The following is a 58,507-nucleotide window of genomic DNA, read 5'->3' on the forward strand; positions in this document are numbered from 1 at the left end:
GAAAAACACCACAAAATAAGTTAAATCCTCTTATAGCTTACATTACAAACCACACCGTGTAATTTCCTCTGTTCCGAAAATGTCCGAAGACTGAAACTTGAGACTCCTTCCATGACTGTTACATAAATACCACTTTCAGAGCTGTTAGAGCTGCTCTTATGGAGAATTAATCCACATCTTCTGACCCATCTGATTCGAGTTCTGTTGTTGTTCATTTACCTACAAATATATATTTTACACATTCAGTTTCTTTATATTGGGATACGGGATACAGATTTCATGAAAAAAAATTTGATTGATAAATGAAATGATACATATCAGGGACGATAAAGACGAAACACAAGCAGCTACAGTTAGCTACGATACAAACCACATCTTAAATTAACTACACTGGAGTACTTACTGTACATTCAGGGTTGCATTTATGATCATCGGACAGGAGAAACTGCATCATTTCTATGTTAACATACATAAAGCTGGTTGGTATACAGTAGCTGCTTTACTTATTATAAGCAAGTTGTTTTAAAAAGTATTAATGCTAAAAATATTCCTCCTTTTTAAGTTGGGTAAACTATAGCTTACTATAGCTTAACTATATCATAGAAAATGCAAGGCATTTCATCAGGAATTTTGTCAGAGATCTCAGCATCAAAAAAGTTTGCCCATGTTCAAAGATTTGAAACGTTGCCATCTTAAATCAGCTTAAATAACATTGTATCAGTTCAGAAATTAGTCAAAGGTGAAATATAGAAGTTTGAAGGTAGTTTATGTGTCTTGTGATTTAGGCTTTGATTTTGTATCTATTAGAATAAATTATAGATGCTATCAAATCCAGAGCTTAATCCAAACTAATAGATAATAAATCCATGGCTTAATCCCACCCTGCACTAAATAGTACAATTTAATAGATACTAAATCTACAACTAAATATGATGCTGCACTAAACTACCAAACAGTAGGATGTTAACAGATTAAACAGATGCTAAATCCTTGGCTGAATCCCACCCTGCATTATCTACTAAACAGTATGATTTAAGAATTAAGGCATGTTACATCGCAAAGTTTAGCAAACAAGGAACATCAAGAATTTTTATTTGATGTAATTTAGCACAATGTTGCACTCAAGAAAAACCTTTAGAAATGTTCAAAAACTCTCTAATGCTTTTTTGCAATCAGTTGCCTTTGATTTACCTAATGTGACATTGTCATTGGGTGGACTATTTGTCTCTTTTAGTCTTTTTTAATTGATGTTTATAGTATTCAAAGTTGCTAATGTGCAAAATTAAAAACAAAACTTAAAGCCGACGCATTATGCATCCAATTATATTCACAAACAGCCTTATGATTCAACCACAAAGTGTTTTTAAAACTGTGTGCACACACCAAACCTTGAATCTCTTGAATCGGGTTTGGTGTGCGCACACACACACACACACACACACACACACAGATTCAATAACACTTTGCAGTAAAATCATGAGAAGCAGTAGACAATAAACAGCCTCTAACAGCTACTACTAATAATAAGCAACAGCTGTTTTAGGCTGTTTATTGTCTACTGCTCCTTTCAGACAGCACATTTATACAAACCTCAATGAAACTTTTTACTAAAACTCCTGGAATTTCCTTTAAGATCAGGAGATCGATCTATCTATCTATCTATCTATCTATCTATCTATCTATCTATCTATCTATCTATCTATTTAGCTTAAATGAATCAAACCAATTTAAAAACAAACTTTTTTATCTTCACTATATATATTATAGGAATGTCATCCTATTCTGCTGTTTAAGCACTGCTGTTTTATTGTTTATGTTATTTCTAGTGATACATTTTTGTGTCAAAGAATTCCAAGGTTTAACTTATGGTTTATGTTATTGTAAATGATACTCAACTAAAACATAGAGGATTGAAATAAACTATAAACCAAACACAGTGAGAGGGAAGAAGACTTTAGGGCTTCCCCTGATAATAACCCGACCTCATTACAGCAGCTGCTCGTGTCAGCGTTCCCTCTGACTTTTGGAGAGAAAAGGGAAAAAAAAGAGGGGAAAGGGAGTGAATTTCACTTTTGACTGCGCTCAGGAGTGTAACTCCACCTTCAGCCACCTCTGGCTTTATTCCCTCCTCCTGCAGCATCCCTTTAAAAGCCGCTCACGTTGCCTCAGACAGCAGCTTAGTCTGTCATTATCTCCACTCCTCCGCTAGTTTTCTTCAGGAAGCCTCTCTACTGTTCAAGTCCACGAGTCATGGCTGCCTTGCGTGATCTCCTGACGCTCCTGATCACAATCCAGCTCCACCTGTCCAGCACATCCTCTCTCTCTCCTAACAAGAAAAGTGGTGGCTCAGGGAAGCGCCAGGGGGCCGCGTCTCAATCCCTGGAGGAGGGCACTTCAGTGCTGGCATTAGGGGAATCATGCGGAGTGTACACTCTGTTTTGTGGACGTGGCCTTCGCTGCTTTCCTCCAGAGGGAGACCAAAGCCCACTGCAGTCTCTCCTTCAGGGAAAAGGAACGTGCAGGAGCATCAAGCTCAGCTTCCAGAAGACGACGACTGCAGGTATGAGTACCGTAACATCACTGCTAAAATACATCTTAGTAAGTCCTGCATTAAACACAACTAAACCTTCAAGTAAATAATGTAGATTTGCTTTTTTTTTTTTGTTTAAAGAAAGAAATTTGTTCTCAGGTGTGTGTGTGTGTGTGTGTGTGTGTGTGTGTGTTATTGAAGTTTAAAAGTTTAAAAAGTGTAAAATCCTTAAAATATATCAAAATACATATGCAGCTCATTTTCTACTACTTCATCACCATCCTAATGTTAATATATTGTTATATTTAAAATTATTTTGCAATGTGCTTTGCCATATTTTTATCTGCACTAAAAATAAATTGGTTGTTAATGTTAGATGTTGGTTTAAGAAATGTGAGTGAAAGTTAGAATGAAAAAAAAAATTCATTAGAATATATATTATGTACAATAGATCAAGTCCTAATGTGACCTTTTATTATTTTTATTATAATTAACACTTTCATATTTGGGCAAAATTTATTTACACTTACTGCAACATTTGTAGCTTGGAATTAATCCATTCGCTATGATAATAATAATAATAATAATAATAATAATAATAATAATAATCATCATCATCATCATTTTCATCATTATCATTATTATCATCATCATTTCCTTTCTACTTTTATTCATTTGAAATTCTATAATATACAACATTATATAATGTTTTATATGAGTGAAAAAGTGTGTATGTGTGTGTGTGTGTGTGAGGAGGGCGAGAGAGAGAGAGAGAGAGAGAGAGAGATGTGGTTATAGAATAGGGAGAATTTATAGTCTAAACATTATCATTAGAAGGACATTAATCGTCCAAGTTTTCTAGGTTTGAGTGGCATTTCTGTGTTTAATATATGTCTGTTGTTTCAGGCTCTCCAATTCCAGTTACAGAAAGTGTGGAGAAGGTAAAAAAAAAAACATAGTTTATTTATTTCTCGTTATAAAACACAGACTGGATAAAACTTGAAAGTTTGCTCCTCTTCATAAAAAAAACTGCCTCTATAATTTCTTTATTGTGAGATATTTTGACCAGCCATAACATTAAAATCCAAATCATTAAGCCCTGTATTGTTTCCCCGTGTGCCTCCTGGGCAGCTCTGGCCCCTTGGGGTGTACTTCCACAGTGTGCTGAGTATATGGTACCCAGGTTGAGGGATGGGGCCTGGGTGGATTGGAACTGTTGGAGTGGGGTCTGGGGAGTTCGGAGGTTGGCTCAGGGGCCCTGGGCTCTTTGCCTGCTGGGACCCATGGCCTGTGGAGTACTGGGTGTTCTGGTGCCATTCTATCACAACCAACACTGACTTTTTTTTAGCTGTATTGGAATTTTTGAGCGATTGGATCAGACAGGCTGGCTTTTGTTTCCTGCAGTTATGAGTAAGCCTTGGGTGCCCATGATCCTGTTACCAGTTTACTTAGGAATAGCTGATTATCAACGTTATTCAGTTTATCTGGCAGTGGTGTTAGTATTGTCGCTGATAGGTGTATAATTAAGTGCATGAAGTGATTTATATTCTGCTGTGATTGCAGGGTCCGTGTCGGAAACAGCTGATGTCACTGCTTCAGAGGCTCGAGCTCACTGTGATCAAGAGCGATCGAGACATTTACATCCCCAACTGTGACAAGAATGGATACTACAAGAGGAAACAGGTAACACATACACACACACACATGTAACACAAATTAAACACACATAAAACAACAGTGCTGAGCTTTATTCAATTATTACTCTTATTAATTGGTTATTAGTCTTACTACATACACTACTAGTATCCTTAGACATTCCTATGTTGTAATGTGACACAGTGATTTATTAATAAAATAAATCTAACACACAAACACACACATTTCTCAAACTTTCTTCAAACATTAAAAATCTTTCCCTGTGAGAAAGGCAGATAAAATAAAAAAGGAAAAGAAAAAAAAAGCACACATAATACAGGTTTACACTCTAGGACATGCCCCCCGTCCCCCCCGTCCCCCCACCGCCACTTTCTGTCCTTACTCATTCTCTATCCATCATTTCACCTTTTGTCCCATTTTTTTCATTCTTTTGACCATTCTCTGCTTTTCTCACTGTCTTTATTTCTCTCTTTTTCTTTTCACTAAACCCTAGTTCTTTCAGGTTCCTTTTTTCACACTGTGTGTTTCCTTAAAAATAACAAAACCAGTCAAACCCCTGAGTGTTCATCCGTGGGAGAGTGTCTCGTCTCCAGTGATTGAAACTTCAAAATGACTCAGATACTCCTCTTTCCCTCTCTCTCTCTCACTCCCTAATCTGTCCCTCACTCATTCCTCTCTCATTCATCCCTCTGCTCCCCTTTTTTGCCCTTGTTCTCCATATTAATCAGAGGCTGTAGATTGAGCTGTGGAACTCTACCCCCTGCTGTAAGTTGTGTTAACTGTGAATGTCTGGTGGCTGATGTGTCTCTGTCCCATCCCTCAGTGTATGTCGTCTCACGGGATGCAGCGTGGTCAGTGCTGGTGTGTCGATGAGAAAGGAAACAAACTTCAATCCCAAGGCAGGGATGGTGCTGTTACCTGCAGCACCTGAGAGAAGAAAAATCTGCTAATCTTGAGAAATGTATTATTATTTTTATTATTATTGTTTTTATTATTATGATTATTATTATTATTATTATTATTGTTGTTGTTTCATAACGCTAAAGCATGAAGAGATGGCAATGTGCCAAGCAGTGCACTAAATGTGTTGTACGATTATCATATCCTGTAACGTCCCCTAGTGGCCTTGAGCTTAACATAACTTACTCTACCTACATCACTACATTACCTGCATATTTCTTTCTAATCCTCTCATTCCTCTCCTGAATGAAGGGTTTTATTAAGCTTATTAATTTGTACAGTGTTAAATTATCCCTATACTTGCAGCATTGGCACATTCGACCTAATATTCCTGTTTTTACATTATTATCTGTTTAGTAAATGTAAGTGTTTGCTAAACCACAGCATAAAAAATGTAATTATCTTTTATTTGATTATCTGAAGGCATTGATGCAAATTATCATTATCATAAATTAACTTTGAATTAACCTTTACAATATCTCTGAATACATTTTATGTAAAATAATACACATTGCCAAATCAACATCTAATGTGTTTTAGTTTAATTATAATCATGTGCAATGTTCAAATATCCAGAATCCCAATCAAAAAATTTTTGTTCTACTTTTTACCTCATTTTTTTGTCCATTTCTATTTTATATCAGCATTTTTATACTCATGTTTGTTATACTTATGTATTTAATCTTTTATTTTTACTGTTTTATCTCATTATTAACTTAATAATTTGTACAACTGAACACCTCTCAGTGATATATATAATGTGCAATTCCTCTGCATTTTCCATATCAGCCAAAACATATCATCTATTTTATTAAAAATTAATGTACTGCTAAATTAAAATCAACACATTTATTTATTGAACTTTATCTCTTTTTTTTATACTTGTTATTATTTATCATGAATCTTACAGGTTTTGGGCTCAATTTTTTGTCACAGCTCGTAAATCTGAAATTTTCAACATGTCATTATTTTTTATTATATTTTTCATATTTAAAATCTCTGTAACAAATGTAAATAAAGTGTTGCAATGAAAAATTAAATGTGTACTGTGCTGTTTGGATTGGAGACGGAAACATGGTACAGGTGTAATGTCATTATTGTCTTTTTGAAATTTATAAAGAAAGCATTTAAATAAACTTTTTTATAGAACAATGAAATAAAAGATTTAAAAATTTGCCTTTAAGAAAAGCCTACTTGAAAGCTTTTCTGTTAGAGAAACTTTCTGTTTAAAAAAGACAGCTTGTATTTTTTAAGAATAGAAAATGAAAAAGAAAGGAATGAACGAAAGAAAGAAAGAAAGTTGATGAGGTGAGAGAGAAAGAGTAAAAAGGGGTAAAGAGATGAGAGAGAAAAACAAGTGTAGGATAATAAGAAAAAGACAGACAAGAAAGACAAAATGAGAGAAAGGACAGAGAGGGACATGGAAAGTGAGAGGGAGAGGGACAAAAAGAGTACCAAATAGTGTGTGCATGCTTGTGTGTGTGAGTGAGAGAGAGAGAGAAATAGTAACAAATAAAGTCAGAGAGAAAAAGAAAGAAAGGTAGAGTAATAAATTAGAGAGGGAGAGAGAGAGAGAGAGAGAGAGTCACATGAGAATCAAGTGACCATTAGCATGTTCCTTTGAGGCTCCACCGACACGCAACAGCAGGAACCTCACATCCTCACACCCTCACACTCACACTCCCGCAGATCCGTTCACACACCTGGGCTTTTCTACAATCGTTCTGTTCATTCTTCGTCTTCACCTGGTATCACCCTACAGATTCATCTGTGTTTTACCACCAAATGATTTACCACCAGAGGCTGAGGACTGGAGGAGGAGTCCGGAGACTCACACACACCTGCGGAAAGAACAAAGCCTCAGGTTAAGCTGTGTGTTGATTAAACATGCCTTCAGGGAGAGACGTCTGGATGAGGTTCCTTTTAAATCAGGATTGTCCCTGAGAGCTGGCGACTGGCGTGTCTGTTATGCTGCATCTGGTAGACTGTGTCAGTTATGCTGCGTCTGTCGTTATTCATCTCTTCCACCATGTCTGTTACACTGTCTATTTTAGGCTGGGTTACACTGAGGGTTAGCTCTTAGACTGTGTCTCTTACACTGTGTCTCTTACACTGTGTCTGTGTGTGTTATACTGGGTGATAGCACTGTGTCCATTAAAACATTATGTCTGACATTCTGCATCTCTTATACTGCATCTGTTACACTTTACAGTATGTTTAAGACTGTTACACTTTATGCTTAAGACGTGTGTTGTGCTGTGTCAGTCATTCTGGGGTCTGTTACACTCCGTCTATCATATTTACACTGTAACTGTTTTACCGTGTCCGTCATTCTGTATCTGTTTCACAGTTTTTTTTCACGAAACATCTGTTCCAGCATGAATGCTACACTCCATTTGTTATGTTGCATCTAATATACTGTGTCTGTTACACTGCATCTGGGTTCTTGTAAGTGAATTATTGTGTCGTACACAGTGTCAGGAACTCCGCATCAGGAAAACCACATCTGCAATACTGCGTCTGGGACACTGCATATGTGTTAAACAGCAATGACGTCCCCAAAATCCTCCACCTTCTCAAACCCTCCGCCATCTAAACTGCGGCGCACCAAGAGCAAGAAGAAACACTTCGTCCATCAGAAGGTGGAGGTGTTCAGGGCCAGTGATCCTGTGCTGAGTGTCTTCATGTGGGGCATCAATCACACGGTAAAGCTCTTCTATATCATCAACACTTTATTAAAGAGTGTGACCCAGTTAACGTGACCAGCTGCGGTTTATAGGCGAGAAAAGCTACCTGGTGAGGGAGGAACTGTTTAGAGCTAAGTGAGAACAGGAATTGACTCGTTTCTCAGACGTTTAACATTAACATAAAATTTGTTAATTGCTATGGTATAAGCGGAATAAAACACTTAGGAATGGGTTGTTATAGGAAATGAATTAGCGTCACAATGCTAACAGCAACTACGCTTCTCACTGGTGTGCAGGTCAGTGACATGGTTCATGTTCCTGCACCAGTGATGCTGCTGCCTGATGACTTTAAAGCCAACAGCAAGATCAAAGTGAACTACCACCTATTTAACAAGTAAGTCACATCACACACGGAAATCTGTTGGAGATCTGAAGTTGTCTGTATCATCAGACATTTCCTATGTTTTTTCCCTTCTTGTAATTACGTTGACTTTTTCAATATGGTGTTCATAACGCCATGGTGCATTAGTGGGTAGCTCCGTACACCTCCAGAGCTGGGTTGAATCTCACTTCTGCTCTCCAGTGCATGGAGTTTGCATGTTCTCGCTGTGCGTGGTGGGTTCCCTTCAATTATTCCAGTCTCCTCCCACAATTCAAAGACATGCATGGTAGGCTGATCAGTGTTTTTAAATTGCCTGCAGTGTGTGAGTGTGGATGTGTGTGTGCTTGTGTTATGTGATGAGTTGGCACCCACCTAGTCTACTTTAAAGGATTTCATGACGTACGTCAATTAACCCAACGTTAATTTGACCAAGATAAAGCATAATATCAATCAGCTTTTAATGGCCAAATTTTTATTAAACTAATTTTTTTGTATATTTTACAACCAATCACAGCCAGATCATAATCATAATAATATCATAATCCTCTGATAACAGCTCGTGACAAAATCCACAATCTAATCATAATAAATTTTTAATCTTTAATTAGTACAATATTGAAGTTATATTTAGCTGCAAATAAATTATGCATTTAACATTAATAATATATAGCTAACTGAGATTAACATTGTGATTGATTAACATCATTAGCATTGCAAGCAAAACCTTTAGTTCATAATATAATATATAAAAAATATATTAAAGCATCAGCTCAGTTAATTCAGAGTCTCTCTCTGCACTATTAAATTTCACCCATAAAGTTTTCTGGATTTTTTTTTTTTTTTTTTTTTTTTGTGCGTGTTTGGAGGATTAAGAGATTATGGTGTTGTTGTAGATTATTAACAGACTGCTTTTGTGTTCAGTGTAATGAAAAGAGACATTCTGAACACAGGGGACAGGAACCATTTTATTTGCTTGAACTCTCCTGCTCCAGAATGAGAACAGTGGAGGAACTTGACCTTTGTTTTTTATTCCGTATTTTACATTAAGTAACATTATTTAAGATAACTTAATAAGTTATCATTAACACATAATAATGAATAGTAAATGATAGCAAAATAAGATATTTTAAAATAAACATAAAAAACGAATCAATAATCTTATATTAACAAACACTGTATATGTTACTACTGAAGATGTTAATCCGAAAAATGATTATATAACTATAATAATTGTAAATATTTCCACAGTCTATCCAAAAGTATGGAGACAAAAGTGAAATTGAATGTTTAGGTAAAAATAAATTTTAAAGAATTTGCTTACAGAGAGAACTATAATACAGTATAAAATACTATAAAACAATAGTATTTATACTATACTGTAATATAGTAATACTATAATATAATATATATAATAATAGTAATAAGACTATAATACCCTACATAATACTATAAAACTATAGTATTAAGCACACGTCTTAATACTTTTGGCTTGCGATAGATAGATAGATAGATAGATAGATAGATAGATAGATAGATAGATAGATAGATAGATAGATAGATAGATTATCATCACTTAGAGTAATGTGATGATAAGTTTAATAGGATACGCTGTCTGTCTTCACAGAGAAAATCTCCCTGGACATTTCAAGTTTAAAGAGTACTGCCCACAGGTTTTCCGTAACCTGCGAGAGAGATTCAGGATCGAGGATCAGGACTATCAGGTAAACATGTAAAAAATGTTTCATGTTGGATGAATTATATCAGAGAATGAATAGCAGTGGACTGAAATTTCAGAATGTTTCTTAAACCATTTAATTTATTTTAACAAGGTTGCTTAATTTGTATTTTGGTGTTTGTGGGAATGTGTTTGTGTCTTGCCCGTTTTGGAGGTCAGAAAATTGTAGCTGTATTTGTTTTAACAATTGTCTCTCTGTGTTAGATCTGGATGAATACATAATTAAATTATATTTAATGTGTATAAAGTGAAATAATAAATCACATCACATGCTTTTACATGGATGTAACAGAAAGATACTAAATCATCTATAGTGCTATAAATGTTATTTTATGAACGTAACTTTATCGTGTCACCCATTTTAAATAAGTCACTCTAAACAAATTAATGGACGACTAATCCATAAATCACACATTTGTTTTTGTGGTTTGTGCAAGAGATTCAGGTGTGTTTTTCTATTTAAATGCATTTAAAAACACGTGGTTTTATTGTCGTTGGTGTTTGCATAAGTGTTTGCATGAAGCCAATCCCTGTGGGCTGTGTTCATTCTCTCACTCACACAAGTGCCACACCCAAAGACCATCCTTTAGCAACTTCCAACATCTGGAGTTTAAGAACAGAGCTTCCCTTAACCCCTCAATTAATTTTTTTTTCCATAAATAAAGTTTTCGATTTACCAAATAATGTTATACAATATATACCAAATAAAGTTTTTAAAATATATTTTAATGAACAATTTTACATTTTTATAGGCTACATGTACAGATTCAGCTAAAAAATTTATATAGATTTCAGGAAAAGAAAACATCATATAACCATTTTAATACTAAATGTACTGCTATACATTATATATTGATATATACATTGTAATATTATGATGATAATATTATTTTAATTTTATATAAATTATATTATTTTTTTCCGCGACCCTGAATACAGTAGACGGTATAGACGATGAGTGAGTGAGAGTGAGTGAGTGATATTATTTTTCTTTTCCTGAACATATAGGTGGCATGGTGGCTTAATGGTTAGCACTGTCGCCTTGCACCTCTACTGTAGGTCCTGGGTTTGAGTCCTGTATTGGGTGTGTGTGCGTGGAGTTTGCATGTTCTCCCTGTGCTTGGTGGGTTTCCTCCGAATTCTCCTCTCACAGTCCAAAAACATGCATATTAGGCTAATTGGCGTTCCCAAATTGCCTGTAGCGTCTGAATGTCCTACCACAGTTCTACAAATGGGAATACATACAGTGTCCTCCATTGGCCTCCACAGACCTTAGTTGAACTACAGAGTTCCCTTTCATAAGCTATACTCGATGCTGTGTGGAAACGCTATGGGAAGATCTTTTTGTGAAGCATGTGTGTATCAAACACTGCAAATTTTGGCTTTTATAACCTCGGTCAGGTGACGTCATCTGATGAAGTGCACCTGCAGGTTATAAATAGGAGTGAACCGGAACATTCCTTAGATCTTTTTGTCTTCAGGACTGCTTTGTTGTGTTTGTGTGTGTGTGTGAACTAGCAAAATTAAGAAAGTGTTTAACTTACTGATATGGCGGAGTTTCAAGCGAGATGTGTGCCTCCGTGTGATTAACCACTTTCGAAGGGCGATCTCCACACGCGCCGCACTCCACAATCCGCCTCAAAGAAGTCGGACCTGCGTACTTTACAAAGAAGAAGTCCTGAGGCTCATTCGCCCAGGACCGTGAGGGTGCCCCGTAGAATTCCTTTCAAGCATAAAGTGTTCTTCCTGGCACCCCCAGGAGGTCGGTGTTCATGTTCCACCACCACTGATGTTTTGGGCAACACCGGTCTCCAACGAAATGTTAGTTTCGCCGTAAGCCGACCATCTAAACTCCCCATTCTAGCCGAGCTGTCAGAACTTGTGCCCCTTTCGGCTAAACTGGCAGCGTGGAAGCTACTCCCAGGTATACCTCCTTGGGTAATAAGCACTGTAGAGAGAGGCTACAGCATTCAGTTCGCACATCGCCCTCCGTGTTTCAACGGCGTGGTCTCCACTTCCGTGAAACTGGAAAGGGCGCAGCTGCTGACTCTAGAATTACAGTTGTTGCTGGGAAAATGGGCCATAGAACATGTTCCGCTACCAGACAGAGAGTAAGGCTACTACAGTCGGTATTTCTTGGTTCCCAAGAAAAACGGGGGGCTGCGTCCAGTTTTAGTTCTTCGCTAAACCGCGATCTGAAAAAGTGCAGGTTCAAAATGTTGACTGTCAAAGTGATTGTTTCTCAAATCCAACCAAGGGATTGGTTTGTGACAATCGATCTGAACGACGCATACTTTCATATAGAAATATTGCCACAACACAGGAGGGTTCTGAGGTTCGCTTTCGGGGGCCAAGCTTACCAGTATCGAGTCCTTTTGTTAGGTCGATGCAAGGATGCAGTTCTGGCTCCCCGGCGACCCCAGGGCATCCGTATTTTGAATTAAATAGACGACTGGTTGATTCTGGCTCAGTCTCACGAGCTAGCGCTTCGACATCGACATTTCTTGGGAATAAGACTTATGACACCGTATGAGAGCGTTTCAGTTGTAGCTTCACAACCGGCAACACAAAAAGATGTTTCCATAGCATTTCCACGCAGCATCTTGTTCTCGCTTTTTCAGGGAACAGGGTTAATAATAAATAAATTATATATTATAAATTATATATATATATATATATATACTGTCAAGCCCGAAATTATTTATACCCCAGGCAAATTTTAACTTAAAGATACTTTTATTCAACCAGCTATTTTTTTCTTGATTAGAAATAACACAGGCATCTCCCAGACGATAATGTACAATGATAAAACAAGAGGCACAAGAGGCACCATTGTGGAAAAAAATGATTACTCATCTTTTATTTACATTTGATAAAAAAGTGGCATGTCCAAAATTATTTATACCCTTCTCAATAATCAATTTTATTATTTCTATTATTTAAATAGAAATTGATTTTATTTATTTACCTTTATTTAACCAAGCAAGACAGATTAAGAACAGGTTTCTTATTTACAACTGTGGACTGGCAAAGGCTGAGCCTTTTGGGGGAAGTAGGGGAACTGATAAAAATAAAAATTTAAAGAAATATAAACAAAATTACAAAAAGAAAATTAAGGCAAAAAAAACAGTAAATAAGTTACATATTAAAAATAATAATAATAATAATAATAATAATAATAATAAATTACATATTATAAATGATATATATACACAAATACACATATATATACTGTACATATATATATACATACATATATGTATACACACATACATACAGTGGTGTGAAAAACTATTTGCCCCCTTCCTGATTTCTTATTCTTTTGCATGTTTGTCACACTTAAATGTTTCTGATCATCAAACACATTTAACTATTAGTCTAAGATAACACAAGTAAACACAAAATGCAGTTTTTAAATGATGGTTTTTATTATTTAGGGAGAAAAAAAATCCAAACTTACATGGCCCTGTGTGAAAAAGTAATTGCCCCCTGAACCTAATAACTGGTTGGGCCACCCTTAGCAGCAATAACTGCAATCAAGTGTTTGCGATAACTTGCAACGAGTCTTTTACAGCGCTCTGGAGGAATTTTGGCCCACTCATCTTTGCAGAATTGTTGTAATTCAGCTTTATTTGAGAGTTTTCTAGCATGAACCGCCTTTTTAAGGTCATGCCACAACATCTCAATAGGATTCAGGTCAGGACTTTGACTAGGCCACTCCAAAGTCTTCATTTTGTTTTTCTTCAGCCATTCAGAGGTGGATTTGCTGGTGTGTTTTGGGTCATTGTCCTGCTGCAGCACCCAAGATCGCTTCAGCTTGAGTTGACGAACAGATGGCCGGACATTCTCCTTCAGGATTTTTTGGTAGACAGTAGAATTCATGGTTCCATCTATCACAGCAAGCCTTCCAGGTCCTGAAGCAGCAAAACAACCCCAGACCATCACACTACCACCCCCATATTTTACTGTTGGTATGGTGTTCTTTTTCTGAAATGCTGTGTTACTTTTACGCCAGATGTAACGGGACACGCACCTTCCAAAAAGTTAAACTTTTGTCTCGTCGGTCCACAAGGTATTTTCCCAAAAGTCTTGGCAATCATTGAGATGTTTTTTAGCAAAATTGAGACGAGCCTTGATGTTCTTTTTGCTTAAGTGGTTTGCGCCTTGGAAATCTGCCATGCAGGCCGTTTTTGCCCAGTCTCTTTCTTATGGTGGAGTCGTGAACACTGACCTTAATTGAGGCAAGTGAGGCCTGCAGTTCTTTAGTTGTTGTCCTGGGGTCTTTTGTGGCCTCTCGGATGAGTTGTCTCTGCGCTCTTGGGGTAATTTTGGTCGGCTGGCCACTCCTGGGAAGGTTCACCACTGTTCCATGTTTTTGCCCTTTGTGGATGATGGCTCTCACTGTGGTTCGCTGGAGTCCCAAGGCTTTAGAAATGGCTTTATAACCTTTACCAGACTGATAGATCTCAATTACTTTTGTTCTCATTTTTTTCTGAATTTCTTTGGATCTTGGCATAATGTCTAGCTTTTGAGGTGCTTTTGGTCTACTTCTCTGTGTCAGGTAGCTCCTATTTAAGTGATTTTTTGATTGAAACAGGTGTGGCAGTAATCAGGCCTGGGGGTGACTACAGAAATTGAACTTTTAACTGTAATAAACCACAGTTAAGTTATTTTTTAACAAGGGGGGGCAATTACTTTTTCACACAGGGCCATGTAGATTTGGAGTTTTTTTTCTCCCTTAATAACATAATCTTCATTTAAAAACTGCATTTTGTGTTCAATTATGTTATCTTTGACTAATAGTTAACGGTTTTTGATGAGCAGAAACATTTAAGTGTGACAAACATGCAAAAGAATAAGAAATCAGGAAGGGGGCAAACAGTTTTTCACACCACTGTACATACACATATACGAACAATGTGAACAGTGGAGCAGCAATGAATAAGAGCAGCTAGTATAAATAAAGTGAGCTGAGATCAGAGATTTAAAAACAGACTTAGGAATGAGATTGTCCAGTTTTAACATTTTTTGCAAGTCATTTCAATCTCTAGCAGCAGCGTTCTGAAAAGACGACAGGCCAAATACAGAAGAAGCCTTAGGAAATGTAAATAGCCTTTACAGGTTATTACAGCGATCAAACGCTACCTGTTTCCAACCTTGGACAAAATGGAATGACTGTGTCAGGAAGGGCATCCAGTATAAAACCTGTGCCAAGCTTGTATGTGGCGAGCCCTTGCCGGGGGCAGCCCAAAGACCAACAATATGCAAAGTTTTTATAATCTTACATATTTTATATTTTATAATTTTTTTATAACATCCTTCTTCTTATTATTTATCTTTCGACTGCTCCCTTTCAGGAGTCGTCGCAGCGAATCATCTGCTTCCATTCCACCCTATCCTCTGATCCTCTTCTCTTGCACCAACTAACCTCATGTCCTCTCTCATTGCATCCATAAATCTTCTCTTTGGTCTTCCTCTGGACCTCCTGCCTGGCAGTTTCAACCATAGCATCCTTCTACCGATATAATTAAAATCTCTCCTCTGGAATGTCCAAATCACCTCATTCTGGCCCCTCTCACTTTGTCTCGAAAACATCTCACATGGGTTGTCTTTATCTCTCTCTTCTCTTTATCCTATCCATCCTTCTCACTTCCAAAGTGAACCTCAACATCTTCATCTCTGCTACGTCCAGCTTCGCCTTTTGTCATTTATTCAGTGATACTGTCTCTAAGCCATAGAGCACCGATGGTCTCAAAACGGTCTTGTACACCTTTCCTTTTATCCTCAATTTCAATTTAATAAAATTTTATTTATATAGCGCTTTTAACGATGGTCATTTTCTCAAAGCAGCTTCACAAAAAAAAATAGAAAATTTAAAAAGAAAATTTATGAAAGTGTGTATGTGTGAGAAAAATGTGTCTAGATAGTAATAAGATTGTCCCTGATAAGCAAGCCAAGGATAAAGGTGACAGTGGCAAGGAAAAACTTCTTGAGATGGCAATGAGAGAAACCTTAAGAGGAACCAGACTCAACTGGACATAACAGAAGTTATTTAAATTAACATGACACTTTTCTCCACCCGTTCCAACCTGCCTGTAGACGGGTCTTCACCTCATTTCCACACTCTCCATTGCTCTGGACTGTTGACCCTAAATACTTAAACTCCTGCACCTTCTTTACTTCTGCTCCCTGTAGCCTCAACGTTCCATTTGGTTTCCTCTCATTCACACACAGGTATTCTGTCTTGCTGCAACTAAACCTTCATTCTTCTGCTTTTTAGAGCATACCTCTACCTCTCTAGATTTTCCTCCACCTTTTCCCTGCTCTAAGAAGCACAATATCATCTGAAAACATCATAGTCCATGGGGACTCCTGTCTAACCTCATCTGCCATCCTGTCCATCACCAGAGCAAACAAGAAGGGGCTTAGAGCCGATCCTTGATGCAGACCCATCTCCACATTAAACTCTTATGTCACACGAAATCTTACAACTGTCTTACAGCTCTCAAACATGTCTTGCACCACTCTAACATACTTTTCTGCCACTCCATGACTTCATCATGCAATACGACAGCTCCCCTCTCGGGCACCCTGTAATATGCTTTCTTTAAATCTACAAAGACACAATGAAACTCCCTATTACCTTCTCTGTACTTCTCCATCAGCATCCTCAAAGCAAATACTGCATTTTAAAAAACTAGTTAGAACCTCTACCGCCACCTCTCCTAAGCACCTCCATACCTCCAAAGGTATATCAACAGGACCAACAGCCTTCCAACTCTTCATCCTCTTTAACACCCACCTCACCTCACTCTATACTAATTTTTGCTGCTTCCTGATCCACAACAGTCACCTCTTTTACTCTTCTCTTTCATTTTCCTCATTTATCAACTCCTTTCATCTTCCCATCACCTTCCTGGCACATGTCAGTACATTCCCCTCTCTATCTTTAATCCTTCACATCCTTTCGATCTTATCTCTTTGCCTCAGCAACCTGTACAGATCCACCTCTCCCTCCTTACTGTCCAATCTAGCATACAAGTCCCTATATGCTCTTTGTTTGGCTTTTGCCACCTTTACCTTTACGTTACGCTGCATCTTACTGTACTCCTGTCTACTCTCTTCAGTCCTCTCAGTACCCATTTTTACGTAGCTATATCCTTTGTCCTCCTCACCTTCTGTTAAGCTAAAATATCTTTATTTATTATATTTCTGATTAGATTTCTCTCTCTCTCTCTCTCTATATATATATGTGTGTGTGTGTGTGTGTGTGTGATCTATATAATATACATTCCATAGTTACATCAAATTGTGCTGGGATATAATTCCCCTCATCCCCTGTGCCCCACAGGGTCATGTCACATGATCATTTGCACCCAAGTGATGTTTTGACCAATGAACCCCCCACACTTTTACATTCACTATCTGGCTTTCTTATTGCTTATGGTTAGAGGCAGTCTCACTCTCTTTTCATGATTTTGCCATTTTGTACTTCTGGTCTGTACTTTGATTTTAATAAACTTCAAACCTGCTTCTGCATCTGCCTCATCAAACAATACAACATCAATACATTATACACAAATAATACACAACTCACAGATAAAGTCTAAGGTCTACAGTCTAAGGCAGACACTGTTATCCTGTCTATTTATTTGTTTGTTTGTTTATGTCTCTGTAGGCATCTTTAGTGCGCAGGTCCCCCCTGAAGTACAGTGACAGTCAGGACGAACATCTTCTGCTCACCTCATACGACCAGTTGTTGATTATAAAGCAGATTTCCAGTGAGGAAGTGGAGGACATGCACAACATCCTGTCTGAATATCACCAGGTAACAAAATTAGACAATGTGTATTTAACTGGGCATCAAATTCCATTTGTGTTTATAAAGTGAGTTTTCAGATAGGATCGAATGACAACATTTTTCATGCTTAATGCCTATTACTAACACACATTTATATTTTTATTAGATAAAAAGAAACAATTTCTTTTTAGCAATTTCTTGAAATTGCTACATAAAGTCAAGCCCTTTTATGTAGTGTTCATAACTTTTTTAATTTAAATCTTGATCTTAATTATCATTCAGATGAAACTTGACCAATTTAGATTTCATGTAAAAAATAAATAAAAAAAACCATAAACCTTAAAAAGTGTATTATTCAAAAATGCACAATTTTTAAAATATTGCAACATGAATTAATTAATTTTGCATGAAATTCTTTAATTTAAACAACATTTATTACAGGTCATATGTGTCTACAGGCTTACACCAATTTTATTATTAATACTTATAAAGAAATATCAATAATTTGTATATTAAATTATTAGTGTTTAAATAATAAAAAAGCTGAAAATATAAAGCTGAAAATGTTGGGGGCACATGTAAAATCATTTTTTCCAAAATGGCTGACGTAAGCAACTTGAAATTTTTAGGGACATTTCCACTTCCAATACCTTGTTTTGGCCATAAGACACAAAATCTACGGAAGTGAGTCAGTTTGTAGTAGACAAAACAACCAAAACTAGAAAATACATGTAAATCAAGTTAAAAAGGAAATAAATAGACATTGAACTTGACCTTAATTCATGATTCCTCTGGTTTAAATTTTTTCAGCACTAATAGATAGATAGATAGATAGATAGATAGATAGATAGATCCATGTTTTTCTTTTTGTCCATTAGACAGAAATGAAATATATCTCTATTTCCTTTTTTTTCCTTTTTTACAGAATGTTGACATTAAAAATATAACATTGTGAATACTTAAAATACTAAATATTCTCCAAATAACCAAATGACTATAATGATGATTACTGATAATTAACACTACACTGTCGTTGAATTCTGGATTGTAATTGGTGTGTTAAGGATGTTAATAGATTTTCTAGAACAGCAGCTCTAACAGTAGTGCAGCTGCAAGTCACATGTTCATATCATTAATGTGATGACGTTTTCTGTAAGGAGAAATCTATTTATGTAACATGTGAGTTGGAATGAGTCTCCAGTGTTAGTGCTTTGTAATAGTCAGGTAACTTTAATCTTCACAGAACAGGAACTATAATTAAAAGGTTGTAACAGTAGCTCCATCACAAAATTGCACCAGCACATTGTTAATTATTTTAGTCTTGCAGCACCACACACAGAGGATTATTACTTAATGTGCATCAGAGATTAAAGCACGGCCCTTGGTTTGTACATTTAACCTAATTCATTAGTTCACATTGTTCAGTACCTGTACTCATGGATGTGTGTACTTCCAGCATGTTGTGAAGAGTCACGGCGTCACTCTGCTCCCTCAGTTCCTTGGCATGTACCGTGTTACTGTCAACAACGAGGACACGTACTTCATCATCATGAGAAACATGTTCAGTCACAGGCTGACCATCCACACAAAATACGACCTCAAGGTACCATGAAAAGAATAAATTCATGTTTATGGAGGGAATAAGATCATTTTGACCATTTACAGGTGAAATTAAAACCCAGGTCACTGGAATGAAAGTACTGTACTGTATGTACCCAGCAGGATCTCCCCCTAGTGGTAAAGAAAAATACTGACCAGCGTTACTGTATAAAATACTCTAGGTTTTGACCAAACCACTGATGTATAAAGAGTTTTACAAAACACATAATTAGATTACATACATCTGATATATATTTTTTATTATATATATCTTTTTTAAGGGCTCTTTGGTGTCTCGTGAAGCAAGTGATAAAGAGAAGGTAAGATTAAATGAGATTTTATTGTTGTGTGTTTTAGATACATTTTCATAGTGGTAGGTTAAATAATGAATTTAATAATTAATACAAACTATAGTAACATCTTATACCGACCAAGAATAAAATCAGAAGGCAAAGATAAAATAAAATGCTGTCCCTCACAGGAGAAAGATCTGCCCACGTATAAGGACATGGACTTCAGGAACAACATGCAGCGGATTTACATCAGCGACGAGGACAAGGAGAAGTTAATGGAGAAACTCAACCGTGATGTAGATGTGAGTCATGATCTCTCAGTATCTCTCTGTCAAACACACAGTAGTCCTTGGCAGTGACGCGCCCATCTAGCACAAGTATTGGGCCTAGGGAGTGCCATGATATTTTAGCCCAAACTATCACTGATGCTTTACTCTGGACATGCAACAGTTTGGGAGGTACGCTTCTTTGGGGCTTTTCCACACCGCAACTTTCCCAGATGTGGGAAAGACAGTGAAGGTGGACTCATCAGAGAACAATACATGTTTCACATTGTCCACAGCCCAAGACATTTGCTGCTGGCACCATTGAAACTGATTTTTGGCATCGGCACGAGTGACCAAGACGCGCACCAACAATTTGTCCTTTTGAACAATCCCTTTGAACTCTTTTGATATGTCACCCATAATGTTCTGTGCATTGCAATATTTTAGGCAAAACTTTACTATTTCTCTGCTAATTAAACCCTCACACTCTGCTCTTACTGGTGGAATGTGCAATCAATGAAGATTGGCCATTGACCAGGCTGGTCAAATTCAGCCATGAAACATCCAACACTAAGTTGGCCAGTGTTTCAGTTTATTTGTCCAACCCCTGTATATATCTGTTTAGAGAGGTGTATTGTTTGAAGGGGGCCATGTCATTATTTTTACTGCTTTAAGGCCTTTACTGGCTAGCCATGCAGTGGAGTTCTTCTATGCATGCGATGGAGCATTTTCCTGCATAAATATAATGGTCTTCTGAACTTTTCAACCTGAAAAAGCCTATAGATACATTTTCCATATATACATTTTTATACCTAATTTTTAATAATACCAGCCCATACCAGTACCCCACCTCCATCTTGCTGGCATCTGTGTCGAAGTGGATAGGCACGTGGAAGGATCAGTAACGGGCACAGAGCTCCACTTCGACTCAGATGCCAGCAAGATGTTGTTGTCTTTTTCTGGTAGTCGGGTTTCAGCCTTGGCCATGTCTCTATGCACTGAACACCTTGTACTATTACTTTTGGTACTAGAGTTATGGTACTAGGTACAGTATAGTGATATAGTAATGTACAGCTTTGCAACATTGTGCCGTAATGGAATATAGTAACTAGAAGGTGCATTAGGTAATAAAGATGTATATGAATATATATATATGTAATGGTTTACAGTATAATACAGTATAATGCAGAATTGTGCAAACATTGCAGTGGATTAGCATGTCTGGAAGATAACACGCCTAAAGGTTACAGGATATGCATATGTACATGTGAGTTCTTATTTGTACAGTATATACAGATATGGGTGGAATATACAGTATTGTCTATTCAAGCAAGACTGCAGATTGGGCTAATTGGCATAACCAAATTGCCTATAGTGTGTGAATGAGTGTGTGAGTGCGCACATGTGTCAGTGCCCTGCAATGAATTGGCACTTGCCGACACGTCTATTTGTTTTCATATTTCAAAAAGTGTGACATAATCTCAGAGCTGTTTAAACTTAAAAATATGATCTTCATGTCAATATCGTCTACGGGACAACACTTCATTGCAGTTTACTTTAAATTGTCCTGAATATAATGCTGTCCTATTATCTCTGCTATATTGTGCATGTACAGAATGTTCAGTGTTAGCTCTGCTGGACAATGTAATCATGTCTAAATGCTGACCAGGCTGTTTAATGTTGGTTTTTCCTCTTCATGAGGAGGTTCCTCTGGCATCCGTGGTCTTGTGACTGCTTGGCATTGTCTGAAGTGAAGATAACAGTTTTAGTGATTTCTCAGCACCTATAGATCCGGTTTAAACAACAGCGGGAAAAGTGCAGTAGTGAAGGAGGAGCTGGAAAAGATTTCAGACTTCAGACTTCAGATAATCCCTGTTTTTATTCATGTGATAAAAGGCATTTAGTGCTGAGAGAAAACATTACATTTTCAGCTAAAATGTCATTGTAAGAAAAGTTTTAAATATTTTTTTACAAATGTTTTGTTTTTAGTGTATTTAATGAAAAAAATTAATGATTTTTTTTTTATAAAAGTATATATGTGTGTGTGTGTTACACAGTTCCTGGTTAGGTTAAAGCTCATGGACTACAGCCTGTTGTTGGGGATCCATGAGATGGACAGAGGTGAGCGAGAGGAAGATGATGAGGATGAGGACTCGATGTGTGAGGAGGAGGACGAGCAGGAAAATGACGTGTCCATGTTAGCATCAGCGTCTCTCAGCACCTCACCTGAGACTGTGGCCGGCTCTGGGCCCTCCCGGAAAACCAACACACCGGCAGAGTTCGATCCGTGTGTAGATGTTTATGGGATCCAGAGTGCAGCCGGTGTGTTTATCATGACGTTGAAAAAATTAGTAAACTAAAAGGGCAATATGGCATTTTTTATGTTTATGATGTAATTTCTGTAGTTATGTTTGTGATAAGGTTTGTGGCATTATTCCTATAGTTGTTTGTGTTTGTGCAGCAGTTTGTGGACCTTTTTATGTTTCTGAAGTTGTTTGTGTAATTGCTTGTAAAGTTAACCGTGTAGGTTATGTCTGTGAAGTTGTTTGTATATATATATATATTTTTTGTATGTTAATTGTGCAGTCATTTGGGGCGGCACGGGGGTGTAGTGGTTAGCACTGTCGCCTTGCACCTCCAGGGTCCGGGTTCGATTCCTGACGATTTCTTCGGTTTCCTCCCACAAGCCAAAGATATGCAGGTTAGGCTAATTGGCGTTCCCAAATTACCCGTAGTATGTGAATGGGTGTGTGTGTGTGTGTGTGCCCTGCGATGGATTGGCACCCTGTCCATGGTGTACACTGCCTCCTGGGATTGGCTCCAGGTCCCCGCGACCCTAAATACAGGATATAGCGGTATAGGAGATGAGTGAGAGAGTGAGAGTGTAGTCATTTGTATAGATGATGAGAGGTGTAAGAGATTAAACTGTGTCTTTTCAGGAGCTCCACAGAGAGAGGTCTACTTCATGGGGCTAATAAACATCCTGACTCATTACGATACCAAGAAAAAAGCAGCACACGCTGCAAAGACCGTCAAGCATGGGGTGAGTATCACAGTTAGTGGGCTTGTCTGTCTCTCTGCCTACCTGTCTGAATTGTTGTTACAAATGTTTTAAAATAGATATTACTTTTTTCATTTTTAATAGCTTTATTGTTTGATTGTTTTTTTTTTCTTCTTCTGTATTGCAGTCAGGGGCGGAGATCTCTACAGTTCATCCCGATCAGTATGGCAAGAGATTCCTGGAGTTCATCACCAACATCTTCACTCCCTGAGTTTATTTCATCATAGGCTGTTTTTACACTAAGCACATGTTTGTTTCATACAGTACCATGTCTGGGCTTCCCCACTTCCCTTCTGGCCATCATTCACATTAGTAATGTTGTTCCGCACCTGAGCACACTTGTGTATTTACACTCTCTATGACCGCAGCTGGAGATATGCATGTAGTTGGTTTGCAATCCATGAATAAACACAAAGAACAACTGAGTTGATCTTCGCAACATGCTTAATATCGTTGATCTTTTGGTAACAATGTGAAGAGCGACCTTCTTGACTGTCTTTCCACATCATCTGCTCTAGCTCTGCAGTTCAGAGGGAGAGATCGGCGTTTGCATGCATGGAATGCAGACAGGCAGCACCGATGACATTGTTTGCCTTTACGCCTTGTTTGAACCAATACTGGGGTTAAAACTCACAAGCTTGTGCTCACTACAAGTGAACAAAAAACAAAAAAATCAAGTCACTGTTAACTTCTTTTGCTGTATCTCTCTGTAACTCTGTACTTTAGTGTGAATTGATATACAGTAGGATCATTTTAAAATAGGGTCAGGGTTAATATTAAATTATTTTATTTAACAAAAAGGGTACAAATGTTTTTATCTCATGTTTTGTTTATGGCAAGAGCCACAGCTTCCTCCAGTAGCTGACCCACAAAGTCTTTTATTATTATTGTGCCAAATTTTCTATTGTTTTTAAACATCAGTAAATATGTTTATAAACACAATTGTTTGGAATTTATAGCAAACTGTGAGAGGAAACAATTTATAACTTTGTCTATCTAACACTGTTTGTTATAAATAAATAAAAAACATAGTAATTGTGCAAACTCATCAAATAATTCACAATGTTCATGTTCACGTGTAGCTCACAGATATCTACAAACGTGTGTGTGTGTGTGTGTGTGTGTGTGTGTGTAATTTATCAATTCACACATTATTTTTTGCTGTTTATTGAAAACTGTTTCCTCTTTAGGGAGACAAAAGCTCAGAGGTTAATGACGGTCTTTACCGTTTCGAGAATCCTGCTGAGGAAACAAAATCCCCTTTTCCTTTCCTTCTATCAGGAAGTGCTTATGTTTAGGAAGAATGTAATGTGTTTAGTCAGATAACATGATTTTTCTTTGTGTGCATCTGACTGAATCCTCCAGTCCCACTAGCACAACAAGTCTGAGTGGAGTTCAGGCATTTATTCTAACGTTTTTTGCCACATTTTAGCATAAGGGTAAGTAAAAACATCCCGAATTGATATATTCATTTAAATTGTGTAATGATGTAGAAAAATATATCTATGTACTTTACTTTGTGTCTGTATTGTTGCAATGAAAGTGATGACTAGTTAATTGTTTAAAGGTTGGATTATAAAAATAGAACCTAGAATGTTGATAAATATTAAAAATAAAGTCTTTTAAATTGTATTAGTTTTAATTTATTAAAAAATAATGTTAATTCAGTAACAAGTACGAATAGAAATGCTTGTTTTTTTTTCATGTTAAAATTGAAAAATGGTTATATATTAAAATTAAAACTAAACTAAGGAACCTTCTTAGTAGAAGGAAATATTGCATAATTTAAAGTTAAGAATTTACAAATAATTAGTTGTTTATAAAAATTATTTTTTGATTCATATGCTTTTATGCAGTTATTAAACATTAATTAAAAATTACATGGTTTAATTAAAATTTTAACATTTAAAAATGTTAATGATCAAGCCAAAAACAAATATGTTTTCATTAATTATGAGGAAAAGAAATTCCAATGAAAGTAATATACTGGCTTCCACATTTGGATATAATTATTTGGATTTATTTATTTATTTATTTATTTATTTATTTATTTATTTTTAAATATCACTCCTGGTCTGAAAATGACTTGTTTTATATAATGATTTAAAACAATAAAAGCTTTATTTCAAAGGCCAGTATTCAGGACAAGATTAATCCTTGCGCCTAAGTGACATTTAATTTACATCCTGTGCAGTCCTGTGACAATATGGAATATGAAAACATGGATTTAATTTAGAGTGACACTTAAATAGCTTAAGGAATCCTACAATACTACCACAACTACTATTATTACTACTACTACTAAATAGATAGATAGATAGATAGATAGATAGATAGATAGGTAGATAGATAAATAGATAGATAGATAGATAGATAGATAGATAGATAGATAGATAGATAGATAGATAGATAGATAGATTTTATTGATCCTGTGAAGAAATATTTTTCATTACAGCAGCAGCACGTTACACAAAGAGGGTTGTGGGGTGGATGTAATTAGGTAATTGTAACTTATATAAATTAATACAATATTGCAGGTGATGCCACATAGAAAAAGTGCAAACATCATCAGACAGGGAATTCCTCAGACTTACAAACTGGGATATATCTAACAGATAGTCAGCTATCCAGGACATAATGGACATTCTGACATCCAGCCTGAGCAGGTGTATGAAATCATTGACTTTATTTTGAATTTGAATTTATATTTGTGTCATCCTCAAAACTTTTGGCCAGGTCTTTACTACTACTAATAATAATAATAATAAATAAATAAATAAATAAATAAATAAATAATAATATATTTGTATATATTATATTAATATATATTGTATATATTAAATTAATAAATTGTATATAATTTATTGCACAGACTGTTAAAGGAGACCTGCATTGTAAATTCAAATTTATTTAACTTATGTAAATATAAAAGTCAGATTTACAAACTTGAAGGCAAAAGATGTTGAATATAACTGTATTAAAAGATATCCTACATAAATTAAATAATAAAAGGATACGCAGTCAAAAAAGATATTAGGTAAGAAAACATAAGGGCTAGTTCTTTACACAGTTGTAAATGATGTTTGATTCACATTTGACTGAATGTGTTGGCGTTTCTACAATTTGTCTGTTGTGTTTGCACAGATGGACAGTGAGAATGAGACAGACATGCTTGTTCATCACTGCAACGCCAAGGTGGATTTGGTGTCTCGGCGTATCAGTCTCTTCCTGCTCCACTTGTTCATCTTTATCGTAGGACTGCTTATGAATTTGACGGCCGTCTGGGTAAACTGGCAGAGACGTCGCACACGTAACACTGTGATATTCTGCATCCTCAACATGGGCATTGCAGACACCATGCTGATGCTCATCTTACCCATCTCCATGCTTGAAGTTGCTTTGGATCACGTTTGGCTTTGGGGGGATTTCCTGTGTCGCTTTTCAAATTTAATCATTGTAGGTAACATCCATGCTAGCTCATTTTTCTTAGCATATATATCTGTTGAACGCTATTTGTCCCTGGCACGTGGATCGGCACCAAAAAGAATGGTCACATCAGAAAAACGCAAGAGGACCATCATTTGTGTGGCACTCTGGATTTTTGCTTTGTTTCTTGGCTTGTTAGAAACAGTCCATGTTCGTGTTTTAGGATTAAGTCAACCGGGATGTTACCTGGTACCTGTCCATGACTACGAGAAGTGGTTCAATTCTCTCGTTATTATCCAGTTTTTGGTGCAGTTCTTAATACCATCTGTGATTATTGTGACTTTTAACACACTAACAGCCAGAATAGTGAGATCGTCTTCTGAAGTTCAGATCCGTAACATCGACAATGTTTGGTTCCTGCATGTTTATTCCTCAGTTTTTATAATTTGCTGGCTTCCATTTCAACTAACCATGATCCTCATCCTGGTGGACCTGGCACAACCTGATTTATTTGCCTGCACCACCCTCGAGCGGCTCTTTTTCTCCTACGCTGTCGTAAGAACAATTGCCTTACTCCACTGCTTGGCCAACCCCATCCTCTATAGTTTTCTAAGCAGAAGCTTCCGCAGCAAGCTTATTAACCTCATCCTGAGCCATTTACCACAAGATCTTGTTGCAAAGCAGGGAACGGAGCAACATGCTAACCAAGTTGAAGGTAAAGGAAATGGAAGGAGAGCGAACAATGTGACTGAAAACAATACCAGCCAATCAGACGGAGCACCGTGAAAGAAAAAATGGACTGGTTTAGATTTAAAGTTTGAAATTCATAATTCATGGATTTTTGTTTAAAACATTCACTATGCTTAATGGGTATTATGTACAGTTATACTAGAAATACTAATCATATGTACAGTTAATTATACATCAATTATTGCATTATACAAAGTATACAAAATACATGACCAAAATTAGACTTGTGTGACCAGAAGATAAGTGAAGATGGCTTATGGAGCTCATATACAAATCCTGCTAATACATAACAAGCTAGCAAACTTCATTATTCAAATTTGTTTCTGTTTTATACACATGAAGTTTGTTTATTTGTGGTATGTCTCTATTCACGGATAATAACATCATATAATTATTCCACCTAACACTAGGGTGTGCTGTTTTCAAATGTAAATGTCTAAACACACTAGTGTAAATAAACATACATTTATTTGAAAATGATAATTCTTTAGATTATCGTCTAGCTTCTCAAAATCTAACTCATTAACAATTTGATTACCTGCAATGTTTTCGAAAGAAGAAAAATTATTCCTATGTGTTCTTAACATTGTTTTCAGCAATTACACACTTTATATGTAATAATTTATAGAAATGAAATGCGTAACCAAAAAATGAGGCAAAATACAAATTACCTCTTATTATTTTGATTGACCATTTTATGGTCTTTTTTGTTTGTCTCTCAGTGCAGCGTCTTCATTTTTAAAGTGAACTATAAAGTTTACTAAAGAGCCATCACATCTCATATCGCAAAAATAGTGTTCTGATCAACTAGAAATTACATCACTTACACAAAAAGTAAGCAAAGTGTAGGCTCTGAAATCAAATCAGCTTATATCAGCTACACAATAGGAGCGTAGTGTAGGGACTCAAACAATAGTGATGGTGTTCGTAAAATATCTATAACTAACAACCTTCCTGAAAATTATTTAGATTAAATGTAAAGTAACTAGATTTGATTTGATAATTAGATTAATTAGATTTGATTCCTGTGCTGCATCCTTATGTTTTCTAACAAATAATTCTTTTTTAAAACAATTTCTAACAAGTGTACATGTTGTCTTTAGCTAGTTATTATCTTAAATATAATCTACAGATAAGTTTGTATCAATAAAATAAAGAAAACAAAGACAAAGATGAGGAATCTTTCCTTTATTCCTTCTTTATTGTCTTCTAGGTATCTCCGTCTCTATTAATCTATTTCATTCCCTTTCTCTCTGAGTCGGCCAAAAAACAAAAAAAAAAAATTTTTAATTCACGAAAAGAAAAAGTATGATGTATATTATATTAATAGAATATTAATAATATTATAGAATTGTTTCATAGTATTATCATATAATGTATAGCAATAATTTATATATATAATTTATATTTATAATAATTTATATAATTTATATTTTTCTCCTGCCTATTTCACACATACATTTGTGAAAATGAAATTTTCATTTCCACAGGAATGAAGATTCTTGTCTGTTGTAATGTAATGGCATTTTTGATCAGTCAATCTCATAGTCTTCTAGCCAATGAAGTCACTCCATGCAAAGGATTTTTATTTTTGTTTACTTTCTTAGTTACCATCATGCCACTAAAAAGGAAATTGAAGCCTGACACATCTCAGTAAACAATCACCTCAGTTTTTGGACAAAGTTAAGAAAAAAATAATTCTTTTGATATATCTTTATCGACTGAAATTGTCCTTACTAACCTTCTTGGGACCCATGGTGTTAAGTCTTGCACAAAATGAAAAAAAAAAAGGAAAATTAGTAAACTTGCTTTACTTGCCTTTCTTTCAAAGTTCCAATTCTTAAGACGAAAAAGCATAAGGGAGGCCACGTGTGTGCCGAGGTTCTGCTACATTCAGTCCTCAAAATACAGTATATGTGTAAGACTGCTTTTGATAAATTCTCAAATCGGGAGGTGTTGATTAATCTTTTGTAACATCGGTTCATTTAATATTTTTGATTTGAAAAGTCATCATATATACCAAATATTTTAAATATTTATCGGCAGGGTGAATAACTTACTAGTAATATTTTAATATGTTAACAAACAATAAAAAAAAAACATTTTGCAACAAATAACTATTAGTCAGTGTATTAATGAATTATTTACTTAGCAACTTGTAACATGTAACAAAACAATAATAAATAAAAAAATTGGGATTATCACTGACGGTCACGTGCGCATGACACACAACCGGCAGGGCGGCGCGCATGTGCGCACCGTCGGGAGCGCGCACCAATAGCTTTTTACGTTTACGGGGACTTACGTCGCTGCCGATTCACAAACCGAAATCCGGCCACGCAAAGCAAATCCCCGTTTTCTGTTCACTCGCGGTAGCGCTCGTGTCTTTGGCGATGCGGATCAGTCGGGCTGTTCGGGTCGTTTTTTCGTTTTGAAACGATGCGTGTGCTTTAAAGAAAAGAAAAAAAAACGGGGAGTGTGTATGTCTGTGTCTGTGTGTTTGTGTTTTGGAGTCGCAGTGTGTGTGTGTGTGTGTGTGTGTCGATTCCCCTCATGACCTCCTAACAACGACCGGGATTTAACGGCTATTTATTATTATTATTATTATTATTATTATTATTATTATTATTATAAAACCAGATCTGATCTCATCTGTAAAATTCTGCAAATTCGTCTTTAATGACAGCCAGTGTGTGTCTTTGATTTAGGGAGAAACCATCAAGTCGTTACGGTGAGTAAACATGTAGACATTTCGTTTTATTTTACCCACGCGCGCGCGCGCACACACACACACACACACAACCGGGTTTAATGCAAAGTGGGGAACCCGAAAACCCAACAGCCAGCGAGGACCTGGTGTATTTAACACTAACCGCGCGCTTCTGAAGCAGGTTTGACATCGCAGTGTGTGTGTGTGTGTGTGTGTGTGTGTGTGTTCACACTGAGGATGAGTTCAAGCCACACGATGCTAATTAACGGTCCAAAAAACTGGCCATATATCTAAAATAATCATGATTAAATTCTCTGTAGATATAGAACATGTGCATGCTGTATCGATGGGAGAGGTTATGTGGCGTCTAGGTTTTGTTTACGTCTCCTTGCCACCGACCACACACACACACACACACACTCACTCACGGGTAGCCTGTCACATTGCTGTCTTAAGACAGCTGGGGTTTTGGAAAGGTCAGTCACATTTTTTACAGGACCTTATACTGGTCATTCACACAAGCTTTTTTTTATTATTATTCTTTTAGGCCTAGCTTTAAGTGTGTGTGTGTGTGTGTGTGTGTTTGTGTGTATGTGTGCTTGTCTTCAAGACTACATGGTAAGCTATCTTCATCCTTCAGCCTTTCCCCTAACGCCAAGCAGATTCTCTTCCTGAAAAGATTAGCCCATGCATGTCAACGCCGTTTTTGCATTTCTGACGTCTCTGGTTTGGACCATTTCCTAGCCAGAAAAAGATAAAATACATTCCCCAAATAACACCTAGCACAGGACAAGTCGGGTAAAGGCTGTCCCATTGAGGAAGAAAGGAACAGTCCATTGCATTTTATCAGGTCCTAAAGAGAAAGTTAATAAGATAAGATACAATGTTGCAAAATTTGTTTAAGGGAAATATTTTGTACAAGTTTTTTTTTTTTAATGCCCTCCGAATAGTTTATGTATGTCACCACCTCGCCTTTAAAAAGTATGATACATTTTTATGGCATGTTTTAAAAGCTGTGATATTGTTTTGGAAAGTTTGAATTGCCATGTGACCAATTTGGAATAAAAAAAAGTGGGAATCTAAATTGGGATATAAATCCAGGTTTCTTGTCAAACATCAGATCTCTCAATCTTACTAGTAATGTCATTTTGTAAGTAAAGACTTTTTCAGTTCCTGTCCATTTTTAACTTTTCCAACCATACATGGAACTTGGTGACCTATTCAGATTATAATATCTACTGTAAAAAAATGATGTTAAATTTAAATTACTGCCAGCATAATTACATACAATTGAAATAGGTAACTTACTCTATAATACTTAGTGTTCTTCCTATTTTGTTTGTTGCAAAAGTAGCACATTGTAATATATATAAGTATAGTCAAAATACTTTGATAAACGTTTTTAAAGCAGTACACAAGATCCTAAATTATGCAATAAGAAATTGCTCCAAAGAAACATTACACAATAAGAAATTGCAAAAAAAAGAGAAATTGTGAATTGTAATGAGTTACATTGCTAGAAAAAAAGAAGTAAGTAATTTATATGGGATTTCTGTTTAAAATATCAGGGTAATTTTCAAATGTTAGCACTTGTTGCACTTACCCTCCTTGACTTAAATAATTAGTTTCTTGATTTTAGTTAAACATGGGATGACAAAGTAATTAAAGAAATGCAAATTAAAAAAAAAATTTCCTCAAGGGTGTATTATTACTATTTCATTATCACAGTAGTCCCAATATAAGATTAGTTTCTTTCCCACATTTTCAGTAGTAAACTGGTTTTAGCACTATACTTTAGACTAGAAATGATTGCAGTTCTTAGTAGCTTTTTAGAGTATTGTTTTAGCACCTTGCTAGTTGCTTTTAGGTGGCTGAATTAGATTTTATTGCAGGAGTGGAAGTGCCTGCACCTTTTGGGCAATACTGGTTTAGTCATATTACAACAAATGGTCTTGGCAACACCCACCGCAAGGCCTCCGTTGGCTCCCTGTAGGGTGTGGGGTGGAAGAGTCAGGACATGTTCGGGTGTGTATTCTGCATTCCGAAAAAGTCTGTTTCACTCGCCGTGCCTAGACAACGTTCCTTGTGCTGAATGTGTTTTAGTATTTGCTTTGCCGTCCCCAGAATTTTGATACACTTTTACCATTTGTCTTCCAACAGAGTAACGCAGATTAAGATTTTTTTCTAATTTTGACAAAGAAATTTTTAAAGAAATAAAAAACACGTGTCACAGTTTTTATTGTCTCACTAGAGTTTCTTTTCACAAGCAGTTATAAAGCCTCTTTCTTCCGAACTTTTTTACCTTGACCGTTGTTGAAGGTGTGGTTGATTCCAGTTTGTCCACATTTCTAATTGGAGAAGTCAAGGTTCATTTTTCTCTTTTTTTGTCATTTTTCTTTTAGTTTAAGAACCAAAATAATTTCTATGCCTGCCTTAAAAAATAGACGAATGTTTAAATCTCCATAATGAATTTTAGATAGAACATTTTTGTTTACACTGCAACAGATACTTCAGCAAGTAAAACAGCTTATTATTATTATCACATATATGTAATATTTATAATTTTCTTACTTTCTTTTACAAAATTATTTTATATATATGCTTGCAGTTTTTAAATGAAAGAAATCTTTTTGTGATCTTTGTGTGATTTTTGTGATCTTTTAAGAAAAAATGCTTGGAATCAATAGATATTATGATAGTTAAATGAAAGTCTAAAACATATGCTTTTTTATTGTTTTTTTTTAATGGCTCTTGTAAATATATTTATTAATTCGACTATCCTAAATTAAGAGTTGATACATGTATAAAGTTTACAACGTTGCATTATTTTAAACCACAAATAATCAATTAAGTTTAAAGAAATCACGACTCTAGTGGGAGATTCTGATATTATTTGGAGTTCCTCTTCTGTTTCTGCTTGTGCATGACACAATTACTCTAATCTATCCATTACTTAGAGAACTGCATTTTGTTTTAGTCAGAGTTTCAGCTGAAACTGAAAAAGCACCAGATGGTGTCAACATATCAAGATTCAGCATGTCTTTACTTTTGTCCTGCATGTCTAGTTCATAAGAAAAAAAATGCAGCTTCTGCTGTAAAACTGTGAATTTCTCGTTTTGCTGCTAATTTTTGCATCAAAAAAATTCCACAAGCATATTTTATTCATCATGTTTCTAATTGTTTCCTTTTTTTTCATTTATCTCAGGCCTTCCAATGGGGACAACTAAGAGCAAGCCAAAAGACCCTGGCCAGAGATCTCTGAGTCTGGATGGTACCATTGGTTTGGGCTCCTCCAGTGGACATCATTTCAATTCTGGTCCTCAGACACAAACACCAAATCGGAGCCCTTCGGCGGGGACCAGCGGAAGGCGGAGCAACACTTACCACAGCAACAGTGCAGAACATCAACTTTTTGGGGGTGTGGATCTTAATGCAACCATCACGTCACCTGTGAGAGGTATTGCTTAAGGCTGAATTTGATTTATGGTACCAAAAAGTAAGAAAAATTCTTGGCCGGCATATAAACTCAGCATTTTTTTTTATTCATTTTGTTACAGTATTTACAAGATGTTTTCTGTTATTCGTCTTTTTATTAACAATCATATTTTACCATGATTGTGGGTCAAGATATGCATTACTGAAAAAGAAGTCCGTGATAAATGTAGCAAGCAGAATACAAAGAAATAAACTTGAATACAACGGTTTTGTCCTCGCCAATGAATGTGCAGCACTTTGGACATTTGCGTAGGTAAGATGAAAGACTGTAGAACAGGTGATGACACTGGTGACATTGCTCAAGTAAGATGAGCGACTCTAGATCAGGCAGAAGCAGTGGTTACCCGACTTGAGGAGAGATGTGGAGCTGCAGACATTGACATTAGTCAAGCAGCAGACACTAAGCACTACAGTGTTTTCCACACGCAGAAAATACCTGGTAGTAAGTACCTTGAAGTATATGTACGGCCGCCCATGTAAATTTGACCACCCTTTTCAAAAATCCGTCAGGAGAACGATGCCATCAGTGATCACTTAATTAGAAGCGGTAGTCCTGATGGTGTGTGTCGATGGGGAAGGCCTCAGACATTAAACTGTGCATTTGGGTTTTCTGGTACGTCATGTGGATACAAAGTTATCATTTCTTAAAAAAATGTATTGCTACCATAATATGGAAATAACATCACAAAAATTTTGAACTAATAATCTTTTTTATCAGTGGTAACAATCGAAAACAACCATAAAAACATGTAATCTGATATGTGCCTATGTGACAAATTTTACATTTTTTGCTCAGTCTGAGAGTCCTTCTGGTGCCTTTTGGCAAACTCCAGGCGGGCTACCATGTGCCTTTTACTAAGGAGTGGCTTCCGCCTCTCTACCATATAGGCCTGATTCCCCTACACTCTCAGACCATGAGAAGCAAAATTCTCAGGTCTGATGGGACTCTGGTCACTCTACCATATATGCCTAATCTGTGGATTGCTGCAGAGATGGTTGTCCTTCTGGAAGGTTCTCCTCTCTCCACAGAGGACCTCTGGAGCTCTGACAGAGTGACCATCGGGTTCTGGGTCACCTCCCTGACTAAGGCCCTTCTCCCTCGATCGCTTAGTTTAGCTCTAGGAAGAGTCCTGGGGGTTTTGAACTTCTTCCACTTACGGATGATGGAGGCCAGTGGGCTCATTGGGACCTTCAAAGCAGCAGAAATTTTTCTGTAACCTTCCCCAGATTTGTGCCTCGAGACAACCTGTCTCGATGGTCTACAGACAATTCCTTTGATTTCATGCTTGGTTTGAGGTCTGACATGAACGGTAAACCTCGGGACCTTATATAGACAGGTGTGTGCATTTCTAAATCATGTCCAATCAACTGAATTTACCACAGGTGGACTCCAATTAAGCTGCAGAAACATCTCAAGGATGATCAGGGGAAACAGGATAATCAGGGGAAACAGGATGCACCAGAGCTCAATTTTGATCTTCATGGCAAATGCTGTGAATACTTATGTACACGTGCTTTCTCAATTGTTTTATTTTAAATAAATTGGCAAAAACCTCAAGTAAACTTTTTTCCTCTTGTCATTATGGGATGTTGTGTGTAGAATTCTAAGGAAAAAAATGAATTTAATCTGTTGTAGAATAAGGCTGTGGCATAACAAAATGTGCTGTGAATACTTTCCAGACTCACTGTATATTCCACAATCCTGACCCCTTTATATGTGTATGTAAAATGTATGTATGTAAAATCTAAAATTTGTCTCTGATTCATGAACTCCTTCTCAGAACACAATCCAGGAACCATCTCATCCCGAGTTGCGACTATCAGCTTGAATAAAAGGCATAAGTGCATCACGCATAATAACTTTTACTCTGATCATAAAGTCGCACACATAAAAATATCATTTTGTACAAAGTGAAGTGACGTCCGAACCTTTGCCGAGAAGTATCAGCCGAACAAATCTGTGTAGAGTACTGAGGCTTATAATCGATAACACGGTGTGCTTTTTGTGCAGCACTGACAAAAGAAATTTCTCTGGATAGATTTTTAGTGAAGCTGGTGGAGGCCAAGAAACAAAAAGGAGAGAAAACCCCTGAAGGAGAATTACCCAGTGCTATTGTGGAAGGGGATTCTCGTTCCAAACTCTAATCTTCCTCTCCTCCATTTCGTCACATCAGCGAGTCTCTCTAAGAAAGGTGCGAGAGCAATACATGTAAAGATGAAGTGTTCGCTCTCTTCTGCACAGTTTATATTTATATGTAGGGCTGAATTATTTTTAAATACATTTTTTTTCTGTGTTCTATACAAAATACATCAAAAGTTTAATATAGTTCATGTCCAAATCAATTTTATTTGTATAGTGCTTTTAACTGTTGTCATTGTCGCGAAGCAGCAAAGTGACAGAAGACTCATTGAGTCATTGTATTTTAATTGTATCCTATGGAAAAAACTGAATCCGTCTACGACTAAATCGTAGCCGCTTCCGTTGGCTACCATCCAAGTGTATTTCGGACCGGTGGGAAACATTGCACTGACGCTGGCTACATTGCTAAAAGAATGCTGGGAATGGTTATCTCGCAATGACGCGGGACACGTTGGTTAAGAAATGATGTGCTTGTGCAAAGTAAGCGGTGCCTGCGGGACGATTGTTTGAGTAGACTAATCACAACTTGGGCATTACAACCCCCTGGAGGGGTTGATTAGGTGTTGACATTAATTTGAAAAGCTGTGCAGGAGACATGGTTAAGTAATAAAGAGTGGTGGTGCACTGTTCGAGGAATGATGTGGAGGGGGAGGGGTGGTGAAGTTTGGATTAGTGTATGACTTGATGCTAATAGTTTCTTTGAAATTATTTGATTAAACGGTTAGAAATAGTCTCAGTTATTAGTGCTCAAGATTTGTGTGTCGGCAGGAGCGAGTTTCCAATGGCCAGTTATTGATTCACTTTTTATTTAACTGACCAGCACAGTTAGACATGCCTTGGAGCTGTTCTCTTTCTGTGTGTGTGTGTGTGTGTGTGTGTGGTAAGTGGGGGGTTAATCATTAGCAGGGAGCATTTGTTCAAGCATTTGCCAAACAAATGGCTTTTCACACCTGTTCAGCAGAGCTTTAGAAAAGTGCCAACTTCTCAGTAATACTGATCTGCACTTGAGCACTCGCGCCCCCTCCTCATCCCATGGCTTTAACCAGATTTCCTTCTCATTCACAGCTGGTGTCACCACGTTTGTTGCACTATATGACTACGAATCTCGGACTTCTGCGGATCTTACGTTTAAGAAGGGCGAGAGGCTCCAGATCCTCAATAACACGTAAGTCTTGTCATGTGCGTCTTCTCGGAGACAGCTGATGATGTATGTGATGAAGCACTTTTCTGAAGCACATCATAGCACAACATGAAATTAGAGCAGCTCGGCCAGTGTTTAGAGCAGTTCGAAGGCCGTTCATTATCAGCTCTCGTTGTTCCCTTTCTTGAGTCCTTGATGATACATCATGGAGACAGGAAATGAATGTCGTGTATGTCAGCACCCAGACAGATTCCATCTCAGACTCTGAGTCATCATCTTGGTTCCAGCGACAGAAATATATAATTCAGTATGGAAATACACACTTATTATATGTCTTTCCTATCCACTATGTGGACAGACATAGACAGGCACGGCATCATTACAGCTTTATTAGGTGTTAAAAGCACAAATTATATTAATGCTGATGTAAGTGAAATTTGGTCTTTACTGTTTTGACTGGAAATTATCATAATGTTAGATGTCTGAGGCATACTTTAGGTATGTTAACTTATCATTTGCATTTTTTGGTGCTAAATACATTTTTACAGTAAATCTTTTGTGACTGTATGAATTTAAAGTAACAGTTTTGTCAAAAAGGTGGGCAGAGTTTTAAACATTAGAAAAAGAGAAGAAAATCTACCCCTAGAATTCCACAACCTCTTCCTGAATCTGAATTATCAGTTAGTGATGAGCTTATAAACTATATTTATTTAATTTAGTTAATGCAATATATATGGGTAAATACTGTAATAATATAGAAAGAATATCTAGTAATACATTGAAATTTAACTGATGTTTAGGTTTGGTAACAAAGTTCTAATAATTTTTAGCAAAATAAAAGGAATAATAAAGAATAATTATTAACCAAAAATATTATTAATAATAATAATAAATCTTATTTAAAAAAAAAAAAGTTTTTACTAATAAATATTTATATCGTAAATATTTTTGGTCATATTTTTTTATTTAGTGCAAAAAAATTTTTTTTATTATGTGATACTAGTTTGTCTAGAAGCGGAATTTTAGATTGCTTTACGTTTTATTTCTGTTTGTGTAATTATGTTATAACTTTTCTAATATAAAAAATACGTATCGCATATCTCTATAGAATTATTTCTGTTCCGGTCCATAGTTCTAACTTTGGTTTCATTTTTTTAACTACATTTTTATAACTACACTTCATTATTTGCCTGAGCAGTATCACACGTGCCTTTTTGTTTTTTTTAACGTGTTTTTAACATTTTGTGATTTTTCTGCTGGTTTCCACCCTTGAGTGAGCTGCACTTGCTGTCCTCACACATCACACAATGTCCTCATGCAGTGTTACACCAAGTGTCTTTCACTTATCTAAGGAATCTTAATGTGACAATCTCACATTTCCTGACAGAGACATTACGTAATGAGACAATAGGCACTTATTATTTATTTATTTATTATCTATTTTTAACAAAAAACAACAATACTGATCAATACAATCAATTATTTAAAGTTTTTATTACCAATTGTTTCGCAGTACACTTTTCTTGACGTCTTTTTATAGCATTAATAGCGCTAGTAATCGTCGTTGACTCAGTTTTTAGAAATAGTTAAAAGGTTCAAGCTAAAAATAAGCTGATCAGCTTTAATGTAATCAGTGATATCAGTATTTCAGGTCGAAGCCCTTGTATGTCCGTCTGAGATCTCTGCCCAACTTATTAAAACAAAGAAATAGAATTTTGTGAGGCCATGCTGTGTTGCATGTTTTTTTTTTTTTTTTTTGAGAATTTGGGCACTTAGGGTCTTTCACATACTCTGTGTATTTATGGTAAACTATTGTGTTCATTGGCTCTTTTGAGTGACGCATGTAGTCACGCCCACCTAAAGGGGAAAAAAGCTCCAAAAAAGGTCCTCCAATGAACAAAACATAAAGATAACATTAAAGGAGCGAGTTCGGACCAATGTACAGTCAAAAGCTTTCTTTTAGTTGAAGATCTCCTGTTTAATGTAAAATATTTGCTACTTGTGGATAGAAATTTCTGATGATATTTTTGACAGCAATTCTCTATTTATAGCAGTTTCTTATCTTATCGAAATTCCCAGTTTAATATTTAGATTCATATTGCGATTCTGTTAGCATCATCATTTTCACGAAATTCCAAATTTTTATATATTTTTTACAATTATTTTGTAAAAAAAAATTAATAATAAATCCTAAACAAACATAGCGAATAATTTGCTCCTACCACAGAGAATGCTGTGCTGCCTGCCTATGTGTGAATAGTTTAGGATTATAATGCTGCAAGTTTTTCTCTTTTTTTTTATAATGGATGCTGTTTTATATCAGTGCTGTTTATTTTTCCCCTCCTAAATGCTGCGTGGGTAAAATTAGGAGAAAATACAACTACAGGTCAGTAACTCTTCTTTTACTTATTTTTTTTTTCTACAGTGTTGGAAGTGTATCAAGTCAAATGTAGTATGATTTTTTATTTTTGTTTGTTGTTGCAACATTCTTCATGATTAAATGAAGGTGCTTAATATCAACTCTAGACCCAAAACATCTAGTATTATAATGTGGTTTTCAAAGTGGTCTTTCCATGTGTATAATAAAATAAAGGAATGATTAGCCTGCAAATGTTTTAAAAAGCAAGAAAAAAGAATCTGCACAAGTCTTTTAAAGTTATTTTTTAAAAAGGAACGTTTAGAAACCTATTTGTTTGTTTGTTCATTGCTTTTTACAAGATTAGTTCGATAAAGTCAGTGAAAAGCCTTGTTGAATTCAATAATAAATATAATTAACAAACTGGACAAATTGATATGTGTGTGTTTGCTAGTAGGTTCGGGAAAAAGAAATTAAAAATAAAATGTTCCGGAATACACACTAAATTTATGCGATTATAGTAAGATAAATATAAATGTATCCCTTTGTAATTAGTCATTTTAGTAAACGTACATATTTATTTCATGTTTTATGGTTGAATTTTGTTCTTTTCTAGAAACAAATGCTTTAGTTTTCTACATACAGTGTGCAAAAAATTGTTTTAGTAATCTCAAGGCATATTTATTTTTTAAGAATAATCCTGTTACAGTGAAACCTCGGTTTGCAAGTAACGCAGTTTGCGAGTGTTTCACAAGACGAGCAAAGATTTTTTTAGTAAAATTTGACTTGGAAAATAAAGTCTTGGTTTACGAGTACCGAGTATCATGTATCACGCATGTCTTGTTTTGGCGCCAAACGACACAGGATCACAACTGAACCAATGGATTTTTTCTCTTGCGCTGCGGAATTGTGGGTAATCGTTTCCCCTGCTCGGTCTTAGTGCGCATCTCTTACATCTGTGCACACGTGTACTGTTTACTATAACACTGTAACCATGTGTGTGCACGTTAAACACTTTTTATTTTGTGTCTGTATGTGTGTGTACAGCGCGCGTGTAAAGCAAAAGCAAGTCTCATTAGAGAGGTTAAAGATCCATTTTCTCTCCCTGCATCACCCCGTTCTTTGTCTGTGTGCGCATGCATCATTGGACACCATGCCACACACACAGACCCCTCCTACTTTCGCCTTCACACACGAACACACACACACACACACACACACTCTTTCTCTCTGCTCTACACAGACGCACTCTGTCACAATTCTTTTTAAAGGTAAAATGCAGGTTAATTTGTTTTATTTTTACTTTACAGCTGTGATTCCATTAGTGTGTTGCTTAGTCGAGTGTCATTAGAGAGATTTCTTGTCACACACACACACACTCACACACATACACAGCGCCTTCGTGCACAAACGGAAACACTTATCTGTCAGGATTTATTTTTTAAAGGTACAGTGCAGGTTAATTTTTTTAATTTTTACTTACATTTTGTGTTAATTATTTTTATGTATTTATTTCTTGGGGCTGTGGAACAAATAATTTGAGTTTCCATTATTTCTTATGGAAAATTTGATTTGGTTTACGAGTGTTTTGAAATACGAGCCCACTTCAGAATGAATTATGCTCATAAGCTCATGTATTTGGAAAAAATCATTTATTATTTATTTATTACAGAAAAAATCTGTGGATGGCCCACAGTTCATTGTTTATCAATTTACTGCGTTCATTGTTTTATATCTGGTTGTTTTTGCGACGTTGATGTGCTGATTGGTGTGGGTTTCAGAGAAGGAGACTGGTGGTTGGCGAGTTCCTTGACCACAGGGAAGAGCGGCTACATCCCGAGCAATTACGTCGCACCATCGGACTCCATCCAAGCCGAAGAGTAACGAAATATTTTTATATGGATAACATTTAAAATATTTTAATTTTCATTTTTAGTATATCTTTTACTATTATAATAATTATGATTATTTTGTTTAATTATAATCTACAACTGCTTTATAGTGTAACCAGTGTAAATAGCACCACATTCTCTCTCTTTCTCTAATGTCAGGTGGTTTTTTGGTAAAATAACACGGCGTGATTCTGAGCGTCTGCTGCTAAACCTTCAGAACAGAAGAGGAACTTTCCTTGTAAGAGAAAGTGAGACGACTAAAGGTGTGTATGTGTGTTGCATATTTCTACCTCTAATCAGTACATATTGTATGGATACACAATGTGTTTTTTGTAGTTTCTTTTGAAGTTGATATAAAACTATGTAAAAAATGCCAAACAGCAAAAACGTGGATCCTGTTTTTTGTTTTTTTTTACAAAAATTAGCCCTTTGGTTTTCCTTGGCTTAGTTTAATTACATCAGATATTTAAACTTGAATTTTTTAAATGACAGATTATTATTATTATTATTATCTGTAGAAACTGCAGGTACAATAACAGTAATGTGAATAACACATAACGCAAGTTAAAATCTTCAGGATTGTTGTAGAGAGCACACGATACATGTTTTTTTCTTTAAACATTATTCATATTTCATTTTGACTGAAGCAGTTCACATCCCAATCCTCTCACCCAAAAAGGCATCATCAGATCAGTTCAAACTAACTTCAACAAATCGTAATCAAAATGACTCTAGTCTGTTTTTTATCCATTGAAGATCTTTGTGTGAAGATTCAGTAGCATTTTTTTCCAGTAGACAGCTGAATCGATGAAAGTAGGTCAGTGTGCGAAGCTGCTTTACCTTCACAGCTATAAATAATCTCTTTAGAGCAGAGAAACTTGGGGAGAAGAGCTCTTCATTTCTGCTTCTATTGTGTGTTGTATTAAAATCCTTGGCAATTTATTGGACATTATTTATTACACTCTTAGGTTTGATGGATTGTGTTGTTGGGCGTTGCGGTGTGATGTGAAGCGTGCATTGCGATGTGTTGGATGTGATGCAATGGCATGTGAGCTGATGTGATACAGTGTGATGCGTCGCAATAAAATGTGAGCTGATGGAATTCACAGGAACGCGATGTGAGGTCATAAATGTGATTGTGCAACAATGATATTGCAATAAATTATTACATTACTCTTTTCTGACATGGATATTGTAAGCGTTTTTAACTGTTTTTTTATTTTTATATAATTGCAAGATGATGGGGTGATTTATGTTCCATACTAAGTAATTAAAATAGTCTTTAAAATGCCTTTCATTGATAAGGAATGATGTACAGTATATGTAAGGCACTTTATTTGAACATATCATTTACCACCATCATCATCATGATTAAATATCCTCCGTGTAGATGTAGCTACTGAGACAATTAATTCATGCATAGAAGCTACATTCATATGGAGAGTATTTTCTATTGAATTAAATTAGAATCATCCAAAATAGAGATTCTAGTATAACTGATCTGATCTGATCTGGGTTTATGTACTCAAAGCATTTAATCACAATATAACTTATTTCACAAGGGTAAAGGATTCTGCTCCTTGTGATCTGTGTAATCTGCCAGAAATATACCACAATAGATGTCTTTTTCTCCCACTTTGAGGTTAGGACTGGCTTCCCTTTTTTTAAAATAAATTCTATGGCATGACTGGTTATAAGTTACTTAATTCAGTCTTAAAAATGGGGAAAAAAAGAATCACCAATTAGCATAAATCTATGTGCTGCATGTTCTAAAGTGTTACGAATTCTGTTCCGGTTTTACAGACTAAAACACGCTGAAGCTCACTTCGGACTTTTTGTAGTTCACAAACTGAACATGTGATCATTATTATACAAAGCTGTGTATATTCGTCAATAGCTGTGTTTACCTGGACCCTCATACTAATTTATTTAAAATTCAAAGATCTTTATTAATCCCAGTGGGAAAATTGCTTTGCCTTATTACATCTTTTTCAAAGGAAATTGCAGTTTGAAAATAAAGAAATGAAACATATTTACAATGTTAACAAAAATAAAAGCTATAAAAGTTAACACTGCAAAAAAAAGATTGACGAGTGAAAAGATCTTGAATCTAGCCACAACTTTCTATAATGTCTTAAAATAAGATGAACCAAATGTAAAATTATTAAGCTGTTTTTAAGTCAAGTGTTACTAAAATTTCGCTTACAAATTGAGTAATATTTCACTAAAAATAAGCTTAATGATCTTGTTTTTTCTTATTTTAAGGAATTATAGATAGGTTTTGCTAGATTGAAGATCTTTTCACTTGCCGTATCATTTTTTGCAGTGTACAGCTGTGATGAATGGCAGCGTGAATGTGAAGTAAAATGGAATGCTAAATATTGCACAGGATAATAGCCGAAGGTTCAAAGTGAAAATTTAAACTAATTGTATAAGACCAATTGTAATAATCCCACCTCATAATAATAAAAACTCCTCAGCCTGAACAATCTGACGCACGAGAGAGAAAGAGAGGTTCTCATGGAGGAATGAAAGCGAAATTTTCCTCCTGGAAACTTGTCATGTCACTTAACGTCAGGCAAACATGTACTGAAAGAATATATTTATTCCAACAATAGAGAAACATGTTTACATGGCCAATATTTATGTACTGAACACAGCCAGTGACCTTCAGGCACACTCACTCACTCACTCACTCACTCATCGTCTACACCGCTTTATCCTGTATTCAGGGTCGCCAGGGGCCTGAAGCCTATCCCAGGAGGCTTAGGGCACGAGGCAGGGTACACCCTGGACAGGGTGCCAATCCATCACAGGGCACACACACATACACACATTCACACACTTCTGGCAATTTGGGAACGCCCATTAGCCTAATCCTTAGGGCTTTGTACTGTGGGAGGAAACCGGAGTACCCAGAGGAAACTGACCAAGCACAGGGAGAACATGCAAACTCCGGGAATCGAACCCGGTCCCTGGAGGTGCAAGGGGAAGTGCTAACCACTTCACCACCGTGCACAACCGTGTTATTAATGATCACATGCTTGGTTTGTTAAATGCCAAAAGGCACATGTTTTAGTATTTACACCTAAAGTGAATTCTTAACATTTTGGAACATGCTGTAAATGAATCTTTACGCTAAATGTCGCTTCTTTTTTTGTTTTGTTACAATACTGGTTGTTCATTAACTAAAACTCCTGTTATTTAATCCACTTTAACTTAATATTATTTCAGAGACCATGAATAGGATGGCTCCGAATGTTTCAGATTGATGATATGAGATTAAGGTTTCTGTGTAAAAATGAAGTTAAACTGGTGTTTCCCTATCTGTGTGTGTTCCTCTGGATATCTTAAGAACAGGAAGTAATCCGCTAACAGAAACCGCTCAGTGCTCAATGGTTCATATCATCATCATCACTGTATCATCTGACTTTTGGGTTTTTTTTTGTTTTGATTACTGTAACAGGGGGTTGGGCTTGGAACCGAATTCTTCTACATTCTTACTTTTATTCCATTTGAACTTGCATCTGTTATCAAGAATGCACAATTTGGCATGCTTCTGCTGAATTGCGCGTTCCTATTGGTCACACACACAGGTTTATATTAGATACTTTCTATAGCGACGTGGACGATCAGCTAAATCAAAAATACAGATTACAAAATGTTTTTTAAACAGGTAGCAGGTTCCCTGCTGATGAGTGTGTGTCTTAAACTTTTATTTAAGTGCTGTGTTATTGTGTTGTTGTTGTTGTTGTTGTTGTTTAGGAGCATACTGCCTGTCTGTGCTGGACTACGACAACACGAAGGGTCTAAATGTCAAACACTACAAAATCCGGAAGCTGGACAGCGGGGGATTTTACATCACGTCTCGGACGCAGTTCAGCAACCTACAGCAGCTCGTCCTGCACTATCGCAGTGAGTCCAGGCTGAGTGAGACAAAGAAAGCCGTGTCCTGAGTAGACCATGTCCTTCTTCGGATTTAATTACCCGTGCACATCTCACTGAGAAATAAACTCGTGTAACAAATTTCAGGTGCAACTCACAAGCAGAGTGAAAATGCATTTACGTCATCAAACCAAAAGGCAAAACAGAAGGCGTGTAGATTACCTACGGTGGTGCGTTTACCACCTGAAAACTCATAAAGAGTTTGTCAAATGCGAATAAAAGACGTACCGGATCGCCTATTGTTTTTATTTTGTCACTAGCCTTTATTCAGATAGTTTTCAGTGGCAATTGTCTCCCCCAAAAAAAGAAATGAATTAACAAATAAATAAACGATTAGATCTTTAATCCTGACTCTCTCCTCTCCTGCGTCTGGCTGTCTGGGACGAGAGCACCAGAGTGTACGTGATGGGCTGCGTTCAATAATGAGAGCACTCAAAAACACGTTTCGTTTGTAAACCTTTCACACGCATTCTTGTTATTGAACGCAGCCCCGCTGTACAATCACAACGCTGTCCATGGTAAACAGTTCGAATTAGCAAGTTTAAATTGGAACGATTGGATGCTTAATAAATTTAGCATTAATATGGTTGTGTTAAATTTATTAATGATAATTTAAGCGCTTCTTTTTTTTCCCTTTTTGTGCCTCTACATTTGAAGTCACAGATACAGAGTGGACCAATAAAAATTCTCAGGTACGGTCGTCATTAGCAGGTAATGCTAGCAAAGCAGACTCGGTGCGTTTACATATCTTTTGTCTTTGGTGCGTTCACATTTCAATCAAACCGTACCAGAGTTCGTCTGAAAGTGGAGACCAAGAACCACCTTTTAAAGAGGTTTCGGTTCACTTGCCTGGTATGCACAAAGCCTTCAAGTAAACCGCACTAACAGAATCGAACCAGACGTATCAAGTGTAAACACACCCTTAGTGTGTATATGCGTAAAGACTGGAGCGTTGAAGATACTAAAGACTGGAGATCCTTGAGACGAAGGATATGATTTTTTGGGCATCTATAATCAAAGAAATCAAGAAGATTTTCCTGAAGGTTTTTATTTCACTGTGAGGTTGTGTTTTTATTTGTTATAGAGTCTTAACTTTTATAGCACTTTGACTTTGTTCCAGAACTCGTCTCTAATGTAGTAGACACTGTACGATGTGTTCGGGTGTTATGTGTCTGTGTGAGAGTGTGTGTAATAGTATCTTTTAAAACTATGTTAAGGATGTAGAAAATGCTATAAATATTCATTAGTGCTGCTATTAATACCTGTTTTCCGTCCCTGGTCTTTTCAGCGCACGCAGACGGATTGTGTCACGTCCTGACGGAAATCTGCCCCATGCTAAAGCCGCAGACTCAGGGACTAGCGCGGGACGCCTGGGAAATCCCACGCGAGTCGCTGCGGCTCGACGTTAAACTGGGTCAGGGGTGCTTTGGGGAAGTGTGGATGGGTAGGACGCTAATACGTCTTCCTGACATATTCATACACACATGTTGGCTTTGGAATTTTATTACTGTGTACACGTGACAAAGCAGCAAACTTAAATAATGTATTCATAAACATGCTCAATTCATTCCAATGTACATGAATCACCACACACACACACACACACACTAGTTTTCCTGGTTATTTTTATGGAATAGGATCAACTCACTCAAGAGAGAGACAAGTTTAGGGATTTTATAGCAGCTGAGCATGAGGTGTGGGGAATTATTATTTGTTATTTGGCATGCAGCGGCGCGATTAGCATCTACACTGCTTTATTCTGTATACAAGGTCGCCGGGGGGCTGCTGTGTATCCCAGGAAACTTAGGGCACGAGGGGGTACATCCTGGACAAGGTGTCAATGCATCGTAGGGCACACACACATACACACACTACAGGAAGTTTGGGAATGACACTTAGTATAATCCGCATGTCTTTGGACTGCGGACTGGAGTACCTGGAGAAAACCCGCCAAGCACAGAGAGAACATGCAAACTCCACGCACACATAGGCGAGAATGGGATAAACACTCTAAATATGGTTATATATAGTACACTAGTTTTCTTGTCCCTCTGGAAGTACACTTAAAGGTTCCATATTTTTAGATTGTAAGTAATTCAGGAGAACATTAAAGAACACACCCCCAGAGCATGATGCTTCCAGCCCCATGCTTCACTGTAGGTATGGTATTATTGGGATGATACTCATCATTCTTCTTCCTCCAAACACGGCAAATTTAGTTGAGACCAAAAAGTTCTATTTTGGTTTCATCTGACCACAGGACTTTCTCCCATGACTCCTCCGGAGCATCCAGATGGTCCCTGGCAAACTTCAGACGGGCCTGGACATGGGCTGACTTAAGCAGGGGAACCTATCTACTTAGACTTTGGCTGATTGTGGGGTGCACAGGTGTCTTTATGACAGCTAACGACCTCAAACAGGTGCTACTAATTTAGAGTCATGAGCAGAGTGTAGCTGGACTATTTAAAAGCAAAATAACAGGTCTTTGAGGGTCAAAAATCTGGCTTCCCAAAAAGGTTCCAGCTGAAACCGTTTCAGATGTGTTTGTTTTTTAAGTTCTACATAAAACCAATTTTACCAATGTAAAAAAAAATAAATAATAATAATAATAATAATAGGCAGTGTAATAAGTAGGTGTAAATAAATAAATAAATCTAATGGCAAAAATAATAGTCTAAGAAAAAAAGTCTAATAAAAATGAAAGACTAGTGTGAGTCGTCCTGCTCAATGATGATTGTATTTATGAAATTCTCTATTTATTTTAGTATTTAAAATTTCACACTTAATAATAGCAACCTTGATTCATTTAATTAGCTTTAATGTGCTCATATTTATTTCGCTTTAAATAACTTTTATTGAGCTACACTTTCACTGTCATACAGGTACATGGAACGGCACTACGCGAGTGGCGATAAAGACGCTGAAGCCGGGCACCATGTCCCCTGAGGCTTTTCTGGAGGAGGCTCAAGTCATGAAGAAACTCCGGCATGAGAAACTGGTGCAGCTCTATGCCGTGGTGTCCGAGGAGCCCATCTACATCGTCACAGAGTACATGAGCCAAGGTCTGATGTTTACCTTGATGTTAATCATTACTGAATATTGTTCATGCTTTTTACAGTATATTTTGTCCTAAATACAAAATAAATATCTGTCAAATATTTTGCTGTTTCAGGAAGCCTGCTAGATTTCTTAAAAGGAGAGAAAGGAAAATATTTACGACTTCCACAGCTGGTGGATATGGCTTCTCAGGTAGTGCTGTAATAAAACGTTTAGTAGGCAAATAAAGTTTGACTAAGAAAGGTGTATGTAAGGAAGAAAAAAAAACTAATGGCCAAAATAATAGCTAAAGTAAAAAGGCCATGTACAGTATAGGGGGTTAGGGTTAGGGTTAACCCTAGGAGCTAAATGCAAGAAACTATTTAAAAATTAAACTATTCATGTAAAAACAGTACTATGTGAACTAGTGAACTATTTTTTAAGGTTATTTAAATATCTTAAGTTCTTCACAAGGTTAAGGACTGAAACAACTGTACAAAAAGTTTTATCTTTTTTGGATTTGTGATTTTTAAAAATCTTTCCTTTGTGTCAGATTGCTGCCGGGATGGCATACGTGGAGAGGATGAATTATGTTCACCGAGATTTACGAGCAGCAAACATCCTTGTTGGAGACAACCTGGTGTGTAAGGTGGCTGATTTTGGATTGGCGAGACTCATCGAGGATAACGAGTACACTGCCAGACAGGGTGAGAGGTTTGAAAAAAAAAAAAGAAAAACATAAATATATTTTTTAAATATAGAGGTTACATTTTTTCATGGAAAATTATTCAGGAAATCAATGGGGGGTGCTGTATTCCCCTTATTTATGTATGTACAGTATTTATTTATTTATTTACTAGCTTATTAGCGGTTAGCAGCATTTTTGACGCCCTGTTTCTAGGCGCCAAGTTTCCCATCAAATGGACGGCTCCTGAAGCCGCGCTGTACGGACGCTTCACCATCAAATCAGACGTCTGGTCTTTCGGCATTTTACTGACCGAGTTGGCCACCAAAGGACGAGTTCCGTATCCAGGTAGAATGAACCCAAGCAGTATTCACCGTTTCTCTAGTTCCAGGTTTATTCCATTAATTTTTTTTCTTTACTTCGCTTTACTATACTATTATATTTTTATTAGTTTTGATGAGAATGATTGTGGTTTTTTTCCTAATATATAATGTTTAAACTATGTATCCATGATGACAAACATAAACTTTTAAGCTAGGATGCTTGATTAGTGGATGGAAAATAAATTTACGTAAAAACTGTGCTAAAATTGCAACATAACCATAGCAACAGTTTACGTGTTTGAACTGACTAGAAAGCTGGCAAATCAAATTGCACCACATTGATTTCAGTGTAATCACTAGCACCATTACTAATAAACCAACATACCTACTGTTACTTCATAAAATCTTAAAAAAAGAATTCTAAATAAAAAGGTGAATATTTGCACAGGCATGGTGAACAGGGAGGTGCTCGACCAGGTGGAACGTGGGTATCGGATGTCATGCCCGGCTGAATGCCCAGCCTCAATGCACGAGCTCATGCTAAGCTGCTGGCGTAAAGAACCCGAGGAACGGCCGACGTTCGAGTATTTGCAGGGTTTCCTGGAGGACTATTTCACTTCCACCGAACCTCAGTACCAACCAGGAGAAAACCTGTAGGGCTTCCAGAGCTAGCTCGGGGAGAGCATAGACTATGCTGGTACGTTCATACTCACCTGTGTGTGTGTGGCGAATAAGGTGGGAGCTTACAGAGCGATCGACACTCCGTTGGCTACGATTACAAATAATGCATGCTTGTGGTTAAGATTAAAAAAAAAAAAAACTTTTACAAAATGGTACAAACAAAACCTTGTATAGACCTCGTTAAATGAACATTTTAACGAATCCTGTTGTATGTTTTTCCATCCAGCAGAGTACTGCCACGCACCATGAGGTGCCAAAGATTATTCTTTCTTATTTGTTTCCTATCCTTTTTTTCCCCTTCACCCATCTTCAGGATGAGCAAAAAGACATTATTTAGTGCATTATCTGTTGCTTTTTGGTTGTTTGTATATTTTTTCTATGCTACTCTTTAATTAAAGGGCTGCTATGAAATATTTATAATTATAATTACCATACTTTTAAAAATTTTATTCATTTAGAAGTAAAGAAGCCCATCACTTTTAATAAAGCGTCTTTTAAATGGCAGTGTTGATATTTCTAGATATTAGTGTTTATTGGATATCTAACAAGTGACAAGAAGATCATGAATAGATGAAGCCCACAAACTTTCATGATTTCCAAAACTTTGCTAAAAAGTTTTTGACATTATCATACAGCAAAGCATTTTTTTTTCCTTTATTTGTTTTGTGCTGCATAAATTATATTTCTATATCCATGATCACTTTATTATTGAGTTACCTCATACAGAACTAAAGTACGAATTGCTAAATAACAATGGCTGACTGGCTAACATATAGATATGGGAATCACCAGGGACCAAACGATACAATATTATCATGATACCTCGGTGCAGATTCAGTTTGTATCTCTAAATATCACGATTTTAGAAATATCACAAAATACATTTTTTCATGTATTCTTCCAATTCTTAAACTTGCCTGTTAATGTGAGAATAGTTTAGAGCACGCCTCCTGTAGGATTATAGGATTATATAAAAACTGCACCATACTGACTCAAATTTAAACATATGGAAGTTAAAAATTCGTTTTTAAAAATCGATTTTAGAGTCAGTGTGGCAATAAAATAATAGTTACACAAAAGAATCGTCATACTAAAGAAATTTACTGGCCGGTCACTTTCTAGTTTCAATTCTAAAGACTACTTTTCAATTCAGAGTTTTCGCAAGTAGATTTTTATTGAGTCACTTATTTATTTATTTAGTTAGTTAGTTTTATTGGATATGAATTTTAGGGAAAATAGGATGCACAAAAAATTTTATAACAAATGTGACTCTTGTGCAATTCACTTTAATTTAAAAGTAAACTAAAAACATCATGTTACATATATGGAATTAAATGGATACAACTGATGTTTTTTTATTTTATCATCCCTTTTTAATTAACAGAGAATATTCTTCGAATTCCTCTATGAAATGTTCCAGATCTAGTGCCGTGTCATGTGATTGAACAGTATATATAATAATGCTAACAATGATGAAAATCTGAATCAAAATGTTTACATAAGGTTTTGACGCTGCATTTTACTTGGGAATCATGACTCCCTTTGGGGGGTTTCAACGATTTAAGTAAATGAATTGTGTGTGTGTGAGAAGCTGTAATGGTGTCTGTAAATATTGTGCGACCATAAGATATGATACAATTTAATACATATGTATATGCGTGTGTGTGTGTGTGTGTGTGTGTGTGTGTGTGTGTGTGTGTGTGTGTGTGTGTGTAAGAGATGTGTTTGAATGAACCGATGATTTACTACAATATGATTCAGAGTTCAGTATTGTGCAATTAGGGTCAATCAGACCACATGACCTTTTTCCATTGCTCTAAAGTGCAATCTTTATTCTCCCTAGCAAACTGAAGCCTGAAAGTGGTTTTATTATGGAGAAAGCTATTTAGTCCCAATCCTTTTTCTCAGAAGTGGGAGGCCATACCATCTTTCTTTAAGTGATGGACACATTAGGAAGCCCCAAACCTATTATTAATGCTTAAGGTACAAAGGCCACGCCCCCAGACAGTACCAAAGAATTAAAACAAAATTTAGGAAATTTTGTTTTAATTCTTTTTTGTTTTTAATTCTTAATTTTTTTTTTTTTTTTTTTTTAAATAATAGTAGTAATAGAAACAGGAGTACATGTGGGGTTTAACTTTATCCCCACAGATCTTCACTACAGAGTCTTTCGTTAATATTTGATCCTTGTCCAAATCAGTGCAACTGTTTATAAAAAAAACTGACAATAATGAACTGTCGCATGAGTGAATCAGAATCGACCAGATCAAATACCTTTGATCTGGGGCATGCAGAGAGCAGCATACGAAGCAGGTTGTGCTTATTGAGATTGTTTTCTATTCTTTCACATTTATGAATCGTTTCATAAAAAAACACCCCCTTTAAAAATCAAGCTTCATTTTCACATCTCACATTTTTCTTTTGAAAAGAGTTTAAACACGACTGGGTTAAACTCATGAACTCGTTCACACACTTTCCTATGTGTCTGTGATGAAATAAGCTCAGTTTCAAAAACTCTGTGCTTTTAAATTATGTATTAAACTTCAAAACCATGACTACTACTGTTCCTGAATTTTTTGTAAGATTTATATATATAAAGTGCCTAGTCAAAAACAGTACACACTAAGATTTCATTTAATCACTGTTAGCTTTCGTTACCATGCACAATGTGGTGTCGAGTTTACACATAGACGTAATAACCTGGTCATTCAGTACATCCAGGTCATCAACTCACAAAAATGTTCTTGCTACATTACGTTGCTGAGACCAGACCTGAGCAACTGAAGCGACCCCAGATAATAGCACTGCCTCCAGAGGTGTACAGTGATCACTTTGCATGATGGCTGCATCGCTTCCTGCACGTGCCTTGATGCACACATCACCATGGAATAGGGTCAATCTGAACGCATCAGACCACATGATCTTTTTCCATTGCTCTAAAGTGCAATCTTTATGCTCCCTAGCAAACTGAAGCCTCGCTTAGAGTCTCACTAACACGTGTTTTTATTATGGACACAGCTATTTAGTCCCAATCCTGTAAGTTCTTATCACATTGTGTTTGTATGAAAATGCTCTTACTGTTACTATTAAACACAGTTCTATACGATACAACTACACTAAGCGTTTAAATGATATCTGTTTTTTTTTCCGGCACAGTTTGATAATGTAATGAAGGGTTCTTAACCTAGTTCCAGTCATTTTAGATCTCCTTATTAGTTTTCTTTGCTTGATGCATCCCAGTAATTTGACCTTTCTGAAAAGGCGACTGAAATGACCATGGCTCTGTACTTGCTGGTTATAAGATTTTGAAACAATGTGTTCCACTCAGGAGCCAATAGAAGCCGAAAAAAATGGATCGTCTCCTATAGTTGGTAAACATTTCAGTGTTCATTTTCATTTTATTATTTATGCTGACGTAGTAGCACATGCCTGGCACTTAGTATGTAGTAAAAAAGGTTAAATCTGTCATTTTGCTAAATTTCTTAAATTAAAAAAAAATACAGAAAGATTTAAATAAAAATTAATGGCGGTTTTATTGTTTAGATTTTGGCCACAAAGGATTTTCTGCAATAATTTGGGTGTGTTTAATTATTTTGTAAGGCTTCCATAACAGTTACATCATGTTTTAGGGTAACTTAATTATAAATAATTTCAGGCAAGTAAGTTAATTCCTGTCGGATAAAATGGCGACTGTTTCACACTTGCAAATTGTTACAAATTTGCACAAGATGATTGAATTTCAAACTCTTAAACAGTACAATTAACAAATTTTTATGTGAAGTTTATAGTTTTTTTAAATACTTTTTTAATTACATTACTTTTTTTTAAGCAGGAAATAGGGCTGAACAATATAACAAAAAATTTCTATAGTACATGAAAGAAGCGTTGCGTCTGAGGAAAAAACCTGAAAAAAAAAAAAAAGATCTTGAAGATATTGCCATTATCATATTGCCAATATCAGCAGTTTCTCATAAGAGCGCGCTGTAACAAAACTCTGTACAGTATTGATCTTAAGTCATTGAATCACCCAGCCATCGATGGAACTTGTGCGCATTTGTATGAGGTTGAGATGATGATGATGATGATGATGATGAAGATGGACTCGTTTTTCCTCTGTAAATAAATTTTGTTTTTTTTTCACCCAAAAAAGTCGGAGAAAAAAGCTATCTAGCTATAATTTATTTGGATTTTGTGATTAGCTTCATTATTCTGGATTCAACTTTTTTCTTCTTTGTAAATTTGTAATTTATTCATTATACACCAACATGTTTCCCCTCCTTTCTGCTACTGAGGTAAACCACTGAATGTCCTCAAGTGAGTTTTTTAAACTATGTTGCGTTTGTGCCAAAGCCATAAACACTTTGACTGCTGTTTTTTGTACAGAAAATAAATTTTTATTTAGATTTCAAGGCAGTTTGTTATCTGTAAAAGATAATTTACGAGCCCTCAAATGTTTTAGATGTTTGATTTCTATTTGACCTCACATATTTTTTGTTCTTTCTGTATAAATGTGGTGAGGAAGCAGAATTTTTTTATATGCAAAATAAATAGTGGGGGGTTTGTTATTTTAAAAAATCTAGTTTTAGGACTGTGCATGTTCTTAATATTGTACTATTAACCCATGTACAGCTACTTTGTAAATATTACCATCTTATCCTGTAATCCTAAACTAATCGAGTGATGCAATGTGAAATTTTTACATTTTTTATTTTTTTGGCATGTTGTTGCATTTACATCCACGACCCCGAGTAACACTCAGATGATGATGGTTTTAATGTAAATTCATTCCATCAGCTGAGCCAAACACATTATCTTTTCCATTTCAAGATGAGAATGTTTGTGCAGCGAGTTCACACCGGATCACTTGCAAAACAGTAAAACAGCAGCAGATTTTCTACAGCCCAGTTTATTTCTGTTCTTTCTAGTACTTCATCATGTGCAAGGTTTTTTTTGAGCTAGAAAGAACTGTGCCATTAATATTTTTTAAGCTAATGTTAGCATTGTGCTAACTAGCCTAAACGCAAAACAGATAACAAGTACGAAGTATTGCTACTTACAATTTAGCAAATTTGAACATTTAAAAAAATAAAAATTTCTGCAAGTCTTTTTATTCACTGCAGGAAATTTTTTTATATACTGTAGTAATAATAATAATAATAATACTTACAATACAGCTTTACTGATCACTTGTGATAACTGTAATAAAGTTTTTTGGAAAAGGTAATCAAGCTTTCATTCATTTTGTTTTTAATTTTTAGCATTTATATATGTTTAAATGCTTTTTAGATCCTCAAAAAATATATTTTTAAAATATTTATTTTACTATTATTTGGTCTTTTGAAAAATGTTGAAATTGAATTTCAGATTAAAATTTGATGTCCGGCATTACACAGAAGAATTTTGAAAACATTTTAATACAGAATTCTGATGGCTGTGTATTTCATAGTTTTAAAAAGTAAAATCAAAATTTTGATTTTAAAATCATTTTTATTTTATCTGTATTTTGTTGGTTATGTATAATTATTTTCTATATGTTTTCTAATGATTTACCCTTTACTTCTAACGGATTGTTTCTTTTAACCCATTTACACCAAAACAATTATTTTACGACTTTTTATCAGCTGGAATATTGTGTCTATGATTGGCATTCTTCCTGCTGTTTTAATTTTACTTTGACTTCTCAGGTCTGAAATCTGTTTCTGTTCAGCCTAAAGAAATAAATCTACAGATTTAATTAATGAAAACTGAAGCAATAACTTTACCATAGAAAAAACATATTACTGTATCCACAAATACTACATAAAGATAATTCTATTAATTACTCATTATACCTCAGGTACTGATGTGTTTGGCCTGTTATTATTATTATTATTATTATTATTATTATTATTAATTATAATAAAAAATACATTTCTCAGTCACTAGATCAGTGTTGTTGCATTGCAAAAAAGTGTCAAGCAGAAGCTTTTTGTACAACTAGCCAAAGTGTGTACTCAAAATGTTTCCTAAATAAGTTTTAAAAATTGATCAAAAATCGAATGAAGCCACGCATCTTTTACACAGTATTTATTTAAGACAAATTCCTGTGCTGTTCTGAGATCAGTTTTTGGCCAGAATGTATCTCTGAGTGTTTCTCGAAGCCTATGCAGGTACACACCCACCATGCCTGAACTCTTTTTTATAATTAACTTGTAAGCAAGGTGTATTTAAAAAAAAAAAGACGGTTTTGTAATATGTGTTGCAAATTGCTCTTGTTTCGGTGTATGCTGTCAGTACCAGTGGATGTGCAATAAATCATTTTAAGGTTGTTTTACAATACAGATGTGTGGACGTGTTGTTTTGCAATTTACTTTAAATATCAAACACCATGCACAGAAAAAGAAATGTCATTTGCCATGGTGTTTTTTCACTGTTTTGACATACTTGCACACCGTCACAACATTTTCAGCTGAGATCATGACTACATGAAAGTCAGTCCGATCTACAGTATAAAGTTTCCTCGAGCACATCCTGAAGACTTTGAAATGGCTTAAGGTCAGGACAACGTGGTGTAAAAATTATTCTCCCAGAGAATAATCTCTCTTTCAGAATCCTGGAGTCCTGGAATATGGCCGTTCCATCAGGGAAAAAAACCTCCGTAGATGTTATAACCTGGTTATTTAGTACATTCAGATCGACTTCATTTTATTGCAAACGTAACGTTGCTGAGACTAGACCTGAGCAACTGAATCAACTCCAGATCATAACATGCGCTCATCGCTCTGGTATAGGCCCTATCCGGACTCATCAGACCACATGACCTTTTTCCATTGCTCTGATGTCCGGTATTTATTCTCCCTAGCAAACTGAAGCCTTTTTTTCTGATGAGTCTCACTAGCAAGTGGTTTGCTTATGGACACATAGCTGGTTAGTCCCAATCCTGTGAGATCTCCTCACATTGTGTGAGTGTATAGAAATGCTTTTAACACAGATCTGATTTCTACTCAACAATTTTTACCATGGGATTTTACCAGATTTTTCAGCGATCTCCATTAAAGCATATTTGGTATATTTTTCAACACGTATGATGAGCACTATGCTTCATGCACTTCCCTTCTTATAATATGAACTCGATGTATTTTAAAACATGGCCTGACAGTAGTTAACTATAACTGTGGCACAATAAACTACACAAATACACCTTCCTGCATGAATTACAACATACTGAACTGGAAATAATTAAAAATCATGTATACACTATATAAAACTATACATGTGCATATTTAGAATTAATACAGCACAAAGCTACATTTCTAGAATAACTGCATTTATAAAATAAAGTTGAGCATCTGCATTAAAGCATTGTGGATTGTACATCTGCCTGATACATTACACTATAAATATAAATATGTGCCTCACGAAAAGGTCAAAACAACATTGGATTATTTGATTCTGTCATGAGAAACGTCCAGCCTCATCATCAACAAAACAAAGGAGGTCACTATGGAGTTCAGACACTATGGATTAAACATCAGTGGAGTTGTTGTTGAGTGTGTACCCAGCCTTATGTTGCTTGGAGTCCACATTTCTGAGGACCTCACTTGGTCTCTGAACTCTTCTTTCCTGATTAGGAAGGCATACCTAGTGTCTGTATTTTCTGAGAAGCCATTGAGAGCATCCTCACAAATGTCAGTGTGAAAAAATCTCAGTTTGACCGTAAAGGCCTTCAGAGAGTGGTGAAAACCGCCCAACGAATCACTGGTGCTCATCTACTCACCTTGGAGGTCATTTACAAGAAACGCTAAAGGGTGATGCAAAGAAAGTGCAGTGGGTGAGAGGCATTGTCAAGGTTTCCTCTTGTCAGGCACTAGAGGTGCCTCAGAGCCTGCACAAACAGACTGAAAAATAGCTTCTTTTTTCATGTGGCGGTTACTGCACTGAACAGCTGATCATGAAGGGTTAAATAATATACCATTACTGTCACTTTATGTAAATAATGCATTGCTTCATCCACTATGCATCTTTGCACCATCCATAATGTATGTTTATCATTTTGCTACTGTACATTCAACCCATAATTATTCTGTATAAACTGTATAATACAGACACATATATGTACACACACTCACCTAAAGGATTATTAGGAACACCTGTTCAATTTCTCATTAATGAAATTATCTAATCAACCAATCACATGGCAGTTGCTTCAATGCATTTAGGGGTGTGGTCCTGGTCAAGACAATCTCCTGAACTCCAAACTGAATGTCAGAATGGGAAAGAAAGGTGATTTAAGCAATTTTGACCGTGGCATGGTTGTTGGTGCCAGACGGGCCGGTCTGAGTATTTCACAATCTGCTCAGTTACTGGGATTTTCACGCACAACCATTTCTAGGGTTTACAAAGAATGGTGTGAAAAGGAAAAACATCCAGTATGCGGCAAATAGTAGAGTCAGAATTAGGTGTAAACTGAATGAGAACATGCATCCATCATGCCTTGTTACCACTGTTCAGGCTGGATAATGCACCATGTCACAAAGCTCGAATCATTTCAAATTGGTTTCTTGAACATGACAATGAGTTCACTGTACTAAAATGGCCCCCACAGTCACCAGATCTCAACCCAATAGAGCATCTTTAGGATGTGGTGGAACGGAAGCTTCGTGCCCTGGATGTGCATCCCACAAATCTCCATCAACTGCAAGATGCTATCCTATCAATATGGGACAACATTTCTAACGAATGCTTTCAGCACCTTGTTGAATCAATGCCACGTAGAATCAAGGCAGTTCTGAAGGTGACAGGGGGGCAAACACCGTATTCATATGGTGTTCCTAATAACTCATGGAGAGCATCCTGACGGAAAACATCACGACCTGGTTTGGAAACAGCACCATGCAGGACAGACGAGCTCTACAGAGTGTGGTGCGATCAGCTGAGCGCACCATCCGCACCGAGCTCCCTGACCTGCACTCGATCTA

The 58,507-nt window shown here is 36.2% G+C and overlaps 4 protein-coding genes across 6 annotated transcripts; all 4 read left to right on the forward strand.

Moving 5' to 3' along the window:
• The first annotated feature begins 2,187 nt into the window (after window positions 1-2,187).
• On the forward strand, window positions 2,188-5,164 carry igfbp6a (insulin-like growth factor binding protein 6a). The gene is made up of 4 exons (XM_053484328.1): window positions 2,188-2,560; window positions 3,437-3,471; window positions 4,094-4,213; window positions 5,010-5,164. Exons 1-4 carry the CDS (start codon window positions 2,251-2,253, stop codon window positions 5,115-5,117), a joined length of 573 nt encoding a protein of 190 aa, XP_053340303.1. The 5' UTR covers window positions 2,188-2,250; the 3' UTR covers window positions 5,118-5,164.
• A 1,673-nt stretch (window positions 5,165-6,837) lies between these two features.
• Window positions 6,838-23,642, forward strand: pip4k2cb (phosphatidylinositol-5-phosphate 4-kinase, type II, gamma b). Of its 2 annotated transcripts, XM_053484204.1 has the most exons (11): window positions 6,838-7,135; window positions 7,622-7,851; window positions 8,130-8,227; window positions 9,840-9,936; window positions 17,629-17,778; window positions 19,208-19,354; window positions 19,632-19,670; window positions 19,832-19,945; window positions 21,967-22,231; window positions 22,849-22,952; window positions 23,098-23,642. In XM_053484204.1, exons 2-11 carry the CDS (start codon window positions 7,696-7,698, stop codon window positions 23,179-23,181), a joined length of 1,254 nt encoding a protein of 417 aa, XP_053340179.1. In that variant the 5' UTR covers window positions 6,838-7,135; window positions 7,622-7,695; the 3' UTR covers window positions 23,182-23,642. The 2 variants fall into 2 exon arrangements, with proteins under 2 accessions (XP_053340179.1, XP_053340180.1); XM_053484205.1 differs by lacking the exon at window positions 6,838-7,135 and having other exon boundaries at window positions 7,543-7,851.
• Window positions 23,643-24,111: 469 nt separating this feature from the next.
• On the forward strand, window positions 24,112-28,328 carry LOC128511388 (G-protein coupled receptor 182-like). The gene is made up of 2 exons (XM_053484225.1): window positions 24,112-24,409; window positions 26,115-28,328. The coding sequence occupies exon 2, from the start codon at window positions 26,115-26,117 to the stop codon at window positions 27,180-27,182; it is 1,068 nt and encodes a 355-aa protein (XP_053340200.1). The 5' UTR covers window positions 24,112-24,409; the 3' UTR covers window positions 27,183-28,328.
• A 1,128-nt stretch (window positions 28,329-29,456) lies between these two features.
• Window positions 29,457-52,105, forward strand: LOC128511146 (proto-oncogene tyrosine-protein kinase Src-like). 2 transcript variants are annotated; one of them, XM_053483826.1, is made up of 13 exons: window positions 29,457-29,877; window positions 33,062-33,313; window positions 36,557-36,656; window positions 39,001-39,018; window positions 40,770-40,868; window positions 41,040-41,143; window positions 44,646-44,795; window positions 46,114-46,269; window positions 47,708-47,887; window positions 47,998-48,074; window positions 48,415-48,568; window positions 48,763-48,894; window positions 49,318-52,105. In XM_053483826.1, the coding sequence occupies exons 2-13, from the start codon at window positions 33,070-33,072 to the stop codon at window positions 49,524-49,526; spliced, it is 1,623 nt and encodes a 540-aa protein (XP_053339801.1). In that variant the 5' UTR covers window positions 29,457-29,877; window positions 33,062-33,069; the 3' UTR covers window positions 49,527-52,105. The 2 variants fall into 2 exon arrangements, with proteins under 2 accessions (XP_053339801.1, XP_053339802.1); XM_053483827.1 differs by lacking the exon at window positions 39,001-39,018.
• Window positions 52,106-58,507: the final 6,402 nt, after the last annotated feature.

The sequence above is a fragment of the Clarias gariepinus genome, chromosome 23, assembly GCF_024256425.1.
Source record: "Clarias gariepinus isolate MV-2021 ecotype Netherlands chromosome 23, CGAR_prim_01v2, whole genome shotgun sequence".
Classification (NCBI taxonomy): Eukaryota; Metazoa; Chordata; class Actinopteri; order Siluriformes; family Clariidae; genus Clarias; species Clarias gariepinus.

What these genes read in the sequence shown, in the direction of transcription:
- igfbp6a (XM_053484328.1), top strand. Translation starts at nt 2,251, where the DNA reads ATGGCTGCCTTGCGTGATCTCCTGACGCTCCTGATCACAATCCAGCTC. An exon ending in CCAGAAGACGACGACTGCAG is followed by an intron (nt 2,561 to 3,436) that starts GTATGAGTACCG and finishes CTGTTGTTTCAG; the next exon opens with GCTCTCCAATTCCAGTTACA. An exon ending in GATACTACAAGAGGAAACAG is followed by an intron (nt 4,214 to 5,009) that starts GTAACACATACA and finishes CCCATCCCTCAG; the next exon opens with TGTATGTCGTCTCACGGGAT.
- pip4k2cb (XM_053484204.1), top strand. Translation starts at nt 7,696, where the DNA reads ATGACGTCCCCAAAATCCTCCACCTTCTCAAACCCTCCGCCATCTAAA. An exon ending in TCGAGGATCAGGACTATCAG is followed by an intron (nt 9,937 to 17,628) that starts GTAAACATGTAA and finishes ATGTCTCTGTAG; the next exon opens with GCATCTTTAGTGCGCAGGTC. An exon ending in TCCTGTCTGAATATCACCAG is followed by an intron (nt 17,779 to 19,207) that starts GTAACAAAATTA and finishes GTGTACTTCCAG; the next exon opens with CATGTTGTGAAGAGTCACGG.
- LOC128511388 (XM_053484225.1), top strand. Translation starts at nt 26,115, where the DNA reads ATGGACAGTGAGAATGAGACAGACATGCTTGTTCATCACTGCAACGCC.
- LOC128511146 (XM_053483826.1), top strand. Translation starts at nt 33,070, where the DNA reads ATGGGGACAACTAAGAGCAAGCCAAAAGACCCTGGCCAGAGATCTCTG. An exon ending in AGAAAGTGAGACGACTAAAG is followed by an intron (nt 41,144 to 44,645) that starts GTGTGTATGTGT and finishes GTTGTTGTTTAG; the next exon opens with GAGCATACTGCCTGTCTGTG. An exon ending in CGAGTACACTGCCAGACAGG is followed by an intron (nt 48,569 to 48,762) that starts GTGAGAGGTTTG and finishes CCCTGTTTCTAG; the next exon opens with GCGCCAAGTTTCCCATCAAA.